This window comes from Coregonus lavaretus, assembly GCF_964263955.1.
Source record: "Coregonus lavaretus genome assembly, chromosome: 14".
In the NCBI taxonomy this organism is placed as follows: Eukaryota; Metazoa; Chordata; class Actinopteri; order Salmoniformes; family Salmonidae; genus Coregonus; species Coregonus lavaretus.
The window spans coordinates 24,457,288-24,529,376 of NC_140001.1; the positions used below are offsets into that span (position 1 = coordinate 24,457,288).

At 42.2% G+C, this 72,089-nt stretch overlaps 3 protein-coding genes and 2 pseudogenes across 5 annotated transcripts in view; 3 read left to right on the top strand and 2 right to left on the bottom strand.

Moving 5' to 3' along the window:
• Window positions 1-5,584: 5,584 nt before the first annotated feature.
• On the bottom strand, window positions 5,585-22,939 carry LOC311141084 (annotated as a pseudogene). The gene is made up of 38 exons (XR_014615517.1): window positions 22,884-22,939; window positions 22,672-22,781; window positions 22,492-22,581; window positions 21,029-21,147; window positions 20,825-20,944; window positions 20,644-20,725; window positions 20,469-20,536; window positions 20,309-20,383; window positions 20,170-20,221; window positions 19,963-20,050; window positions 19,424-19,554; window positions 19,187-19,318; window positions 18,928-19,077; window positions 18,675-18,816; window positions 18,469-18,542; window positions 18,086-18,377; window positions 17,931-17,987; window positions 17,750-17,869; window positions 16,211-16,258; window positions 15,880-15,987; window positions 15,582-15,759; window positions 15,307-15,461; window positions 14,919-15,212; window positions 14,694-14,840; window positions 14,578-14,607; window positions 13,144-13,227; window positions 12,932-13,012; window positions 12,696-12,833; window positions 12,421-12,606; window positions 11,892-12,329; window positions 11,581-11,784; window positions 11,306-11,482; window positions 7,747-7,859; window positions 7,472-7,567; window positions 7,234-7,369; window positions 6,852-7,141; window positions 6,696-6,752; window positions 5,585-5,658 (listed from the first exon to the last, which is right to left on the bottom strand). The product of XR_014615517.1 is annotated as an uncharacterized misc_RNA (transcript).
• LOC311141066 (uncharacterized protein) lies at window positions 13,144-14,470 on the bottom strand. The gene is made up of 7 exons (XM_084176344.1): window positions 14,386-14,470; window positions 14,169-14,275; window positions 13,859-14,080; window positions 13,667-13,762; window positions 13,501-13,582; window positions 13,320-13,415; window positions 13,144-13,227 (listed from the first exon to the last, which is right to left on the bottom strand). Exons 3-6 carry the CDS (start codon window positions 14,078-14,080, stop codon window positions 13,354-13,356), a joined length of 462 nt encoding a protein of 153 aa, XP_084032470.1. The 5' UTR covers window positions 14,169-14,275; window positions 14,386-14,470; the 3' UTR covers window positions 13,144-13,227; window positions 13,320-13,353.
• Window positions 22,940-23,115: 176 nt separating the features above from the next.
• Window positions 23,116-33,521, top strand: LOC311141206 (ATP-dependent RNA helicase DDX51-like). The gene is made up of 16 exons (XM_084176464.1): window positions 23,116-23,625; window positions 23,770-24,098; window positions 24,213-24,385; window positions 28,247-28,397; window positions 28,489-28,634; window positions 28,733-28,804; window positions 28,908-29,014; window positions 29,178-29,286; window positions 29,399-29,544; window positions 31,378-31,555; window positions 31,638-31,753; window positions 31,849-31,965; window positions 32,046-32,147; window positions 32,274-32,337; window positions 33,050-33,184; window positions 33,345-33,521. The coding sequence occupies exons 1-16, from the start codon at window positions 23,603-23,605 to the stop codon at window positions 33,369-33,371; spliced, it is 1,995 nt and encodes a 664-aa protein (XP_084032590.1). The 5' UTR covers window positions 23,116-23,602; the 3' UTR covers window positions 33,372-33,521.
• Window positions 33,522-35,900: 2,379 nt separating this feature from the next.
• LOC311141085 (leucine-rich repeat transmembrane neuronal protein 4-like) lies at window positions 35,901-48,365 on the top strand (annotated as a pseudogene). Its single transcript has 3 exons — window positions 35,901-35,904; window positions 36,452-38,064; window positions 48,305-48,365. The product of its transcript is annotated as a leucine-rich repeat transmembrane neuronal protein 4-like (transcript).
• Window positions 48,366-70,349: 21,984 nt separating this feature from the next.
• LOC311140974 (coxsackievirus and adenovirus receptor-like) overlaps window positions 70,350-72,089 on the top strand; it is a 6,947-nt gene continuing 5,207 nt past the window's right edge. Inside the window, exons 1-2 of the mRNA XM_084176236.1 lie at window positions 70,350-70,461; window positions 70,910-71,001. Coding sequence (XP_084032362.1) covers window positions 70,920-71,001 — 82 coding nt within the window. The 5' untranslated portion in view covers window positions 70,350-70,461; window positions 70,910-70,919. The remainder of the gene's footprint in view (window positions 70,462-70,909; window positions 71,002-72,089) is intronic.

Sequence of the window (72,089 nt, forward strand, 5' to 3'; positions counted from 1 at the left end):
GGTATGGTGTTCTTTGGATGCAACTCAGCATTCTTTGTCCTCCAAACACGACGAGTTGAGTTTTTACCAAAAAGTTCTATTTTGGTTTCATCTGACCATATGACATTCTCCCAATCCTCTTCTGGATCATCCAAATGCACTCTAGCAAACTTCAGACGGGCCTGGACATGTACTGGCTTAAGCAGGGGGACACGTCTAGCACTGCAGGATTTGAGTCCCTGGCGGCGTAGCGTGTTACTGATGGTAGGCTTTGTTACTTTGGTCCCAGCTCTCTGCAGGTCATTCACTGGGTCCCCCCGTGTGGTTCTGGGATTTTTGTTCACCGTTCTTGTGATCATTTTGACCCCACGGGGTGAGATCTTGCGTGGAGCTCCAGATCGAGGGAGATTATCAGTGGTCTTGTATGTCTTCCATTACCTAATAATTGCTCCCACAGTTGATTTCTTCAAACCAAGCTGCTTACCTATTGCAGATTCAGTCTTCCCAGCCTGGTGCAGGTCTACCATTTTGTTTCTGGTGTCCTTTGACAGCTCTTTGGTCTTGGCCATAGTGGAGTTTGGAGTGTGACTGTTTGAGGTTGTGGACAGGTGTCTTTTATACTGATAACAAGTTCAAACAGGTGCCATTAATACAGGTAACGAGTGGAGGACAGAGGAGCCTCTTAAAGAAGAAGTTACAGGTCTGTGAGAGCCAGAAATCTTGCTTGTTTGTATGTGACCAAATACTTATTTTCCACCATAATTTACTAATAAATTCATTAAAAATCCTACAATGTGATTTTCTGGAAAAAAAATTCTCAATTTGTCTGTCATAGTTGACGTGTACCTATGATGAAAATTACAGGCCTCTCTCATCTTTTTAAGTGGGAGAACTTGCACAATTGGTGGCTGACTAAATACTTTTTTTCCCCACTGTAAGTGGCCTAGCCCGAACGATGAAAAACAGCTCCAGACCATTACTCCTCCTCCACCAAACGTTACAGTTGGCACTATGCATTGGGGCAAGTAGCGTTCTCCTGGCATTCGCCAAACCCAGATTCGTCCGTCGGACTGCCAGATGGTGAAGCGTGATTCATCACTCCAGAGACCGCGTTTCCACTGCTCCAGAGTTCAATGTCGGAGAGCGTTACACCACACCAGCCGACGCTTGGCATTGCGCATGGTGATCTTAGGCTTGTGTGCGGCTGCTCGCCATGGAAACCCATTTCATGAAGCTCCCAACGAACAGTTCTTGTGCTGACGTTGCTTTCAGAGGCAGTTTGGAACTCTGTAGTGAGTGTTGCAACCGAGGACAGACGGTTTTTACGCGCTTCAGTACTCAGTGGTCCCGTTCTGTGAGCTTGTATGGCCTACCACTTTGTGACTGAGCCGTTGTTGCTTCTAGACATTTCCACTTCACCATAACAGCACTTAGAGTTGACTGGGGCAGCTCTAGCAGGGCAGAAATTTGACGAACTGACTTGTTGGAAAGGTGGCATCCTATGACGGTGCCACGTTGAAAGTCACTGAGCTCTTCAGTAAGGCCATTCTACTGCCATTGTTTGTCTATAGAGATTGCATGGCTGTGTGATCAATTTTATACACCTGTCAGCAACGGGTGTGGCTGAAATAGCCAAATCTACTAATTTGATGGGGTTGTTGCACTTATTTACTTACTCAGCCATTGTTGCACTGCACTTACTGACTTAAATGTGTCATGAATAAACAAAAGCTGCCTCTCATGACCTCTTAATGGGACTTTGACTCGAGCTCACAGTCATCATTTCTGGTGTGGCCCTTTTAATGACCACACTAAATACAAATGTACTCTTTAGCTCACATCACTAATACACTGCAGTTGGCATGTGACAACAAAACAGGTGACACCAATCAAGCCAATTCAGCCATTAGGCAGGCAGCATAGCCCGAAGGATAACATTGTGATGCCATCATGCTTTTTATGAATGCAGAAAGTATAGACTGATGACCAAAGATAGCTGTTACATTGGAGGAATAACCAGGAATTGGCGAGGGATGGATGGAGTGGAATGGAGTTCCATCTCAATACAATGTCCAAAATCCACATTTTACACCTGCATGTAACCACATTTTGAACATTAAATACTTACGTAATAATTTTTTGGGGGACAAATAACCAACACATTTTTGTTCATTTTGTTTTTGGAAACCAGGGTTTTAAAAAGTATAATTCAGCTCATGTAATCACATCTCATTCTGGGAATGGAGCCCAGAGCAAATGGAATATTTATACCCTTACAATTGGAAATGAAAACACTGCAAGTAGTCATGCTACCAGTGTATGAGTTGGCGCTAAGAATAGAGAAAACGTAAAATCTTTCCAATAGCCACTCTGACATGAAAACATGCCTTAAATGAACAATATCAAGACCTATTGTAGGAGTAAATGTGAAAAACAGTATTCAGACTTCAACAGAATAGACAGAAGAAGAATAGAGAAGAAAATGTAGTGTGATGTTCCTCCCACAAAACATTTTCAAACATCTTTAACAATGAATCAATGAGAGATAACTGGCCTGCCCAAGACTGCCTGTCATGCAGTGTCCCTGGCATGTAGCATGTCTGAAAATTATTGTTGCAATTCAACTGAACATTTAACTGTGCTTGAGGAGATAGAATGTCATTTTTACTTCCTTTCCCATCCCTGTAAGAATTCTGTCAGCAATTTAGAGCACTGAATTTTATTTGTAAAATATTTTATATCTCTAAAAACAAATTGCCTGGGATTCTTATTTAGGAGATTCAGAAATGTTCCGCTCTAATCTTTATCAGCAAAGTATTACAGTAAGCTGCTGTTGTGTATGTATTATCCCATGTAAAGCCACATACACTCAGTTTAATTACCTCCCTAAATAAATCTTACATGACCCATTTTCTACTCAAGGCTATTTCTGTGGGCATGTGATTTTGCTGTTAAGAGGATTCAAGGCATGCAGAATGATCAAAGTGATATGTTTGTAATAGTATTTCCCAAAACAAGTGTTATTTCTAAGTGTGCATGGGGGGAGAGGTAACATGTTACCTGTTCGTTTTTAAGCACGGGCAATAATACATTTCTAAATCTGACAATAATTATAAGGAGACAAACTTTTGGGGCATCTATTTGTGTGCATCAGTATTACATGTTGTCTCGAGCGTTACTGACTATTTTGTGGATGTGTTCCTCAAAGTCTCACACAGCAAATGAGTTAGCAAGTTCATTAAGTTATCTATATAGCTATCTTTGAGAGAGAAGGTAACTTTCAGAGTGACATACCTAATCAAATATATTTGATCACAATACAATTCCACTTGTTAGTTTCTGGGTCAATAATAGTCCACAAATGTAATGATGAATTTCATTTTACCTCCTCAGTCACAAGTTCACAACATGTACTTCCAAAGGCAGCGAGGGCGTTTTGTTTTCTAAAGCGACCAGCACTGCCTCCAAATTTCCTCCCATGAAACTTTAATGACTGTCTGTGACTGAGCCCTAAATAATTGAACAAGGGAAAGACCATTCCTGGATGATTCCCACTAACACATTATGGAAATATACAAATAAGAATACTATTAGGTGAAACAAGCCCACCTCAGCAGTTTGGTGGGCTGCAGGGGAGGGTAAAACTTGACACTTTGGCTTACTTTAATTACAATGAGGACTACTCGGACGACTTGTGCTTGAGGAATGTCTGGTTCAGGCTTGATACTGTAATTACCTTTTAAGAAGGTCTCCCTTCATTCTCTTCCATCTTCTTCAACCCAAGGACTTTGACCTTTATCTGACCAATTGTGTTCCAACTTCTTATATTGCCTACATAATTTTTTCTCTTAACTGTAAAAAACTGGCAAACCTGTTTGCCTACAATATTGTGATATCTTACATTTACATTTTAGTCATTTAGCAGACGCTTTTATCCAGAGCGACTTACAGTTAGTGAGTGCATACATTCTTTTTTTATACTGGCCCCCCGTGGGAATCGAACCCACAACCCTGGCATTGCAAACGCCATGCTTTACCAACTGAGCTACATCCCTGCCAGCCATTCCCTCCCCTACCCTGGACGACGCTGGGCCAATTGTGCGCCGCCCCATGGGTCTCCCGGTCGCGGCCGGCTACGACAGAGCCTGGATTCGAACCAGGATCTCTAGTGGCACAGCTAGCACTGCGATGCAGTGCCTTAGACCACTGCGATACTATTGATGAGTTAGGTGTACAAGAGGAACCTGGGAAAAGTGTATTTTGTTGATGATCTGAGTGCAGACTTTAGCTCTTCCATTTCCATAAATGACAGTTACTGTATGTTGATATTTGTGAAATAATGCAAACCACTACTCCTCTCCGGCTAGAGGTTTGAGAGATACTTTATTTACCAAGATTACATACATACCTGTATTTCAGCCTCCATTTAATGAAAATAACTTTTGGAACATAACGTGTATTGAATAATCTTGCCTGAACCGGAAGACTTGTGTTAGACTTTAGCTCAGCAGTCTACCACAGTCTTGTAGCACTTTCAACCCCAGTCGGTCATGTCTTTTTAGCTGGTGCAGTCATTAGGTTTCAGACAACTACTGCATGATAAGTATGCAGGGCTCAGTCACTGGAACCTCTGTCTCGGAGTACAAATTAAGTCATGCATTCCAGTATCTTTAGATCTGTCCTCTTTACTTTGTCAGGCAGTCAGAAAACATCACTTAATTCCCTTCCATTTGGGACCCTGTGATCAAATTACCTTCGATGTGCTACAGCACTCTAAAAGGTTATTTACCATGGTGCCAGTCCTCCTTCTGAAGGCTCAGTACCCTTCTTACAGTAATCCCAACAGAGAGAACAGGAAGAATGCGGTTACTGACTCTGTGTACCATTGTGTGCAGCACATGGAGTTAAGCACCCTCTTAATTGAAATGTGAAGCCATGCAGAGGAAGTGACCAAGATAATGTAGCCGTGAGGCAGCTATTGTCTAAGTGGACCGAGTCAGGCCTCCTGTTTACTTGCACAGCGTACAGGCAAATACAGTTATTTAGAATAATTCAGAGTTTAATTCTGGAATGTAGCTTAAATACCCTAGTGATGCTCCATCTCCGAAAATGTAACCGATATCCTTTTAGACAATTCCAAACTCAGTGGAATTAGAAAGCACTTCCAATAAGGAGTCATGAAAGTCCCATGAATGGACAATATCCTCAATCAAAAACTGCAATCTATGGTTAAAATTTTTAAAGCATTATAGTCAGAAAATGATTAAATGGGAGAAACTGAACACTAAGACCACCTTGCATAGAGATCAAGTTTAAAATCCTCCATCATTGTCAAAATATAGACATTCTCATACAAAATGGTGTAAGCACGCCCTCTGCTGTCAGATCATCTGAAAGTGCTATTACAAAGAGAGCAGGTTAATAATAATAACCTAAGGTTAAGATGAGTCTTATAAAAAACTGCTCTTTATTTTAAACAACTATAAGACAATCAAATTGATCACAATGTTAAAATTAACTGACGACAACTACAATTTAAAAACATTAAACATTTTAAATATTGAAAAATTGACAGACAACAATTAGTGCAATTTAGGTAAATAATTTATTGTTGTTTGCATAAATCAGCTTGCTTTGGTGACAGAGGCCACCATTCCTCCCTTTTATCTACAGTTGCATCTGAAAAGAGAAAATAAAGACCAAATCAGCCAAAACAATACAAAAGCTAACAAACCACCATGCAAAACCAAAGCTAGCCTGGTATAGCAGTGTTTCCCCTATATTCATTTCTGTTGCTGCCACTGCCCCCCACCTCAAAACAAATACAAAAAATAAATATATGCCGACACGCACTTGGATAGTGCGAGATAGTCAATTAAGCACCTTTTCTACTTACCCAAAGTCATATGAACTCGGATACTATTTCTATGTCTTTGCAGTCTGCATGCAGTTTGAAGGAAGTTGCTAACTAGCCTTTGCTCAATGACTGGATGCTAAATGACTGGATGTTGTTCCCATAGAATTCCAGTCATTGTGCTAACGCTAGTTAGCAATGTCCTTCAAACTGCATGCATAGACATAAAAGTGGTATCCATGAGTTCATGGATACCATGAACTGGGTAAGTATAAAAAGTGCTTAATTGCCGAAATCTCGCACTATCCCTTTAAGATCAGTGTGACAACTTATAACATATATTTGAAGCAAACAGAGCGAGCAGTTGCGCGAATGAGAGCCACGAGCGCATAGCCACCACTTGCTCCTCATCTCCCTACAGTGCAGTGGCACGCACCAATTAATTTTTATGCATTTTGGAGTAAATATACATTTATTTAAAGTCACCAGAAGTGACCTTCTCAGTCGTTCCAATTTTTGAAAATAATATCCCGGGGGGCTTGCGCCCAGACCCCTGCAGCGAAGAGACCCCCCCCCCCCCCCCCCCCCCCCCCCGATACCTTTGCCACCGCTGCTGAACAAAGCTCCTAGAGGAAACACTGGGTATAGGTAAAAATTCCAAAGATGGAGGAAGTGTTAGAGACAATCAGTGATGAAGTGCTATCAAACTTTTGTTACCAACCCCTATTACACAGTACCTCACTCCATTTAACCAGTATGTGACAAGTGACATTAACTGCCAGAAGAGAAGGTGTTTGTGCTCCAATTAATAATAACGCCACCATTTTATTCCAAACACAGGGGATAACATTACACCAATTACCCGCTTCTGCACTTCCAGCAGCCTCCATATCTGATGTTATGGGAATACACACAACCTCTGGTAAAACATGTAATATCATTAAGGCCAACTGCCGTTAAAAGACCGGATACAAACTTAAAATGTAAGGTAAACTCAGGTAAATTTGACTGTAGTTACCTTGAATGGTTCCAAGGTTGGAGTTATCAAAAAACTGCTTGGGACAATTAATCGACATTGATTCAGAGCCTGGATGGACATAAAAAAACTTGCTCTTGGGCGAGTCGAGGAACTTCATGGGAGAGTGAAGGAACTTCATGGGAGAGTTGACGTCCTCAGAACTCATGGGAATGCTTCGTTTTGTAGAAGTACATGGAGATAGAGGCGTTTCTACCACGTCCCTCTTCTCCTTCAGCTTAACTGCTCTAGCCTTCCACTTGGTGATCTCTCCTTGCTGAGTGGACACAAAGCTGTCAAAACAGAGAGAAATGGCAGAATGTCAGCGATATGATATCACAAGAAACGTCAAAGCATTACAGTAATCTTACAGATCCATCTTTACCTCTCCAATTCAGAAATTATCCTCTGTAGCCGTTTCACTTCCTCCTCAAGTTTGTTATTTTCAACGAGAATGTTGCTTTGGACCGTACGTCCTCTGGTGGTTGTCAGTCTGGCATGCAGATCCTCTCCCCCCATGACTGCAATATAATTACATATCTCAATTTGGGCTCATAACTATTCACTTGTCGTTTGGTGGTCATCTCAAATTATATTCTTAATATTGTCTGGGGCAGACTTACATGACTGTTCTCCCTCCTGCTGTGATCTTCTCAGAGTCTCCTTCAGTGTCCTCAGTGTCCTCCTTGTGGTTCAGGACCGTGGTCATACTCAGTAACCTTGGGGCAACAAATGCAGAACGTCATAAACATGTATCTTCTCCAATGATGACACAGGGAGAGATACTTTAATCAAGCCCTGCTCAAATTCAGCAGTGGTACAAACCAGATGGAACCAAAGGAAGAATACACATTTAAAATGACATAGGAGCTCATGATTAAAACAAATTAGGCCTTACTCTTCTTGGTGTTTAGAGGACGATGCAGTCATCTCCATCTCCATTTTCACAACTTTAGCCTTCAGCTTTTCAAGCTCAAGAGCACTAGGTGATGCTCTGTTCTTGGCCAGAACCTACAACCAAGATATATATATATACAGTGGGGAGAACAAGTATTTGATACACTGCCGATTTCGCAGGTTTTCCTACTTACAAAGCATGTAGAGGTCTGTAATTTTTATCATAGGTACACTTCAACGGTGAGAGGCGGAATCTAAAACAAAAATCCAGAAAATCACATTGTATGATTTTTAAGTAATTCATTTGCATTTTATTGCATGACATAAGTATTTGATACATCAGAAAAGCAGAACTTAATATTTGGTACAGAAAACTTTGTTTGCAATTACAGAGATCATACGTTTCCTGTAGGTCTTGACCAGGTTTGCACACACTGCAGCAGGGATTTTGGCCCACTCCTCCATACAGACCTTCTCCAGATCCTTCAGGTTTTGGGGCTGTCGCTGGGCAATACAGACTTTCAGCTCCCTCCAAAGATTTTCTATTGGGTTCAGGTCTGGAGACTGGCTAGGCCACTCCAGGACCTTCAGATGCTTCTTACGGAGCCACTCCTTAGTTGCCCTGGCTGTGTGTTTCGGGTCGTTGTCATGCTGGAAGACCCAGCCACGACCCATCTTCAATGCTCTTACTGAGGGAAGGAGGTTGTTGGCCAAGATCTCGTGATACATGGCCCCATCTATCCTCCCCTCAATACGGTGCAGTCGTCCTGTCCCCTTTGCAGAAAAGCATCCCCAAAGAATGATGTTTCCACCTCCATGCTTCACGGTTGGGATGGTGTTCTTGGGGTTGTACTCATCCTTCTTCTTCCTCCAAACACGGCGAGTGGAGTTTAGACCAAAAAGCTCTATTTTTGTCTCATCAGACCACATGACCTTCTCCAATTCCTCCTCTGGATCATCCAGATGGTCATTGGCAAACTTCAGACGGGCCTGGACATGCGCTGGCTTGAGCAGGGGGACCTTTACGTGCGCTGCAGGATTTTAATCCATGATGGCGTAGTGTGTTACTAATGGTTTTCTTCGAGACTGTGGTCCCAGCTCTCTTCAGGTCATTGACCAGGTCCTGCCGTGTAGTTCTGGGCTGATCCCTCACCTTCCTCATGATCAGTGATGCCCCACGAGGTGAGATCTTGCATGGAGCCCCAGACCGAGGTTGATTGACCGTCATCTTGAACTTCTTCCATTTTCTAATAATTGCGCCAACAGTTGTTGCCTTCTCACCAAGCTGCTTGCCTATTGTCCTGTAGCCCATCCCAGCCTTGTGCAGGTCTACAATTTTATCCCTGATGTCCTTACACAGCTCTCTGGTCTTGGCCATTGTGGAGAGGTTGGAGTCTGTTTGATTGAGTGTGTGGACAGGTGTCTTTTATACAGGTAACGAGTTCAAACAGGTGCAGTTAATACAGGTAATGAGTGGAGAACTGGAGGGCTTCTTAAAGAAAAACTAATAGGTCTGTGAGAGCCGGAATTCTTACTGGTTGGTAGGTGATCAAATACTTATGTCATGCAATAAAATGCAAATTAATTACTTAAAAATCATACAATGTGATTTTCTGGATTTTTGTTTTAGATCCCGCCTCTCACAGTTGAAGTGTACCTATGATAACAATTACAGACCTCTACATGCTTTGTAAGTAGGAAAACCTGCAATATCGGCAGTGTATCAAATACTTGTTCTCCCCACTGTATGTATATATATATATATATATATATATATATATATATATATATATATATATATATATATATATATATATATATATATATATATATATATATACACAGTGGGGAAAAAAAGTATTTAGTCAGCCACCAGTTGTGCAAGTTCTCCCACTTAAAAAGATGAGAGAGGCCTGTAATTTTCATCATAGGTACACGTCAACTATGACAGACAAATTGAGAAAAAAAAATCCAGAAAATCACATTGTAGGATTTTTAATGAATTTATTTGCAAATTATGGTGGAAAATAAGTATTTGGTCACCTACAAACATGCAAGATTTCTGGCTCTCACAGACCTGTAACTTCTTCTTTAAGAGGCTCCTCTGTCCTCCACTCGTTACCTGTATTAATGGCACCTGTTTGAACTTGTTATCAGTATAAAAGACACCTGTCCACAACCTCAAACAGTCACACTCCAAACTCCACTATGGCCAAGACCAAAGAGCTGTCAAAGGACACCAGAAACAAAATGGTATACCTGCACCAGGCTGGGAAGACTGAATCTGCAATAGGTAAGCAGCTTGGTTTGAAGAAATCAACTGTGGGAGCAATTATTAGGAAATGGAAGACATACAAGACCACTGATAATCTCCCTCGATCTGGGGCTCCACGCAAGATCTCACCCCGTGGGGTCAAAATGATCACAAGAACGGTGAGCAAAAATCCCAGAACCACACGGGGGGACCTAGTGAATGACCTGCAGAGAGCTGGGACCAAAGTAACAAAGCCTACCATCAGTAACACACTACGCCGCTAGGGACTCAAATCCTGCAGTGGCAGACGTGTCCCCCTGCTTAAGCCAGTACATGTCCAGGCCCATCTGAAGTTTGCTAGAGTGCATTTGGATGATCCAGAAGAGGATTGGGAGAATGTCATATGGTCAGATGAAACCAAAATAGAACTTTTTGGTAAAAACTAAACTTGTTGTGTTTGGAGGACAAAGAATGGTGAGTTGCATCCAAAGAACACCATACCTACTGTGAAGCATGGGGGTGGAAACATCATGCTTTGGGGCTGTTTTTCTGCAAAGGGACTAGGACGACTGATCCGTGTAAAGGAAAGAATGAATGGGGCCATGTATCGTGAGATTTTGAGTGAAAACCTCCTTCCATCAGCAAGGGCATTGAAGATGAAACGTGGCTGGGTCTTTCAGCATGACAATGATCCCAAACACACCGCCCGGGCAACGAAGGAGTGGCTTCGTAAGAAGCATTTCAAGGTCCTGGAGTGGCCTAGCCAGTCTCCAGATCTCAACCCCATAGAAAATCTTTGGAGGGAGTTGAAAGTCTGTGTTGCCCAGCGACAGCCCCAAAACATCACTGCTCTAGAGGAGATCTGCATGGAGGAATGGGCCAAAATACCAGCAACAGTGTGTGAAAACCTTGTGAAGACTTACAGAAAACGTTTGACCTGTGTCAATGCCAACAAAGGGTATATAAAAGTATTGAAACTTTTGTTATTGACCAAATACTTATTTTCCACCATAATTTGCAAATAAATTCATAAAAAATCCTACAATGTGATTTTCTGGAATTATTTTTCTCATTTTCTCTGTCATAGTTGACGTGTACCTATGATGAAAATTACAGGCGTCTCTCATCTTTTTAAGTGGGAGAACTTGCACAATTGGTGGCTGACTAAATACTTTTTTCCCCCACTGTATGTGTGTATATATATATATATATATAGTATTGTACAGTTTATACAGTAATGAACACATCCCTCACAAAATACAAATAAAAGACTAGGGGTGAAATTCCACCTTGCTCCAACCTTTACGTCAGTCTCTCTGAGTTTCTCATTGAGGATTTGGATGGAGCCCTCCCTATCCTTGACTTGTGCACAAGCATCCTGAAGCTCAGTTTGTAGGAGCTGGGTGGCTTGTTTGTGGTTCGAGACCCTATTAGTAGCTTTGATCTGGTGCTCTTCCAGCTGCTCAACTCTCATCTGCATTTCCTGCAAACACACCATGTACACATTGTAAACTAGTCATGGGTTCAGATAGAAGAACAATGGAAATCATCCATGAGATTAAAAACAGGTTAAAATGGTACCTTGATTTCGCTCTCCAACTGCTGACAATGCAGGGCAAGTTGCTGGTTGTCCCTCAGCAGATCAGCTTCAGTCTTGACTGGGGCATTCTTCAGTATCTGCAGCAAAGTAAAGGTCTTACGCCTCTCTTCTTTCAGCTGACTGTTAGCCTGTGCTCGGACCACGCCTAGCTCTTTTAGCAGACCGCGGCGCTCATCTCGCAATCCCTGCAAGAGGAAAAACATTCACACACAAATCATGATCGAACCCTACCATACAATTGACATTCTGTATGTGGTAACTAAGACTGGAGATGATTGGTGGGGTTAACTACCTGGAGAGCCTGTGTGTTGGCCTGTGCCACGGCAGAGCGCCGGGCCAGCTCGCTCCAGGAAGCTCTCCACAGCTGACGAGTCAGGTGAGTGGACCATGCTTAGAGCACTCAGCTCCTCGTTGCTCTTCTCTCGCGCCCTCAGCTCCTCTGACAACGCTGCTGGGTGAGTGGCCAGGCGCTCCTCAAGCTTCACCAAAACACTATTCATTTTCTGATAACCCATGATATAAAACGATTAGTTTCACAACATACAGTATGCAGCTCTGACAGTCTCTGGTCCCAGACTCCAGGAAGTCGTTCTCAGCCACCTTGACTGAGTGCCTGGGCTCTACAGAGGAGCAGGTCCTGCAGTCTCCTCTCCTCAAATACAGCCAAGTCATTCTGGACCAGGGCTTCAAAGTGGGTTTTGTAATCCTTGGCAAACAGCTTCAGCAGCACCGAAAATGTTTTGACTCAATTTAGCAAACTGCGTTTACTATAGCAGTTCAAAATTAAATAGAAACTATTATGACCGTGTGATTATTCATACCTTTGTATCCCAACCCGCATTAGTTATCTGGACTGTAGATCTATTGACATTGCTACAGATCTTTTTTGTGGGTTTTGGAAGAAGGGGCAACAGTTTTAGTATCATTACTACTTCAACTTCGACCAGGGGCCCATGTCCAGGCTTTGAAGCACCATTGATAACAAGCTGGAGCCTTACGAAGGACGCCTGCAAAGGGATAGAATTGCTTTTATTATGCTGTCATCGAATGATGCATTTGTATAGATTTTGAAACAGAAACTCCAGTGCTAGCCCACCTGGAGCTGCTGAGTAGAAGCCTCCAGTCTGGAGCACATTCCCTCTGCTGCACTGGTGGTACCACAGTTAGTGCTCTGCTCCAGGTTATTGATCTGATCTGTCAATATGGAGATGGTCACATTCGCATCACTAAGCATCTGGAATGGGGGAAAAAAAGTTTATTAGAAAAATGCCACAGCAACTTCAGACAGAGCAGAAGGAACTATGTGTTATCCGCATGTACAATGAAACATAAACCTTGTGAGGTTTCTGCTTCGACTTCGAAATGAGACTGTCCTTCTTTGAAACCTTGCAATTCTTCTTTCAGCTGCTTCATCTGAGGGCAATGCAAAGGGAACATTTAAAGTCATTTTAGCCAAAACCACTTGTACCAAAACATTCTGATCTTGGTTCTCTCACATTATGACTCTGCTTCTCTGAGTTCAGAACAGTCACACACACTCTCACCATGTCCATATTGTCCTGAAGGCTGCTCTTGACCGGGCTCCTATCATCTTTCACTGTCTCCAACTGCTCTTCAAGATGCTGGACCTGCAAAACAATGTTCAAGGAATTAAAATATATTTCACCAATAGCCTAACGCCACCAGCTATGTACTGGTATATGGTTTAACTATGACTTACTTGTTGTTTAAGTAGGGCCTTGTGTTGTTCTCTCTCAGCCTGCTGTTCTGTGTTCAGATGTTGCTGCTGTTCTAATATCCTCTGGACCTGTATGACCTGGGGGGGAGATTTCACTTTAGACCACATCAAAATAATAATTAATATATAAAACTGCACATTTTAAAACTAATACAGGCCTCACCATCTCCATATTTTCCTGCAGGTCTCTTTGAAGCTGGGCTCTCATCTTTCATGTGTGCGTGTTCCTCCTCTAGCTGCTGTATCTGAACAAGGTGAAACAACATACAATGATCAAAACAAGCAACTATGAAACACCATCACCTGGATGAGTTGAAGCTATTACTGACTTGTTGCTGAAGTTGGGCTGTTTCTTGTTCTGTCTCAGCCTGCTGTTTAGAGTTGAGATGTTGCTGCTGTTTCAGCTCCTCCTGGACTTTGATGGACTGGTTAAAGATATCACATTATATTCATGGACCAAATAAATAATAATAATGGTTTCTGAACAACGTGATTTTAGAGAATTTTTAACTCCAACTCACCATCTCCACATTCTCCTCCAGGTCTCTTTTGAGCTGGTTCCTCTCTTCTCTGACTCCCCACAGTATCTCCTGGAGCTGGTCTCTCTCTTCAGTCAGTGAGGTCACAGTAGAGAGCAGATTCTCCAACTCCTCTGCATGATTCTGAGGGCTGTCTGTCTTCTCAGACAGGAGACTCTCTCGCTCAGCTCGCACCGACTCAAGCTCCTCATTCAGCTGCTTCATCTGAACAGTATGGTTAGCATTTATATTATAATCTATTCCTCAATTGATGTGACAATCAATTCAGTCGTAAAGTAAAAGCACATTTTACCTGACTTTGCAGTTCAACTAGATGGGCATATCCATATGTTTTATATTTTCCTCTTGATGGTGAATCTTTTCAAGGGCCACCCTTAGCTCCTCCTGGTTTTCAATAATCTGCAAAATGATGAAAGGTACATTTGTAGAAAAAAAAAGAAGCTTATTCTAATTGCAATTATCAGTGCGTGCATTTTCTAAATATTGTGTTTAATCGATTAATCACTCACCATCTCCACATTCTCCCCCAGGTCTCTCTTGAGCTGGTTCCTCTCATCTCTGACTCCCCACAGTATCTCCTGGAGCTGGTCTCTCTCTTCAGTCAGTGAGGTCACAGTAGAGAGCAGATTCTCCAACTCCCCTGCATGATTCTGAGAACTGTCTGTCTTCTCAGACAGGAGACTCTCTCGCTCAGCTCACACAGACTCAAGCTCCTCACTCAGCTGCCTTATCTTAAGAACAAATTAACCAAATTAATTACTGTAAATACCTACTGTAGAGAGACGGCTGAAGTTAGTTGTTTTGAGAGGCACTGCACCTGATCTTGGTGTTCTTGGGACAGATTGTCATTTTGTTCCTTGGATGATTCACTGTCAGCAAGCTTCTCCTTCAAGTCTTTCATGACTTGTTGCATTCCACACAATTTATCTTCAATTAATGCCCGACGATCATCAATCTCCTTCAGCTAAATCAAAAAAATACATTGTTGGTGGACAGCCTTACAGAAGATTCAACAAATAAACAAATTCAAGGACCAACTTACTCTCAGGCTGGACTATTCCACAGTAGTAAGAAGCCGACTGTTCTCCACAGAGGAGCGCACCAAGTCCTTACGGAGAGTCTCCTTTTGTTCAGTGATGTTGGTGCACTGATGGGTTAGGTCTTTTTCCCTCAACTCTGCTTTGCTCAGGTCATCTTGCAGTTTGACTAGCTGCTCCTGGGCACTCTGGACATTTTCTCTGAGTTGTTGAGCTTCCTCCTTACTGCAGGCCTTAGCAGACACCAGGCTCTCTCTCTCTATTTGGACTGCACACAGCTCCTCATTGAGATCACATACCTGAACAGCCAAAGAAGAGGAGATTAATTAAAAGTTACTTCTCTTAAAAGACAAGTCTCTGTTGCTTTACATTGTAACAAAACAACGGGTTTACCTGCTTCATCAAACTGTCCACTTTATCTGGAAGATCCTGCAGTGCACGCAAATCCTCGATCTTAGCTTGTAGGGTTCTCTCATCTTCATGAGACTTCTCCAGCTCTTTCTTCAGGCCAGCAACTTTTTTCTCAAGTTCAATGCGGTCTATGAGATCTAAGCAAAAAGAGGAGACCCCATGTTAGATAACTAATTCAATAACTACATAGAAAATAAACAAGAGGCTGGAGAAGAGAGGAAATACTATACAAAAGACAACCAACACTAGCTACATACTTTTGGAAACTTTTTCATCCAGGAGAGTAGTAAGCTTGGTGTTCTCTTCAAAGGCTCCCTGTAACTCCCTCTGAAGGTCAACCTGCATCTTTTTGAAGCAAGATTTCTCTGTCTCAAACTGATAGTGAAGGCCATTCACCTCAGCTTCCATCCTCTCATAGCCAGCAGTTAGTGTGACCTGAAAGCAAGGCCAGAGCACAGAATTAAGGCCAATACAACATGATAATTGTCAATCCATTGAGTGCAGTTTGCATTTAAATACAGGCTGCAAACTGACACTGAGGAAGAAGACACATGCATCCCTCTCTTTGAGTGAGATCTTTTCACTGTGCAGGTGGGCCCACTCCTTCTTAGTGCTCAGCCCCTCAGCATCATCCAGAGAGCGTCGCAGCTGCTTCACTTGTTGGACCAAGAGTTATACAAAAGGTTACAAGCACAAACCAACAAGGGAGCATTTCCAAAGTGCAAGTCATTTTAATGACTTATAGTAAGTCCCTATGACATTCATGGACTTGCAATTGTCTTATGCCATACATAGTACATTCCAATTTGCTTAACTTCTACATTGAAATAAGTTGGTTATATATCTTTTGACATATCTAGGCAATCTACGCAGCAGTCTGTATTACCTCATATTCTATTTTGCTCTCCTCTTCCAGAGAATTGAACTCATCCATCTCTTTTTATTTTATTTTATTTTTATTTCACCTTTATTTAACCAGGTTAACTGCGACCTGGCCAAGATAAAGCAAAGCAGTGCGATAAAAACAACAACACAGAGTTACATATGGAATAAACAAAAACGTACAGTCAATAACACAATAGAAAATCTATATACAGTGTGTGCAAATGTAGTAAGTTATGGAGGTAAGGCAATAAATATGCCATAGTGCAAAATAATTACATTTACATCATTTAGCAGACACTCTTATCCAGAGCGACTTACACAATTTAGTATTAACACTGGAGTGATAGATGTGCAGAAGATGATGTGCAAATAGAGATACTGGGGTGCAAATGAGCAAAATAAATAACAATGTAAATAACAATATGGGGATGAGGTAGTTGGGTGGGCTAATTACAGATGGGCTGTGTACAGGTACAGTGATCGGTAAGCTGCTCTGACAACTGATGCTTAAAGTTAGTGAGGGAGATAAGTGTCTCCAGCTTCAGAGATTTTTGTAGTTCGTTCCAGTCATTTGCAGCAGAGAACTGGAAGGAATGGCGGACAAAGGTGTTGGCTTTGGGGATGACCAGTGAGATATACCTGCTGGAGCGCATACTACGGATGGGTGTTGCTATGGTGACCAATGAGCTAAGATAAGGCGGGGATTTGCCAAGAAGTGATTTATAGATGACCTGGAGCCAGTGGGTTTGGCGACAAATATGTAGTGAGGGCCAGCCAATGAAAGCATACAGGTCACAATGGTGGGTAGTATATGGGGCTTTGGTGACAAAACAGATGGTACTGTGATAGACTACATCCAATTTGCTGAGTTGAGCGTTGGAAGCTATTTTGTAAATGACATCGCCGAAGTCAAGGATCAGTAGGATAGTCCGTTTTACGAGGGCATGTTTAGTAGCATGAGTGAAGGAGGCTTTGTTGCGAAACAGGAAGCCGATTCTAGATTTAACTTTGGATTGGAGATGCTTAATGTGAGTCTGGAAGGAGAGTTTACGGTCTAACCAGACACCTAGGTATTTGTAGTTTCCACATATTCTAAGTCAGACCCGCCGAGAGTAGTGATTCTACCTGCATGGGCAAGTTGCAGCGGAGGGTGTAGAGCTGGTGGCCGGGGTAGGGGTAGCCAGGTGGAAAGCATGGCCAGCCGTAGCAAAATGCTTATTGAAATTCTCGATTATCGTACATTTATCGGTGGTGACAGTGTTTCCTAGCCTCAGTGCAGTGGGCAGTTGGGAGGAGGTGCTCTTATTCTCCATGGACTTTACAGTGTCCCAAAACCTTTTTATTGGAGTTAGTGCTACAGGACGCAAATTTCTGTTTGAAAAAGCTATCCTTTGCTTTACTAACTGATTGTGTATATTGGTTCCTGACTTCCCTGAAAAGTTGCATATCGCGGGGGCTGTTCGATGCTAATGCAGTACGCCACAGGATGTTTTTGTGCTGGTCAAGGGCAGTCAAGTCTGGGGTGAACCAGGGGCTATATCTGTTCTTTCTTCTCCAATTCTTGAAGAAGTGCAGCCTTTTCTTTCTTTAAGTTTTCAGTCCATTCCATTAGAATGTTGAACTCCTGCTTGAGATAGTCACACTCAGCAGCAACCATTTCCTGTTGACCGACCGCATGGTGAGGTGACAGAATTCAATAAAAATATAATAATAGCTACATACCTTCTCAGAACCAACGTCTCACAGAGTTGAATAGTCTCCTCAAATCCCCTTTTCATCTGTAAAGTAGGACATTTGCACCATTTTTGCATTCAGATTAAATGATTTCCGACATTCTGCATGATAAACCAGTGAGAAGGCATTGGTGATCGCCAACCTGCTCCCGTGATTCAGTGGAAATGTGAGACTTTTCCTCTAGCATCTTCTCCAGTTCAGCAACCACCTTTACCATGGCCTCCTGGTTCTGCTGAACTTCGTTTTCCAGCTGTGCATCAGTGGGCATTTGCAACTTCTCCTCTAGCTGCATCTCCAGTTCGGCGACCCTCCTCTCGAAAGTCTCCACTTCCTCCATGGCCTCCTGCATCTGCTGAGCCTCATTTTCCAGCTGGATCTCCAGACGGGACACCTTCTCAGACAATTTGTTCAGCTGGTTTGGAGTTAAAAATTCACTAGAAAAGAAGAGAATGCAGGAACATGAGTATGAAGGACAACAAGAAGGTACTGTGGCATAACGATAAGATGGCAATAGTCCATGTTCACCTTTCTGCAAAACTATGCAGTCACACTGCTCTGATTCATCTCCATGTCAAAGGTAGAATCTAACTCATCGCCATCTGTGAATACACAAACAGAAAAAAAAAGCTATTGAACATGATTTATGCGCCAGTATGGCAAAATATAGCATACTGTAAAGAAGAATAAAAGCTACCACTGACATTTAGTATATTTTTACTATGCTTACTTACCCTCATTCTGCTCTGTCAAGACATACATATCAGCTTTTCTCTTTTTGAGAAAAGGCTCAGCAAAGCTTAGCTCAGACAATCCAGCATGGTGGAAGGCTGGTGATGTCAGTTTTCCACCCCACGTAACCCTCCGTTTAGGCATCTTTACAATATAAAGACATGGTAAAACAAAGTAAAAATAAACAAAAAGTACAACAAAAAATGTTAAGGAATAAAGCATCAGATACATATCTATAAGGCACTAAAAGCCAACCTTTTTGATGGAAACAAAGTTTGAGGAGGTGACTAGAAGTTTGGTTACATTCTTAATCCTGTCCTGTTCTCATTGGAGCTGATCCTTCTCTTGCAAAATCTGGGACAGAGTCTCCTTCTCTGTCGCGGTTGTTTGAGTGACTGAGGAGACCTAAGGCAATGTACAAAAATAAAAGGTTGAAATTGCAAAAAGTTGTAAAAAGTGTCAATTCTTCGAAGGAGAGCCGGCAACATTTTTAAAGAACCCCAATAGCCAGTACAGCTAGACTTGCCTCATGAAGTCGGCGCTCGAGGTCCACAATTTCATTTCTGTATCTTCTAAGAAGGGCTCCGTCATCAGAAACCTCTGTGACATGCGGGTCATTCTTCATGTTCTTTGCTGCACTAGCAAACTAGATTGTAGAGATGGGCAGGTACTTTATTAGAAATGAATGTTACATTTGGCTGATATTAATAATTTAAAATAAAGATTTAAGATAGACAAATATTTCACCCACTTGGAAGGGTGCTAAGTGTTTCTTCCACAGTAACTGGGGTGATGGTGCAGATGATGACAGTTTTTGCATTTCCACCCAAGGAATTTTGGAGGATGCGGGTGAGTTTACTGTCCCTGTAGTTAGTGAAACCCCTGAATGTATGGATAAAGTCACATTAGTAAACAAATCGCATAAGTAACTCCTGAGTGGCGCAGTGGTCTAAGGCACTGCATCGCAGTGCTAACTGTGCCACTAGAGATCCTGGTTCGAATCCAGGCTCTGTCGCCGCCGGCCGCGACCGGGAGACTCATGGGCGGCGCACAATTGGCCCAGCGTCGTCCAGGGTAGGGGAGGGAATGGCCGGCAGGGATGTAGCTCAGTTGATAGAGCATGGCGTTTGCAACGCCAGGGTTGTGGGTTCGATTCCCACGGGGGGCCAGTATAAAAAAAATATGTATTCACTAACTGTAAGTCGCTCTGGATAAGAGCGTCTGCTAAATGACTAAAATGTAAATAAGTTAAACAAATGCTGTGGAAAATGGTAAGTAACCAACACCTACTTCTGGGTTTCATCAGACAGTTTCTTGATCACTTGACCCAGGGTGAACAGGCTGCGATTTATATTACATCCTTCTTTGAAACGTGTACCTACAATATCATATGTCAAAAGTCACAAAATACAACTGAAACCAACCACCAAAGGAAGGTTGTTCAGATTAAGATATTTCACACTGTTGTCACATTTGCACAAGTATCAAACCACTTACCTTCAGCGCCTGTTTGACTTGCTCTATCAGCCCCAGCCAGGTCAACCAAAGTCTACATAAAAATGAGGAGACTGGTAAGAAAATAAAAAACGGAGGACACATCAGAGTTCACCAAACACACTTGACTGTGGCAGCTTACCAAATGGGACACAATAATGGCGCCGTCTGAATTTTCACCAGATGCAGGGTCACCCCTGTCACGACTCTCCAAGATCTGAGAAAAAAACACCAGCATTATCTCCAGCACACAGATAACGAGATATGCATTGTCTATTGTGATGTATAATAAAGTGTCTTACCATGCGGAAAATTGTATGTGAACGACTGCTTCGCTGGTTCATTTTTGTCTTTCCATAATGCCGATTCTCTAGGGCGTACATTTAACATTGAATAGTGTCAGTATGTTATTCAAGCAACACATAGATTATATTTAATCTAACATTATGGTTTAAATAAGGAATAAGAGCATTTTACTTTCTCCTTTTCTAATCCAAGCAAGGGCTTGCTCAGGAGATGTCACCAGTTTCTCAGTTAGGTCAGCTACATAGACATTTTTCTGCAAAGACAGACATTTCACCATTTAAAACACCAGTCATATCTTGATTATTGTAGTCTAACAGTTCAATTGTCTTACAAATGTTTCCATCAAACTTACATTGTTTCCCTCTCAGATTTCTAGAGGCTTCCTTTTCCAACTGTCACAGAGCAAATATGTCAGTGTCTCATTATAGATGTCCAAGTATGACACCCTCAGAAGGAACTCCTTTTTTGGACACTAAAGTAAAAAATGAAAAGCAAACCACTTACACACATCTTACACATGCATTTGACTGTTTATTTTCTATTTACTACTACTCACATGTTTTATAGTCTGGAAGACATCCTCCATGGGAAGGGGTATAACTCCAGGAGTAAGAGAACTCCCCATCATAGTGATTGTCTTCCCAGATGCAGTTTGTCCATAAGCAAATATTGTTCCTGAGAAAATGATGCTTGCCACTTAATATAATATGTCAATAAACAAGTCAAACCCATAGAGATTTCAAATACAATTGTTTAAATAGTGTTACAAAGTTTTCCAAATATATTGATATGTTCAACATACTATAATCTATACTGAACAAAAATATAAACGCAACAATTTCAACGATTTTACTGAGTTACAGTTCATATAAGGAAATCAGTCAATTGAAATGAATTCATTAGGCCCTAATCTATGGATTTCACATGATTAGGAATACAGATATGCATCTGTTGGTCACAGATACCTTTTTAAAAAGGTAGGGGCGTGGATCAGAAAACCAGTCAGTAACTGGTGTGACCACCATTTGCCTCATGAAGCGTGACAAATCTCCTTCGCATAGAGTTGATCAGGCTGTTGATTGTGGCCTGTGGAATGTTGTCCCACTCCTCTTCAATGGCTGTGCGAAGTTGTTGGATATTGGCGGGAACTGGAACACGCTGTCGTACAGGTCAATCCAGAGCATCCCAAACATGCTCAATGGGTGACATGTCTGGTGAGTATGCAGGCCATGGAAGAACTGGCACATTTTCAGCTTCCAGGAATTGTGTACAGATCCTTGCGACATGGGGCCGTGCATTATCATACTGAAACATGAGGTGATGGTGGTGGATGAATGGCACGACAATGGGCCTCAAGATCTCTTCACGGTATCTCTGTGCATTCAAATTGCCATTGATAAAATGCAATTGTGTTAGTTGTCCGTAGCTTATGCCTGCCCATACAATAATCCCACAGCCACCATGGGGCACTCTGTTCAAAACGTTGACGTCAGCAAACCGCTCGCCCACACGACACCATACACGTGGTCTGCGGTTGTGAGGCCGGTTGGAAATACTGCCAAATTCTCTAAAACTACATTGGAGGCGGCTTATGGTTGATAAATTAACATTCAATTATCTGGCAACAGCTCTGGTGGACATTCCTGCAGTCAGCATGCCAATTGTACGCTCCCACAAAACTTGAGACATCTGTGGCATGGTGTTGTGTGACAAAACTGCACATTTTAGAGTGGCCTTTTATTTTCCCCAGTACAAGGTGCATCTGTGTAATGATTATGCTGTTTAATCTGCTTCTTGATATGCCACAACAGTCAGGTGGATGGATTATCTTGGTAAAGGAGAAATGCTCACTAACAGGGATATAAACAAATGTGTGCACAAAATTGGAGAGAAATAAGCTTTTTGTGCATATTGAACATTTCTGGGATCTTTTATTTCAGGTCATGAAACACTTTACATATGGCATTTATATTTTTGCTCAGTGTAGATACAGCATTGCACTTGTTCACAATCCCTTACCATTATAACCTTCAACAGTGGAGACAACAAGAGGCTTTGCAAGTTCCTGGTATAGCTGCAGAGTTGCTTCTTCAGCACTAAATATACGGTCTGTTAGGGAAACAAATCGTACAAATAAGTGATTAACGTTATTGCCTGCATGTTCGGCCAACATTAATCCTAGCCTTTTTGAAAACTCACCGAAGCTGAAGTTCTTGGTAAGATTTCCATCGTCAACCTGATGAATTGTCTGCTTATCAGTTTTCCAATACAACTTCACCGACTAGGCGTTTTCTGCAGCAGTTTCCTCCCTACGACGATTAACAACATTACAGATATCCACCAGATAAAGCTACTGTAGGTAGTTAGCAAGCCAATTTCTCAAACTAGCTAAGTTTAGAAAATAGCCTCACCGTTCTATGAGAGGTCGAACGCGTACACAGACTTTGACAGCAGATTCCTCTGCCATTGTGAAACAATCGTCCCTTTCCCTGCCAGCCATTTAGCTTGCTAGCTAGATACCTTTCACTTGATGAATAACGTTAGCTTTCCGGCTAGCCTCAAAAGCTGATTTTGAAAATGTGTGCACTGTCTCATCCTTTGTTTTCATTGGACGGCGTCATCATTTGGAAGGATGTACGTTACAGGGTGGAAGGGGAGTTTAGAGAAAAGGGTGCTTGTTTTATAACGCGTTCACTGCAGTTTTAACATATATAAATATTGTTTTCACTAAGCAAAATATTAACAATATAGCTATTAAGGAATAAGATAATTAGAATAGCGTTACTTACTCACAAGATAGGAAGAAAACATTCCTTTTACATTTTTTTAAGTGGTCAAGCCTTATTTTTTTCGCATGAAAAAGCGACCAACGTTGTTTCAAAGCGACTGTCAACAGGAAAATACACGTGTGGAAATGCAGAGAGAAATGTAGCTAATATCTTTGGTAAAAGCAAAGCAAAAGCTGATGTTTAAATTATATCGACTCTTAATAGTTGACATAGAGAACTGTTTGCATTGTGATATTGTAGACTCCTGTCTTAATTTCCAGCTAGCCATCCGTGGTGGATAGGCTGCTACAGCTACATTAAGTTTGCCAAGCTTTTTTTTCTTCCGTTTCAACATTTGAACAATGGCTCTGTTCCTTATTAATAGGTATGTTCACTCTTTGTGTTTGTTGTGTGATGGCTAGCAACCTTCTGGATTAATGTAGTAATAAGTGTGTTTATAAAGTGTACAGTAACGTTAAATAAAGTAAGGACCTGAAACGAAGTACAATAACGATTATGCTTTTCATAGATACCTTGGAGATGAGGAAGGTGGTGGCTCTAGCAACGAGTCTCGATCCAAAGCATTGTTGGCTAAGCTTCAGAGGAAGGCCAAAGTCAAGGAGCAACAGAGCTTGGCATGTCAAGGGGAACACCAGTCAAAAACAACAGTTGAGAGTGACAGGGACACCTCTGTGAAGAAGAAAAGAAAAAACAAGGGAGACAACCTCGAGGAGACAAAACACCCAAAGAAGAGGAAAGAGCATGTGTCTCCACCTGACCCTGAAGAACTTTCCAAAGGTGATAATGCACAAAAGAAGAAAAATGATACAAAAAAGATACAACTAACAGAAGACAAAGGTGTGTATCTATCATTTTGACACACATTTACATTTGAAATGGTATAACATTCATAAGAAAACGTTTTTATATTTGTATTCCTTATTTTGCCTTTGCTTCTCTCCTTGGTCTTAGATGGGTTCGAGCAGACATCTGTCCACAAAAAGAAAATAAACCTGCAAGATTCCGCTGCTACTGACAAAACAGAGCTGCCAGAAAATGATGATGAAATGGTGGACACAGAAAAAAGTTCCTCTCAGACTGGTTTCACCATACTGGGAGGATTTGAGAAAAATATTATTCAAAAGGTACCGTCTTTTGGTTAAGTGCACTAGCACATTGATATAACTTGTAGTGGGACATTTTACTAGAGATGTGCATCTCTCCTTACAAGCACGATTCGATACACATCGAGATACATGGGCTGCGATACTATACTTTTAGTTTGAAACGATTTGGTGCGATTCGATTTGTGGAACGAATCGATGCGATTCCATGCACTAATAATTGTTGCATCAACACATTACTTTTCCATTCTAAATTCATATATGATACTGATGGAGCTCAGGAGCTGAGCTGGATCTGTGTGAGCTGACTTATTTGAGCTGTGTGTGTGTTCGTGTGAGTTGAGCCATAGGGCAGACTGAGCATCTACCACTATCAGATAGGGCTGGGAGCAGGGGCGGTGTGTTCATTAGGGCGATATGGGCGACGCACTGCCAAACGGGAAAAGGAAGGGATTTTTTTCCTAATCAATTATATCACGGCAACAGTAGTTATCAGTGTTCTAATCTAGACGTCTGATCTGCCACTAAATGTCCAATCAGGCTAAAGTCGTGCTTCAAATGGCCCCGCCCCTTTTGGGGCGATTTCAGTCAGGTTGAAAATCGCCCCAGAAGTCTCTCATAGACTCTCATGTAAAATCTTTTTTTTTCAAATATCAGAGCTTTCACAATACAATCTCTATGGGTTCCGGGAGGGCTTGCACTTACGCGCTTTCGTCATACGTAACATAACCATGAACGTAACTAAGAAAAGAGCGGGTAGCAGCGTCAATCAATTCACGTACTACTGTCAAGATGGCTAGCGTTCAGTGCAACTCGATTGTCTCTTTGAAAGAAGTTCCTTTTTGTCGGCGAACAAATCAAGATAAATTGGCAACGAAACAATTAGGACCTCCCAGACCAAATTTAATAATTCAACAGGTTTCTACTAAAGGGGGAAAGTCCTACACACGAGGATTTTCCAAAAATTGGTACGAACGAAAAACCTGGCTAGCAGGCAGCGATGTAGCTAATGCAGTCTTCTGCTACCCCTGCTTACTCTTTCACCCTGAAGGCGGCACGGCAGACAGCACCGCTTGGACAGCGACTGGTGTAACGGACATGCACCATCTTTCAGAAAAGATTAAGAAACATGAGCTGTCAAAGACCCACACGGATAGCTGTTTGAGATTGTCTGCTTTGGGGAGAGTGAACATTGCCACTCAACTGGATGAGGGATACAGGCTAGCTGTCCGCCGCCACAACGATGAGGTTAGCAAGAACCGCCACATCCTCAGCCGGCTAATCCAGTGTGTGAAGTTTTGCGGAGTGTTTGAGTTAGCTTTGCGAGGCAAAGATGAAACTGAGGGCTCCACCAACCCTGGTATTTTTCTTGGACTTGTCAACTTTGTGGCACAATTAGATGAGGTGTTTTATGGAAATGCATATTGTTTATGCAGTGTTGAGGAATGTGAAAGAACACCCTTGATTCTTTTTACTGTGATAACTTATTTTGCTTTTGTAAGCCAACACTTTTGAGATCAGTCAATAAATGCTTCTGGTATTGACTTATATGCTGCCCCTGTCTTCATGTTGTTGCTGGACATATCTTTTTTTAAATGTGTGTAGGTCACCTAAATCATCAGAAAAATTGCCCCCCCTGAGAATTTTTTCAGGAGCCGCCACTGGCTGGGAGGTATACCGTAATTTACTATATACGTATATTGATGCATGGACCGGTTTGAGTTTTTACTTTACCTTCTATAATGGTATTTCAATGTTTGGTTTGTTAAATGTGATGCGTAACTTCGGCGCGTGTAATGTCCGTTTTGATAGTTTACTCCGTCTTCTACTTGAGTCATATCTCTCCCTCCTCCTGCTGCTGCATGCCGCTAACCACACCAAGCCCTGCCACCTGTCACTCAAGGAGGCAGCAGTTGCTGGACCACGCCTTCACAAGCACTTTCTTGCCGTTCACTCTGCATGGTCAGATGGATGCAACAATGTTGGTGACATGCTGTTTTCCACAAGCGTTTTATAATTACACTATTAGTTTGTGTATCTTACTGTCTGCAAACTACTGTTTGCTAGTTTCTCTTTTCTTAGCAAGGTGTTGCTACAATAACTAGTTTTAGCCGCTAATGCTAATCACTAGTTAGCTGGCTGGCTAGCTTGCTAAACGTACTAAGAGTCAGAGCAAACGTAGCTAATTAGCTAATGCTGCCTGGTACCAGTGCTGGTGTAGGCCTACATAAGCATGTTTGTGCAACAGCATCTTATCAGAGAGCAATAGGCGAAGCATTAATATGTTGGCTAGCTACATGAAGTAAGAAAACATGTAATGTAACATCTAATTAGGGTCACCTGGAAACACTGAACACTTTGGTTCCTACCCTGTCAATAATTCCTCCCTGGTTTATTCATTCGTTGTCATGTCCAACAACAATGCATTCAAGGTGCTTCCCACTATATTCCAACTATAGAATTAGAATAATCATTATATTTCCATGATTCCAACAGTTCACCAAATAACTAGGCCTATATATTCTTTCCCATATCATGCTGTGTGGCACAGTGTGGAAATGATGATCTCCCGAGTGGCGCTGTGCCACTAGAGATCCTGGTTAGAATCCAGGCTCTGTCATAGCCGGCCGCGACCGGGAGACCCATGGGGCGGCGCGCAATTGGCCCATGGTAGGGGAGGGAATGGCCGGCAGGGATGTAGCTCAGTTGATAGAGCATGGCGTTTGCAAGTGCAGAAAATTGATGAAAATTAGTTTTGTTTGCCGTTGGATTGAACCATATAAATGGAAAAAGCCCCATTTGAAATCACTTATAATTTATGTGTTGCCATCTTAGGGTCATGAACTACTCAAAAAGTATATTTATAACAGTTATTATTCAAAAACATAAAATACCGCCATACCGTCAAAAATGTGAAAAATATCATATTATATTTTGTCCATATCGCCCAGCCCTACTATTCGATTTTATCTGAAATCCTCATCACCCACTGATTAACTTGTCATATAGCAGATTAAAATGTTTTGAGCTAGTAATATGTCAATATTTATCTTTAGAAATTAGCTATGGCATAAATAGCCAATTAACGAAACACAGCTTTAGATTTCACCACGTCTCAAAAGCAAATGGTTTTGACCGTTTGGGTCTTTATGGAGGAGAGCTGCTCTCTTCTCCAGATCAGACCAGTGCGGCTCGCAAAAATGATTGCTGTCCTTGTTATGAAATTACACATTTACCCTGTTTATGTAAAAATGACCAAATGCACTGAATGTTTAAACCAGAACTATCAAAAATATTTTGTACGGTGAACCTGTAAATCGAAAAGCACCAATCAATAGTTAGATGTGCAATCAGCAAGATGTGAGTTGTGTCCACTCCGGTAGCCTACACAGCTCCGCCGGTAAAACACCATTCTCTACAGCACATTTGGTAACAATGACCCAGCAAATTATTTGGTTGTAATGAATAAAGCCTATGATTTAATATTGCAAAAGCCATTTTACAAACATCTGAATGCTGAAGTTGCCGCACAGATGTAGGCTATGAATATTAGAACAGGGATAAGGTAGGCCGGTCTCCCACACTGCGCACACAGTTGTTATCTGACTTGTAGATCAATGTCATATGCGGTTACATGCATAAAAGTTTGATAGGTTGAAGGAGAGGACGCATCAATAAAGTCACAACAGATTGTAGGTATTTTTGGAATACAGCAGAAAACGGCAATGCGTAACGTTTGAATTGGTTTTCTTACCGATTCATGCCTAATTTGGATAGGTTTGGACTCCTGCAGACTGATGCACTTGCGTATTGGTGAATCTTTACATCCCTAGTCTTTACAGTATGTTCATGACATACCATTTTATGTATTTCATATGTTAGGTACAAAGAGTCCTGCCCCAGTGGCTTGCTGAGCCAGATGTGATCCAGAGAGATATTACAAGCAACCTAGTCCCCATCAGTGATGTCCCAGGAATATGTACTAAACTTAAACGGAAACTGGAGGGCAATGGAATTCATCACCTCTTTCCAGGTTAGTGGCATGAAGGAGTAGAAGTTTTAAAACATTTGCTGTCATAATATGGGGGGGAAAGTACTCAACTTCTATTGTGTCCCCTGTGCAGTACAAGCGGAGGTCATCCCAGCCATTTTAGAGAGTGTGTCTCATGGTCTATTGATTGGAAGAGGGGGCTACAAACCAAGAGACATTTGTGTGTCTGCACCAACGGGGAGTGGCAAGACTCTGGCATTCATCATACCTGTTATTCAGGTATGAATTAAACCATTAACCATAAACATTTTCATGGAAGGTGTGTTTTTTTTCATTAGATAGAAGGTAATCAGTTTGATTTTCTCATGTCATTTTAGGCACTGATGGAGCGAGTTGTATGTGACATCCGGGTTTTGACAGTGTTGCCCACCAAAGAGCTTGCACAGCAGGTAACTAGGGTCAAACCTTCAATCTCCATGATGGAGATAACTTGTGATTATTTGTGTTAGCTCACATCCACTGAAAAACTTTTTAATGTTTTCTCCCAAACAGGTTTGCAAAGTATTCAGTTCATATGCGGAGGGCACCAGCTTGAAAGTGGTCATGCTCGCTGGTCAAAAGTCCTTTGCCACAGAGCAGGCATCTCTCTCAGAAAACCGGTAAAGACACATAAAGGTCTTTCATCCTTGGTGGATAATAAATTATTCTATTTGTTTAAGCTTAGAGTTTCCTTTCACTCAAAATAGTACTTTGTGCATAAATAACACCATGATTTTAAAGAGAAGATCAATCTGAAAGAGATACATTTTGCTCTTTTTACAGAGGTGGAATAAGCCACAGTTTGGCAGACATTGTTGTCGCAACCCCTGGGAGACTGGTTGATCACATCAATAAGAATGATGGTTTCAGTTTGGAACACCTCCGCTTCCTTGTGAGTCACTAATACAAGTACAGTGTCCATTTTATTTGCATGGGTGTTATGACTAACAGTATTTAAATCAAGTATTCATATTTCATGGTCTCAAAATAAATCCTTCTCTCAGATCATTGATGAGGCAGACCGGATGATTGACAGCATGCACCAGTCTTGGCTCAGTCAGGTGACCAAGGCAGTTTACAGATCCAGGAGTGGTTCTGAAGCAGTCTCGATCTTCAAGAGGACAGAGCCTGCACCTATCACTGCGGCGAGGTAAGACCTCACTTCTCAGGATTGTTTCAGACAATACTGGAAATTCAGGACAGGCAACTATGTGGTTTGTTTGTTAGAGAGAATACAAACTGTACTACACCAATGGATTGTGTGCTTTCACACATTACTCTAGGATATACAGTGCCTTGCAAAAGTATTCATCCCCCTTGGCGTTTTTCCTATTTTGTTGCATTACAACCTATAATTTAAATGTTTTTTATTTGGATTTCATGTAATGGACATACACAAAATAGTCCAAATTGGTGAAGTGAAATGAAAAAAATAACTTGTTTCAAAAAATTCAAAAAAATAAATAACGGAAATGTGGTGCGTGCATATGTATTCACCCTCTTTGCTATGAAGCCCCTAAATAAGATCTGGTCCAACCAATTACCTTCAGAAGTCACATAATTAGTTAAATAAAGTCCACCTGTGTGCAATCTAAGTGTCACATGATCTGTCACATGATCTCAGTATATATACACCTGTTCTGAAAGGCAGGTTGGAGTCTGCAACACGACTAAGCAAGGGGCAACACGACTAAGCAAGGGGCAACACGACTAAGCAAGGGGCAACACGACTAAGCAAGGGGCAACACGACTAAGCAAGGGGCAACACGACTAAGCAAGGGGCAACACGACTAAGCAAGGGGCAGCACCACTAAGCAAGGGGCAGCACCACTTTAGGCAAGGGGCAGCACCACTAAGCAAGGGGCAGCACCACTAAGCAAGGGGCAGCACCACTAAGCAAGGGGCAGCACCACTAAGCAAGGGGCAGCACCACTAAGCAAGGGGCAACACCACTAAGCAAGGGGCAGCATGAAGACCAAGGATCTCTCCAAACAGGTCAGGGACAAAGTTGTGGAGAAGTACAGATCAGGGTTGGGTTATGAAAAAATATCCGAAACTTTGAACATCCCACGGAGCACCATTAAATCCATTATTTAAAAATGGAAAGAATATGGCACCACAACAAACCTCCCAAGAGAGGGCCGCCCACCAAAACTCACGGACCAGGCAAGGAGGGCATTAATCAGAGAGGCAACAAAGAGACCAAAGATAACCCTGAAGGAGCTGCAAAGCTCCACAGCGGAGATTGGAGTCCATAGGACCACTTTAAGCCGTACACTCCACAGAGCTGGGCTTTAAGTAAGAGTGGCCAGAAAAAAAAGCCATTGCTTAAAGAAAAAAATAAGTAAACACGTTTGGTGTTCGCCAAAAGGCATGTGGGAGACTCCCCAAACATATGGAAGAAGGTACTCTGGTCAGATGAGACTAAAATTGAGCTTTTTGGCCATCAAGGAAAACGCTAAGTCTGGCGCAAACCCAACACCTTTCATCACCCCGAGAACACCATCTCCACAGTGAAGCATGGTGGTGGCAGCATCATGCTGTGGGATGTTTTTCATCGGCATGGACTGGGAAACTGGTCAGAATTGAAGAATGATGGATGGCGCTAAATACAGGGAAATTGTTGACGGAAATCTGTTTCAGTCTTCCAGAGATTTGAGACTGGGACGGAGGTTCACCTTCCAGCAGGACAATGACCCTAAGCATACTGCTAAAGCAACACTTGAGTGGTTTAAGGAGAAACATTTAAATGTCTTGGAATGGCCTAGTCAAAGCCAAAGGGGGGGGGGGGGGGGGTGAATAGTTATGCACGCTCAAGTTTGCATCTTCAAAGTGGTAAATCAAATTATGCCAACACCCCAAAAAATCAATTTTAATTCCAGGTTGTAAGGCAACAAAATAGGAAAAATGCCAAGGGGGGTGAATACTTTCGCAAGCCACTGTATGCTGTGATTTAAACATTTCTGTTTTTACTTTGTGGCAGCTTGTCACCGCCTCCGATGCCTCTGCAGAAGCTCCTGTTCTCAGCCACACTGACTCAGAATCCAGAGAAGTTGCAGCAACTAGGCTTGCATCAGCCCAGACTCTTCAGCTCGGTCCATAGTCAGTCAACGACCCACCCTGAGTCTCAAGAGAGGTTCAACTTCCCCCAGGGCCTGACAGTACGTTACAAAAACATAATTGCAAGTGATTTTTATTTATCCTATATCCCAGAGCAATGTGTCACTGTGGTCTCTTTTCTAGGAGTACTATGTGCCCTGCACTCTGAGTAAGAAACCCCTCCTCATCCTCCATTTCATACTGCGCCTGAAGTTTAGTCCCATTCTGTGCTTCACCAATTCTAGAGAAGCCGCTCACAGGTTGGTGAATTTTCCCTGGCTTTCTCCTTAATGCATTATTGGATGAAGATTACATGTCCACAGCCATTTGATTTGGTCTCTGTTCTCTCTGACAGACTGTATCTGCTAGTGCAGCTTTTTGGTGGAGTGCAGGCAGCTGAGTTCTCCTCACGACTCTCTCCCAATGAGAGGAAGAGAACCCTCAAGGAGTTTGAACAGGGAAAGATCCAACTGTGAGTATGAGTGTCTGTTGGAGGATAATTTAACGTTCTCTTTTCTTTGCCAAATATATTATATATTTTTTCTGTTGAAGTTTGATCAGCACTGATGCTGCTGCCAGAGGCATTGACATCAACGGGGTGAAATGTGTTGTGAATTACGATGCACCACAGTTCATCAGGACGTACATTCATAGGTAAGCTAGCTTGATCGTTACACCTGTAACTGCATTGGTTAAATTGTATTTGTTGTAGCTTTTGTATGCAATTAATGTTATTAGGATATATTCTGCCTTCCTGTGACAGTATTTGTGTTGGCACAGGGTTGGAAGGACTGCAAGAGCTGGAAAAGTTGGACTGGCCTTCACATTTCTTTTGGGAGTACAGGTGAGACGGATGTATTTTCAAACATAGGACACAAAGAGCAATGGAGATTATGTGGATGTGTGGCCAAGGATTAAATGATATCACTGCAGAAAGCAATATTCTGTAAAAACAGCATTGCGCCTGCATTAAAAAACCTTAACATTTCAATTGAAATAAATGTGAATTTTGTTTTGTTGTGGTTAAACTGCCATACAAGTTTTGCCAACAAGGTGAAAAATCTGACTGTGCCCTTGGGCAAGGCACTTAACACCCCTGGAGCAAACTAAATTTGCTCCAGGGGTGTCGTACTACTATGGCTGACCCTGTAAAACAACACATTTCACTGCACCTATCTGGTGTATGTGACAATAAAACATATTTGTTTATATAATACACTGAAAAATATATATAAACACAACATGTAAAGGGTTGGTCCCATGTTTCATGAGCTGAAATAAAAGATCCCAGAAATGTTCCATACTCACAAAAAGCTTATTTCTCTAAAATGTTGTGCACAAATTTGTTTACATCCCTGTCATGTGAAATCCATAGATTAGGGCCTAATTTATTTATTTCAATTGACTGATTTCCTTATATGAACTGTAACTCAGTAAAATCTTTGAAATTGTTGCATGTTGTGTTTAATATATTTTTTCAGTGTAGATGCTTTAGTTAAAGATCTACAGTCCCTGTATGCTAATTCCGGGTGATGTTGGTGGTTGCTATTCTACAGGAGAATAACTTTCTTCAGATGGTGAAGGATGCAGGCAGCCCTGGGATCCAGAAACAGATAGTCAAGCCTGGGAGCCTGAAAAGCATGGAACCCCGCTATCAACAGATGCTGCTGGAGCTGGGGAATACCATAAAGGTACTGTAGTAGACTCGGATCACTGAAATAGACTGTAAAACAGAAACGGCGTGAGGACAACTGTTGATCTTGTCCGTTACTTGTTCTAGTATTATCATCATCATTATGTCACAAGTTGTCATGACTTTTAACACAAAACCTGTTTTATTTTTCTCCCCAGGGTGAAAAGGCCAACAAGCACGTGTAACACAGTGACTTGAGTCAATATACTGTAAGATTGTTCCTTCTCTCATGACAGACAAAACCAGCGGTCAGCGCTCACACAAGATTTGGTTTCGGGTGCAGAGATCTTTTGTATGAATGTTTTTTTTTTCCTCAAATAAATATGGGACAATTCATCTTTGTCTGTTGTGCATTCATCAAACACTGATGTGCATTGGTGGCAGAATTCACATGACCCCACTGAGTGAACAACGACCCGTTGCAAAATTATAGTGCCATCATGTCCATCCTGACGTGTGGTGGCTAGGGATTTAAAAACTAAAATCCAATCTTTTGTCTGATAAGAAATCACAAAAGGCCAAAATGTCCTTTTATCCTGTCATCAGTTTAAACAGCACTGATTTCCCAAATGCATTGAGGTATTAGGAGAGATTGTTCTCTCTGTTATTGCTGACCTGAACTGCACATGTTCTAGACACGTTTCATGGTAACGTTACAAGAACATTGATGTTTTCAGTTTTCAGAGGGTTAGGACAATATTCCATCAACTTCACACTAAACATGCACAGAACATAAGATATTCATGTTCTAGACACGGTTCAAAGGAATGTTGCAGGAACATATGTGTATCAGTTGTCAGGACGTCGCGTGATGGTCCCAAAGAAACACTCTCCCAAAAAATGTTTTCATTACACATCACACATTGTTACTGTTGCCGAGCCAATCAAAGCCTTAATTGGTGAGCCACTGATCCAGTCAGATCTTTGTCTGTTGGCAAGGTTAGGGATGCACACAGTGCTTTTAACATAGTGTTTTCAACTTACATACTTACTCTGTTCTTCCCGCTGCACCACCATGTCCGTCTCAGGTATTGGTTAATCTGACTATTCTCATCATTGATTTGATTCACTTATTTCAGCAATTTAAGGGCTGTCAGTATAGTTGCCTAATGTTGGTAGGGCATGTTAAGCTGTTTTAATGATACTCCTGAATCACTATTATCAATGAAAGTGTTACTTGAGTGTACTTTTAACAGTGCTGAGATTTACTTCAAAGTGCATTCACCCTATTGCTTACACCTATCAAGTTGTTTCAGATCTACACAAGTGCCTAGGGAGCAGGGGGTAGGGTTTATTCTGGACAGGGCCTAACTACACTGGCCCAATAAGCACGTCCTAGAGATATCCCTTATTGGGACAGTGTTAGGGTGTTCGTCATTGGAGTATCATTAAAACAGGTTAACATGCACCACCAACATTAGACAACTATACAGAAAGCTCTTAAATTGTTGAAATAAGTAAATAAAATCAATGATGAGAATAGTCAGATTAACCAATACCTGAGATGGACATGGTGGTATAGCAGGTAGATCGGCGTACTGTGAGCCAAGAGGTTGTGAGTTCAAATCCCAGGTGAGGACTGTTGAATAATAATGACTGTATAAATGAACATGCACAATGTAATCTTGTGTGTCAAATAAGTTGAAAGCACTGTGTGTGTGTCTCTAACCTTGCCAACAGACAAAGTGCTGTCAGTGGTTCACCAATCAGGGCCTTGATTGGCACAGTAAAAGGGGGACGTTTCTTTGGGATCATCAGGCTCAGTCCTGACAATTGATAAACAGAAATGTTCTTGTAATGTTCCCATGAAACATGTCTAGACATTAAACATCTTATGTTCGGAGAACATGGCAACCATGTTATGTGAGACATTGATGGAATATTCTCCTAACCCTCAGAACGGGACACATGAATGTTCTTGCAGCGTCCCATGAAACATGTCTAGAACATTAATATTGTGTAATCTTTTGTTGTGATGCTATTAATAGATACTGTGGGCAGTAGGCCTACTATACAACAGCGATATTACTAATTCGATTTTCGATTTTTGACCCAGATTAGCTGGTAGATTGTGGAGACTACTTTTCTGTCTCATGAATTCGTCATGAATAAGGTAGCTTTTGTAAATAAATATAGATATTTCATAGTCAGAGTATGTTGAAGTATGTTGATCTTTCAACTTTCAATAAATAATGCACAGTATGGATTTATTTCAGTAACTCGAATGTGACCGATTCTTATACAGTGGAATTGTCTCTGTGTGTGCGTGTTAGCGAGTTTGCGTGCATGTGTATGTAGAGAGCAAGAGAGAGCAAGTTGTTGCAGTTGCACTTGGTTGCGCTGTCAGACGCGCTCAAACGGAATTGTTTATTGCGCATAGCCAGTAATTCGTTTTTTTCTGCGTCCGGGTGAAGACACTATACCAGTCCAGTAGGCTATTTGGGGATGAGTGCATTATGCCTCGTCTCATTGATCCTCCGCGGATATATTGAACTGTTGGGAAGACTACTTATGCTATTTGTTGTCTTTTATTCTGATTTAAAATATGCTGTACTTATCATCAGGGAGCATCTCTCTTGAAACTTGTGAGGCAATTCAGGCAATAATATGATGTTTCTAGTGGAAGAGCAGGCGTGTGTCAAATGAAAGGAGTTACATTAATTATTTGGACGGTTCCGTGGTGCTGAAAGGATTGCTGCTATTTCACTAACGCCATGAGTAAGTGACCACCAATGAAACGAAATGAAATGAGAAATCTATCTATTTCATTAAAGTTACATGGTGCTTTGAAACTTTGTTACATGACACTCCTTGATGCTTGCTTTTCCTATTCAATGTACAACCAGCATATGTATTATATACGGTTTTCTAATTCTGCCCCCAAAAAATAATTAACAAATAGATTGGTCTCTGAGAAATATACTTTCCCTTTTGTTATATTTGATACATTACATATACATTAGCCATGTTCCATTTGTGTTAGATTTCAAGTGAAAACAATGTAATTATTTTGAGCTCATAACTGATACGAAATGTGAAAGTTCTTCAGAGTCTGTTCTCTGCTGCTGTGCATTTCTGGCTTAGAAATAAACACCCATCACCCATACTTTACAGGATTTTCACTTCACAGAATGCCAATTTAAAAAAAAATCTGTCTAAAAATCAATCCACTTTGTCATGGACATTGCACAGTGACAGGGCACCATATTGAAATGGGGGTATGTGCTTTGATAGCCCCATGCACTCAATCTCTTCTCTTCTACAGGTTCCCTAGTTTGGGACAGGAGGCTGTCATGTCTTCTTCTCCTGGCATCTTTTCTTCTGCTGCTCAGCAAGGGGGAGAGGATGTGCCCAGCAAGTTGTAGCTGTGAAGGGAAGATTGTTTATTGCGAGTCTGGCATTTTTCAAGATATTCCAGAAAACTTCTCTACTGGATGCCAGGGTCTGTCCCTGCGCTACAACCACCTAGTGACTCTGCTGCCTTACCAATTCGCTCATCTCAACCAGCTCATCTGGCTCTACCTGGACCACAATTCCATCACTGCCATAGATAGCTTAGCCTTTCAGGGTGTGCGTAGGCTCAAAGAACTAATTCTTAGCTCCAACAAGATCACACTTCTACACAATAAGACTTTCAATGCTGTACCAAACCTGCGCAATCTTGATTTGTCCTACAACCAGCTACAGTCTCTGCAGCCAGGTCATTTCTATGGTCTGCGTAAGCTCCAAAACCTTCACCTACGGTCCAATGGTCTCAACAGTATACCTGTACGCACTTTTCTGGAGTGTCGCAGCCTGGAGTTCCTGGACCTGGGTTACAATCACCTACGCACCCTCACCCGCACCACCTTCTTGGGGCTGTTCAAGTTGAAAGAGCTTCATCTGGAGCATAATCAATTTTCAAGGATTAATTTTTTTATTTTCCCAAGACTTACCAATCTACAGGTCCTCTACTTGCAATGGAACCGCATACGGGCCGTGAATCAGGGCCTGCCATGGATCTGGCATACGCTGCAGAAATTAGATCTCTCAGGAAATGACATCCAGATCCTGGACCCAGCTGTTTTCCAATGTATGCCAAATTTACAAATACTCCATCTTGAATCCAACAAGCTGAGTAACATGTCTCAGGACGTGGTTTCAGCCTGGGTCTCCCTCACCACCATCAGCCTGGTGGGTAACGCCTGGGACTGCAGCCCTACCATCTGCCCCCTGGTGACCTGGCTGAAGAACTTCAGAGGCTCAAAGGACATCAACATTATATGCAGCAGCCCCAAGTCAGTTCAGGGAGACAGAGTAATGGACATAGTGAGGAACTACTCAATCTGTGTGAACATATCAGTTGTAGAGCAAACCACAGCTATGATCATGAGGCAAACCACAGCCTCAGTTGTGGACACCAAAAAGCCCACCACACCTCCCTCTTCCATGACCACAATAACCCAAGATCTACCTGCATCAACAGTACAAAGACTCACTCCACAACCTGTCTCTCCCATTGTGACAGAAAAATACACAAGGGAGTCCATACTCATGACCTCAATCTCTCCAGAATCCTCATCATTTTCCCCAGAACTAGAGTTTGAGCATATGGCCTTCCATAAAATAATTGCAGGCAGTGTAGCCCTATTTCTGTCTGTGTCATTGATCCTGCTGGTAATTTATGTCTCGTGGAGGCGCTACCCCAATAGCATGAGGCAGCTGCAGCAGCACTCAGTCAACCGTAAGCACAGAAAAAAAGCCCAGAAGCAGGAGCTTAACCTTAAGTCTCAGTTACAAGAATATTATTTGACTTATACAAACTCTCAGACCATGGATGCATTGGTAAATGAGACCGGGACCTGCACCTGCACAATCTCAGGATCCAGAGAATGTGAGGTATGATCCGTCAACTACATCCTAAAAACACACTGTACAGCTGCCTGGGAGTCAGAGGTAAATGTTTTCCACAGGGATGCACTGTAAACCTCTCTGAGTGAACGGAGACTGAGTTAAACTTCCATCCGCTGTTTGACTCTGTTCTTACTGTTGTTTTAAATTAACGTTATCACATTAGAACAAATTGATTGGATATATTAATCCTGTTTGTGAGTATAAACCTAATTGATGTCTGCACATTTGTGACTGCTATCTGCTGTTGATTACAAATTACCCTGCTTTTCACTTTTGTTATCCTTGGGTGATATTGAGATCTTAGTGTACTTGTATCCAAGCAACTGATACATGTTATGTGTAGTCTTTTTTTATATTTAGCTCTTGTTCATTTTATGGAATTATATGATCACCGTGCAATTTAATTGTCATTAAACTTGTGAATGGTAGTTACTAAATAATGGGTGTCAGAAACATAATTAGAAGATTATGTTCCTGTTTTTGATCTTCATACTTGATGCATGCAATATACCAAAAAGGCCAACAGCATTAGTAGGCTTTCTATTGGGGCCATTTTATGACACAATTACATTTCTATGAAAACTGCAATAAATGTAAAAAATCTACATGATTATCCTGTCTTATCCAACACCCGGGACAAATGTTTTATGGCTGTGTGGGGTATACCATCCCACTAAGGCTATGGAAAATGCAGCCATGGTGATTTTGGTCACATAGCATATAGGCTTCACGGGGGACATTTCTATCTAGGCTCTACTAGGGAAACTTACATTTCCATTTAGATTTTATTTACACTTCACATTACAGATTTTTGTCCTCCTTTTAGTTGCTTATTGTTTCCAGAGCACTATAGCATAGTCTACTCTATGTGTCTCTGAATCTTACTCTGCTGAATTTTAAGAGGCTTTCGAATGTATGGGTTCCCTCCTGGCTTTGAAAAGTATGGGTTCCTTTGTTTGCTTCAATGTGCAGAATCACTTAATTGCATTCACTTGATCACCATTATGTTTTAACAGGTCTTATGTTTAAGGGAATATTTAAGAACGTCAACATTATTTCCCCAGAGGCACACTTGTTCTCAAGGATAGATGTTATTTATTGAAAATAATAACTTATATCATACAAGGAGGTGATGTTTGGCTAAAATAATCCTTATGAGGAGAACGCATACTTCCATTGAGGCAGCTTGATATTGTCTAAAAATGGGACAGCACTCTTTCAAAGGAGTACAGGCCAAATCAATCATAGCTGTGGAAGCAGTTTCATCAATTGACTGGCTCATTTATGATTTTTAAACCAATGCACTCAATTGATGTTGTACAGGAAATGGCTGTTTATTAATAGTATGTTTTTGAATCAGCTCAATAAAAACTCATAGGGAAGCAGGCGTGATTTTTGTGGAAGATTGGATATGAATTACAGATTGGAGTTCTATAATTTTCACATGACTATCCACCATCCGTTGTATACAGTGGCTTGCGAAAGTATTCACCCCCCTTGGCATTTTGTTGCCTTACAACCTGGAATTAAAATGGATTTTGGGGGGGGGGTTGTATCATTTGATTTACACAACATGCCTACCACTTTGAAGATGCAAAATATTTTTTATCGTGAAACAAACAAGAAATAAGACAAAAATACAGAAAACTTGAGCGTGCATAACTATTCACCTACCCAAAGTAAATACTTTGTAGAGCCACCTTTTGCAGCAATTACAGGTGCAAGTCTCTTGGGGTATGTCTCTATAAGCTTGGCACATCTAGCCACTGGGATTTTTGCCCATTCTTCAAGGCAAAACTGCTCCAGCTCCTTCAAGTTGGATGAGTTCCGCTGGTGTACAGCAATCTTTAAGTCATACCTCAGATTCTCAATTGGATTGAGGTCTGGGCTTTGGCTAGGCCATTCCAAGACATTTAAATGTTTCCCCTTAAACCACTCGAGTGTTGCTTTAGCAGTATGCTTAGGGTCATTGTCCTGCTAGAAGGTGAACCTCCATCCCAGTCTCAAATCTCTGGAAGACTGAAACAGGTTTCCGTCAAGAATTTCCCTGTATTTAGCGCCATCCATCATTCCTTCAATTCTGACCAGTTTCCCAGTCCCTGCCGATGAAAAACATCCCCACAGCATGATGCTGCCACCACCATGCTTCACTGTGGGGATGGTGTTCTCGGGGTGATGAGAGGTGTTGGGTTTGCACCAGACATTTTCCTTGATGGACAAAAAGCTCAATTTTAGTCTCATCTGACCAGAGTACCTTCTTCCATATGTTTGGGGAGTCTCCATTTTTTTCTTTAAGCAATGGGTTTTTTCTGGCCACTCTTCCGTAAAGCCCAGCTCTGTGGAGTGTACGGCTTAAAGTGGTCCTATGGACAGATACTCCAATCTCCGCTGTGGAGCTTTGCAGCTCCTTCAGGGTTATCTTTGTTGCCTCTCTGATTAATGCCCTCCTTGCCTGGTCCGTGAGTTTTGGTGGGCGGCCCTCTCTTGGCAGGTTTGTTGTGGTGCCATATTCTTAAAAAATTTTAATAATGGATTTAATGGTGCTCCGTGGGATGTTTAAAGTTTCTGATATTCTTTTATAACCCAATCCTGATCTGTACTTCTCCACAACTTTGTCCCTGACCTGTTTGGAGAGCTCCTTGGTCTCCATGGTGCCGCTTACTTGGTGGTGCCCCTTGCTTAGTGGTGTTGCAGACTCTGGGACCTTTCAGAACAGGTGTATATATACTGAGATCATGTGACAGATCATGTGACACTTAGATTGCACACAGGTGGACTTTATTTAACTAATTGTGTGACTTCTGAAGGTAATTGGTTGCACCAGATCTTATTTAGGTGCTTCATAGCAAAGGGGGTGAATACATATGCACGCATCACTTTTCCGTTATTTATTTTGTATACAAGTTATTTTTTTCATTTCACTTCACCAATTTGGACTATTTTGTGTTTGTCCATTGCATGAAGTCCAAATAAAAATCCATTTAAATTAGAGGTTGTAATGCAACAAAATAGGAAAAACGCCAAGGGTGATGAATACTTTTGCAAGACACTGTATGTACAATAGTATGTTACATAGCTATACGAGTAGGGACATTGACATTATTAGATGCTGTCAATATTTATTTTTATTTTATTTATTTCACCATTATTTAACCAGGTAAGCCAGTTGAGAACAAGTTCTCATTTACAACTGCGACCTGGCCAAGATAAAGCAAAGAAGTGCGATTAAAAACAACAACAACACAGAGTTACATATGGAATAAACAAAAACGTACAGTCAATAACACAATAGAAAATCTATATACAGTGTGTGCAAATGTAGTAAGTTATGGAGGTAAGGCAATAAATAGGCCATAGTGCAAAATAATTACAATTTAGTATTAACACTGGAGTGATAGATGTATAGAAGATGATGTGCAAATAGAGATACTGGGGTGCAAATGAGCAAAATAAATAACAATATGGGGATGAGGTAGTTGGGTGGGCTAATTACAGATGGGCTGTGTACAGCTGCAGTGATCGGTAAGCTGCTCTGACAACTGATGCTTAAAGTTAGTGAGGGAGATAAGTGTCTCCAGCTTCAGAGATTTTTTGCAGTTCGTTCCAGTCATTGGCAGCAGAGAACTGGAAGGAATGGCGGCCAAAGGATGTGCTGGCTTTGGGGATGACCAGTGAGATATACCTGCTGGAGCGCATACTACGGGTGGGTGTTGCTATGGTGACCAGTGAGCTAAGATAAGGCAGGGATTTGCCTAGCAGTGATTTATAGATTACCTGGAGGCAGTGGGTTTGGCGACGAATATGTAGTGAGGGCCAGTCAACGAGAGCGTACAGGTCACAATGGTGGGTAGTATATGGGGCTTTGGTGACAAAACAGATGGCACTGTGATAGACTACATCCAATTTGCTGAGTAGAGTGTTGGAGGCTATTTTGTAAATGACATCGCCGAAGTCAAGGATCGGTAGGATAGTCAGTTTTACGAGGGCATGTTTGGCAGCATGAGTGAAGGAGAATTTGTTGCGAAATAGGAAGCCGATTCTAGATTTAACTTTGGATTGGAGATGCTTAACGTGAGTCTGGAAGGAGAGTTTACGGTCTAACCAGACACCTAGGTATTTGTAGTTGTCCACATATTCTAAGTCAGACCCGCAGAGAGTAGTGATTGTAGTCGTGCAGGCGGGTGCAAGCAGCGTTCGATTGAAGAGCATGCATTTAGTATTACTAGCGTTTAAGAGCAGTTGGAGGCTATGGAAGGAGTGTTGTATGGCATTGAAGCTCGTTTGGAGGTTTGTTAACACAGTGTCCAATGAAGGGCAAGATGTATACAAAATGGTGTCGTCTGCGTAGAGGTGGATCTGAGAGTCACCAGCAGCAAGAGCGACATCATTGATATACACAGAGAATAGAGTTGGCCCGAGAATTGAACCCTGTGGCACCCCCATAGAGACTGCCAGAGGTCCAGACAACAGGCCCTCCGATTTGACACATTGAACTCTATCTGAGAAGTAGTTGGTGAACCAGGCGAGGCAGTCATTTGAGAAACCAAGGCTATTTAGTCTGCCAATAAGAATGCGGTGATTGACAGAGTCAAAACCCTTGGCCAGGTCGATGAAGACGGCTGCACAGTACTGTCTTTTATCGATCATGGTTATAATATCGTTTAGGACCTTGAGCGTGGCTGAGGTGCACCCATGACCAGCTCGGAAATCAGATTGCATAGTGGAGAAAGTACGGTGGGATTTGAAATGGTCGGTGATCTGTTTGTTAACTTGGCTTTCAAATACTTTCGAAAGGCAGGGCAGGATGGATATAGGTCTATAACAGTTTGAATCTAGAGTGTCACCCCCTTTGAAGAGGGGGATGACTGCGGCAGCTTTCCAATCTCTGGGGATCTCAGACGATACGAAAGAGAGGTTGAACAGGCTAGTAATAGGGGTTGCGACAATTTCGGCGGCTAATTTTAGAAAGAAAGGGTCCAGATTGTCTAGCCCAGCTGATTTTTAGGGGTCCAGATTTTGCAGCTCTTTCAGAACATCAGTTGTCTGAATTTGGGTGAAGGGGAAGCAGGGAGGGCATGGGCAAGTTGCAGCGGAGGGTGCAGAGCTGGTGGACGGGATAGGGGTAGCCAGGTGGAAAGCATGGCCAGCCGTAGCAAAATGCTTGTTAAAATTCTCGATTATCGTAGATTTATCTGTGGTGACAGTGCAGTGGGCAGCTGGGAGGAGGTGCTCTTATTCTCCAAAACTTTTTGGAGTTAGTGCTACAGGATGCAAATTTCTGTTTGAAAAAGCTAGCCTTTGCTTTCCTAACTGATTGTGTATATTGGTTCCTGACTTCCCTGAAAAGTTGCATATCGCGGGGGCTGTTCGATGCTAATGCAGTACGCCACAGGATGTTTTTGTGCTGGTCAAGGGCAGTCAAGTCTGGGGTGAACCAGGGGCTATATCTGTTCTTAGATCTGAATTTTTTGAATGGGCATGCACTTTTAAAGAACAACCAGGCATCCTCTACTGACGGAATGAGGTCAATATCCATCCAGGATACCTGGGCCAGGTCAATTAGAAAGGCCTGCTCGCCAAAGTGTTTTAGGGAGCGTTTGACAGTGATGAGGGGTGGTCGTTTGACCGCGGACCCATTACGGACGCAGGCAATGAGGCAGTGATCGCTGAGATCCTGGTTGAAGACAGCGGAGGTGTATTTAGAGGGTAAATTAGTCAGGATGATATCTATGAGGGTGCCCATGTTTACGGATTTAGGGTTGTACCTGGTAGGTTCCTTGATAATTTGTGTGAGATTGAGGGCATCTAGTTTAGATTGTAGGATGGCCGGGGTGTTAAGCATATCCCAGTTAAGGTCACCAAACAGTACGAACTCTGAGGATAGATGGGGGGCAATCAATTCACAAATGGTGTCCAGGGCACAGCTGGGGGCTGAGGGGGGTCTGTAGCAAGCGGCAACAGTGAGAGACGTATTTCTGGAAAGGTGGATTTTTAGAAGTAGAAGCTCAAACTGTTTGGGCACAGACCTGGATAGTATGATAGAGCTCTGCAGGCTATCTCTACAGTAGATTGCAACTCCGCCCCCTTTGGCAGTTCTATCTAGACGGAAAATGTTGTAGTTGGGGATGGAAATGTCTGAATTTTTGGTGGCCTTCCTAAGCCAGGATTCAGACAATGCTAGAACATCAGGGTTGGCGGAGTGTGCTAACGCAGTGAATAACTCAAACTTAGGGAGGAGGCTTCTGATGTTAACATGCAATAAACAAAGGCTTTCACGGTTACAGAAGTCAACAAATGATAGTGCCTGGGGAGTAGGAGTGATACTGGGGGCTACAGGGCCTGGGTTAACCTCTACATCACCAGAGGAACAGAGGAGGAATAGAATAAGGATACGGATAAAGGCTTTAAGAACTGGTCTTCTAGTGCATTGGGTACAGAGAATAAAATAATATCCAAAAACCAAGCGTAAATGGACGTAGTGGTTGTCAACTGATGTTTATGCATGGTAGGCATTGTATGACAGTACACTAATATGACTGACCATTCATATTGCAGATACTGTCCTCTGCACTGTATAACGCAGCCGTAAGAGTGAGTAACTTGGCAACATGCCCCCCCCCCATTACCATTGCACTGTATTCTGTGATTGTCCTCTTTTCTCTCCTTCTACTGGCATATACCTAATTCAGCTCCCACCATGCTGTGTCTGCTTGTGTTGGTGTGGGAGGGCCGTGTGTTCATGCTGTGTAACAGGCAAGGGAAAGAACAGGGGCGACAGCCGCTCAGCAAACAGGTACTGCAAGGGTCAGTGCACTTTTCCTATTAGAAAAATGCCACCCGCCTCTGTCTGTCTTCTCCTCTCTTCTCCTCTCCTTCTCCCTCCCTCTGTCAGCTCCCGCAATGGAAAGGAAAATAAATGAAAGTGGGCAAGGAGGTGTGAATGTGTAAAGCCAGGCAGGATTAGGGGAATTTGGTGCCAGCATTCAAAAACGATTTATATCAGTGAGCTGGAATTCAGTCACAGTCTTTAATTTGAGGACGACAATATCCCTTTACTGGTCCTGAACTAGAGACATGTCATTCCTCAGACTTGGAGACTCTCCTCCTGTGTGTTGTATATAGGCTGATATTAGCAGCTACTGAACAACTTGCTGGTTATTAACTACCAATAGTGTGTATAGAGTGTAATATTCATAATGATCACTGCTCTTGAGGCCAATAGAGTCAGTTATAAAGATATAACCACAAGTCACTCATACAAAACAGCATGTCTATACAGAAAAGTCATATATTGAAATATGGCAGGAGGATGATGTGTCCATGGCCATCATCTGATGTAATGAGAATGTGTAAAAACAGTGAGAATGGCTTATGTTAATTTGATAGCAAAAGGATTTATGTGTCCCATCACTCATTTCACTTTCTAAGTATGGCTCATGTTTTAATTTGTCTCCAGTCGAGGAGGTACTGCTGGCAGAAAGATTTATATACCCATGTATTATGCCTTCAACTGCATGCTGCAGTTATGATACATTCCTGTTTGGAATGCAAATGGTACCTTCCTATGTGTACAAAAGAGCAATGTTATGGAAATTATAAAAGTGGTAAATTGATCTCAATCCTCCCATATCGTAATTATGTACATTTTAAATCGTCCTTTGTTTAATTCTGATAGATTAAACACATGGTTTACATTGTCTTGAAAACTCTGGATAGCTAGCACTGTACTGTATGGCTGCTATAGCTGGGAAACGTGGCAGAGAACAATCCGGGGTTTATGAGTTGTTTTACTGTAGATGGAAATCTAGTGTTAATCTATGCTAGCTATGATTTCCAATTTTAGTGAACCTTAATTATCCAGGCTATAGCAGGCCTGTATAGATTTTCCCTTCTTCTTTATATAACTGATTGTGTAGAGCTGGTGTTCAACATGTATAATTACCCTAGACAATACCCTGTTATAGGCAGGATTTATCATTTTATGTGTCAAAAACATTAATTCACAGCCTCCAACTTGTGAATCGAAAATGTTATAGTTAGAACTTTCAATTTACACTTTGGGCAAATGCTGATTGGTAGGCTATCAGTAATTATAAACTGGGTGGTTCAAGCCCTGAATGCTGATTGGCTGACAGCTGTGGTATATCAGACCGTATTCCATGGGTATGACAAAACATTTATTTTTACTGCTCTGGTAACCAGTTTATAATAGCAATAAGGCACCTCAGGGGTTTGTGGTATATGGCCAATATACATTTTACATTTTAGTAATTTAGCAGACGCTCTTAACCAGAGCGATTTACAGACCACGGCTAAGGGTTGTGTCCAGGCACTGCGCGTTGCGCTGGCATAAGAACAGCCCTTAGGCGTGGTACAGTGCCTTCAGAAAGTATTCAGACCCCTTAACATTTTGTTATGTTACAGCCTTATTCTAAAATTGATAAAATTGGTATTTTTCCTCATCAATCTACACACACTCTACCATAAAGGCCTGATTGGCTGAGGGCTGCAGAGATGGTTGTCCTTCTGGAAGGTTCTCTCATCTCCACAGAGGAACTCTAGAGCTCTGTCAGAGTGTCCATCGGGTTCTTGGTCACCTCTCTGACCAAGGCCCTTCTCCCCCGATTGCTCAGTTTGGCTGGGCGGCCAGCTCTAGGAAGAGTCTTTGGTTACAAACGTCTTCCATTTAAGAATGATGGAGGCCACTGTGTTCTTGGGGACCTTCAATGCTGCAGAAATGTTTTGGTACCCTTCCCCAGATCTGTGCATCTACAAAAACCTGTCTCTGAGCTCTACCGACAATTCCTTCAACCTCATGGCTTGGTTTTTGCTCTGACATGCACTGTCAACAGTGGGACCTTATATAGACAGGTGTGTGCCTTTCCAAATCATGTCCAATCAATTGAATTTACCACAGGTGGACTCCAATCAAGTTGTAGAAACATCTCAAGGATGATCAATTGAAATAGGATGCACCTGAGCTCAATTTCGAGTCTCATAGTGAAGGGTCTGAATACTTATGTAAATAAGGTATCTGTTTTTTATTTTAAATAAATGTGCAAAAAATTCTAAAAACCTATTTTCGCTTTGTCATTATGGGGTATTGTGTGTAGATTGCTGAGATTTTTATTTATTTAATGCATTTTAGAATAAGGCTGTAACGTAACAAAATGCGGAAAAAGTCAAGGTGTCTGAATACTTTCCGAAGGCCATATACAACACCTCCTCTGGCGTTATTGCTTAAATATAACGTGGATAATTGTATTTTTAAAAAGGGGAAATTAGTAAGAAAACAATTTGATTTCACAACAACTGAGTAAGATGAACATTCCATTGCATGTTGTGGTATACTCTGGCTGATATCTTTCCTTCCAGACCCACCCATACTTTAATATTCTTACCACTCGCTGCAGATGACAATAATTAGTATTCATAATGCTTCTTGTAATTAATGTAATGTTGCGATAAAACACTATTTTAATTGAATCCTCCCTCCCTCTCAATGTTATATGTATATATCTGCGTCCATTTATGGAATGTATTCATGGTAATTTAGTGAACGTGTATCACTAACAGCCTCAAACTCGCTTTTTAATGCAATGCTCTGTATGAGTAGTGGGTGCTACACTGTAGTATGATGTTCTATATTAATAGTTTTCCTGGAAAGTGGTCATATGTCATTTATATTAGATATACTTTACACTTTATTAGTCCACGCGAGATGGAAATTTGTTTTCTGCTTTTATCCAACCCCCCGATATACACACACATACCCACAAACAAACATTTAATTGGAGAGGCTGGAGCAGAGGACAGCCGCAGTGCAGCGCCCAATGAACAGGTTAGGGGGTTAAGTTCCGTGATCAAGGGAACATCGGTGGTAGGTGGCACCTGAGATATTGATGCGAGCAACCCTCCGTTTGCCGGCTCACTCCCGACAGATTTTATACCCCCGTCAGCACTGGGATTCGAACCGGCATCTGGCCCGCTTCTCTAACCTCGAGGCTAGCCGCTGCCCCCTAAGTGAGGCTAAACCTATGTATTTGCATTCAAACCAATGGCACTAACACTATGTATATGGTAATTATATAGGAAGGAAGTAAGGAACAACATTGTAGGTGCTTACAATTCTTATACGAGTTGCATTCAGGTTTTGTAATGAATTTATAGATAGAAACTTCTCATGCTAACATTTAATTGTTTTCTTATTCATTGCCTCTCTTAGAAAGAATCCAAGACCTTTACCAGGAGCATGGCTTGGAGATAGTTCACCCAGAGTTCACTGATGAACTCTCAGGTGCCCAGTGACTAAACATTCCAGAGGACTCCAATGCCACCAGGAACCATTACAGGCCCAAACCAAACCTACTGTAACCTTCATTTTAGACTGTACTACATACTGTAGATTCAAATGTCCTTGTAAAATCATAGGGCACAAAATCAGTCAACGTATCCAATGTTTCATATTATCAACTCATGTTGGATCCCCATGGGATCTCTGGAGTTTGGAATTTTCCATTTATTTACTAACCTCTGTTTACTTGGGGTTTTCATACTGTATGGAGCAGCATCATACCTCCTGGTCACCTCTGTGGCATTTACCACTCCAGTGGTTAGAAAAGAACACTCTCCCCGCTGACATTCTGTAATTGCAGCACAGAGGCCCTGGCTTTGGTCCAGTGAATCTTCATCTCCAGCACAGCCATTGTGTTTATGTTTTGCATTAGGCCAAACATGGTATATAGATGAGTTGTTGTTTTTTTTACATCTTTGTGGGATCTCAAGTGAACAGGACACACTGATTCCCCACTTTCTTATGAACCACTGGGATTTTTCCAAAATGGAAAATTGGAAGAATAATATATATTTTTACTTGGGATATTTATCAGAACCCTGATCCTCCCTGAAGCCAGTTGTTCCCACTGATCAAAATAGTGACTCACATTTAATTGAGATTGCCTCCCTGATTTGAAGACAGACAACAATATTCAGTCCTACAGCCTCACCTCCTCTCCCCTCCCTTTATTAAGTATTTATTTTTGTGGCTTGTTTATGTTCAGGGGGTGGAGATAGGGTTCCTATCACCAAGTCTGACAGTGTAACATAGAAGTAATTCCTCATTGGATTATGCAGGTGTTGTTAGTTCAACCATTATGAGAGCAGCAAGCATTGAGAAAATAACCACATGAAAGGCTTGAACAATTAGTGTTAGCTAACCATTGCTCTTGCAACATTACCACACATATTTTTCATTTATTAAAGCACAATGTTTTATTTGATCAATTTGATTTCATTATGAAATCAATATACACCTACCATTCAGTGAATATAATGCATGGTCTGTATTGCTCTTAGTTGTTGTCAGACATACAGAGATCCTCACACTATATCCTGAGTGCAACAAAATTATTACTTTATTTATTTGTACCTACAGTATATAATAATTTGTATTTTACCATCATACAATTTGCACATTTCCATCAAGTCTACGCTCATTGTAGCGGCAATGACAATGCCATCATCTGTGACACAGTATGACAAAATAGCTGAAGATTAAAGCGTTGTAAAAGAAAATACATCAACTTGTCTACAAGATTATTTATTACAAGATTATTTATTACATAGACAGTCCATCTTGATTGGACCATGACAACTCTGTGCAATTACCTTGGTATTTTCCGCGTTTTTAATGTGCTCACTGACTGTAATGATTTGATCATGTGTGCATTCATGTAAAAGTAAAGTTGTCATAGCAAATTGTACGCCTAGGTTAAAGAATAATTCTGGTGGGCCGTTCATTATGCTTTATTCTAAGAAATGTCAGAGAGAAGAAGTGGCTGATGTTATTGTGTTGTAGTTTTCAAAGAGATACACTTCGATTTCAATTCTTCATGAACCATGTCTGCAGTGAAATATTTGATTACCCCCTCCCCACAGAAAACTGGAAATAGGATAGAGTACATTTTTATGTAATTTGATGTGTTTTTAAATCTATGTTATTGTGAGGAGTATCTGCCAGCCGTGTTACAAAAGACCATGGGCTCAATTTGATGGGATTCGTATTGTTGTATTTGGATCAGTAATGGGCAACTCCAGTCCTTGGGGGCCTGATTGGTGTCACACTTTTGCTCTTAGCCCCAGCTAACACATCTGACTCCAATAATCAACTAATCATGATCTTCAGTTTAGGATGCAATTTGTTTAATCAGCTGTGTTTGCTAGGGATGGGGGAAAAGTGTGACACTACTCCAGCCCCCAAGGACTGGAGTTGCCCATCCCCAATTTAGACTGTAGCAAAAAAGCTTGCTCTCTTTTGTTATACTTTGGAATGAAAATGCCTTATGAAATGGACTGTAATACATGATGCAACATATTTCTATTTGGCTGTCATATAACTGAAAGCAAATCACTGAGATATATGGCCTTAGTAGAGTTAAACTCAGCTTAAAGTAAGCTCTATATAATATAGAATTTACAATGTAATATCCTTTATTTACATGGATGTAGAATTTTATAAAAAACTACACAAAGGACATCACACTCAACATTGTTCTATTCCAAATGTTCTTGATTTGTAATTGTTTCGTTACTTTTAGTTTGCTTTGTTGTGATTGCCATAATGGTACAAATCTAAAATTCATCCAGTAAATATTCACACAATTGAAAGCCCTGTCAACCAAGCAAGGACAGCTAGAATCAACATAATGATCAATTTATTCTGAAAACTGTAATTACTCTTGATGAAAATTGCCTTAATTCATGTTGTCATACATTTTCACTGTATGTTGTTTGCACACTGAAAGTAATTATTTGTAATTTTTTTATATTTAGTCATTTTAGCAGACGCTCTTATCCAGAGCGACTTACAGTTAGTGAGTGCATTCATTTTTTCATATTGGCCCCCGGTTGAAAACAAACCCACAACCCTGGCATTGCAAGCGCCATGCTCTACCAACTGAGCTACACGGGGCCTAATTAAACAGCACATTAGAATACACTGAGAATACACAAAAGAGTTATAAAATAAAATATATATAATTTTACAATCCTTTTTTGCCTTCCTTTAGAGACACCCCTGACAAGCAAGTGACAGTTTCATACTGTTCAAAATATTAAATATTGAGTTTGGAATGAAATAGAATTCTGCATTCTCAATTACAATAACAAGAAGACTATGGCTACATAATGAATAATTTAGTTTGTGTAGGAACATAAACAATTGCAGATTATGCAACATGAGCTGCATTCAATAACATGCAGCCACTTTCATATTCAGTTGTTGCCAGATGTCCCACATTAGTTGGCAGTGGTCAATGACAACAATAACATTTTAGATAGAAATAGGGAAGAAAATTCCTTTTGTAAATGGGAAGTAAAGAGGAATGTACTTATTACTGAGCCAGCCATTTTACATGATTGATTTAACTGTCCACTTTTCAATATACTTCCTCAAATCTGCGACAGGCATGGCATTTTGTATCTTGGAAATGTGAACTTGAAACAGATGGAGAAAGTCATGTGAAATTGTTTATCAGAAAGTGTCAGTTCCTACTTCCTTCCCCTTCTCTCCTCCAGGCAGGGCTTAGGAGACCACACTCTCCATGGACCCTCCCTCTCTGCCAAACTACACTGTCTTTGGCATACTAAACATACCCTCTTGGATTATGGTGTCCACCATCACAACTCAAATACTGTAGCTGGAGGCAATGGGTGCATGTGTGTGTGTGCATGGTATTTGTGTTGTTTTTGTGTTAATTTTTAGGTGAGTAGAATAGGAAGGAGAGATTGACTATGGCAACTAATTTCAAAGCAGAGCTTTTTGTCAGAGGTCATCATGTCCTGAGAACATACTGTATACTGTACGTTTACGATAAGTAAGTGTTGATTTTTACTACCATATGGCTCAATGTTGAAATACTGTTCTTACGCAAAAATGGATGGAACGTAAAATGGATGATTTTTTTTTTTTAGGGAAAATAGAATAGAGGTCATTTTCAAGTTTTGCCGTAGGTTCAAGACGATTTAAGTCAAAACTGAAACTAGGCCGCTAAGGAACATTCTTGGTAAGCAACTCGAGTGTATATTTGGCCTTGTGTTTTAGGTTATTGTCCAGCTGAAAGGTGAATTTGTCTAGCAGTGTCTGTAGGAAAGCAGACTGAATCAGATTTTCCTCTATAATTTTGCCTGTGCTTAGCTCTATTCCGTTTGTAACAACAATGTTGTTGATCCATCCTCAGTTTTCTCCTATCACAGACATTAAACACTGTAACTGTTTTAAAGTCACCATTGGCCTCATGGTGAAATCCTTGAGCAGTTTCCTTCCTCTACGGCATCTGAGTTATGAAGGATGCCTGTATATTTGTAGTGACTGGGTGTATTGATACACCATCCAAAGTGTACTTAAAAACTTCACCATGCTCAAAGGGATATTCAATGCCTGCTTTTTTAATTATACCCATCTACCTATAGGGGCCCTTCTTTGCGAGGCATTGGAAAACCTCCCTGATCTTTATGGTTGAATCTGTGTTTGAAATTCCCTGCTCGACTGAGGGACCTTACAGATAATTGTATGTGTGGGGTACAGAGATGAGGTAGTCATTCAAAAATTATGTTAAACACTTATTGTACACAGAGTGAGTCCATGCAACTTATTATGTGACTTGTTAAGCACATTTTTACTCCTGAACTTATTTAGGCTTGCCATAACAAAGGGGCTGAATACTTATGGACTCAAGACATTTCAGCTTTTCATTTTAATTAATTTGTACAAAAAAAACAAAAAACAAAAACATAAAAACATAATTCCACTTTGACATTATGGGGTATTGGGTGTAGGCCAGTGACACACAATCTCAATGTAATCCATTTTAAATTCAGGCTGTAACAAAACAAAATGTATAAAAAGTCAAGGGGTGGGACTACTTTCTGAAGGCATCCTGATTAAATGCTAAACCAGGCCAGTGGAGCAAAAAACTATCCATGGGGGAGAGTGGAGTGGTGCATACAGTGCATTCGGAAAGTATTCAGACCCCTTGTCACGATCGTCGTTAGATGAAGCGGACCAATGTTGCAGCGTGATATGCGTACATTCTTTTATTGCAGTACACAACACGAACCAAAACAAACGATATGTGAAGTCCTGGGTTGAACACAAACCTTCCGGAACAAGATCCCACAATAAACAGTGCTAAACAGGCTGCCTAAGTATGTTCCCCAATCAGAGACAACGAGAATCAGCTGCCTCTGATTGGGAACCACCCTGGCCAACATAGATCTACACGATCTAGATCATGAACATAGAAAATACAACATAGACACTACACACCCTGTGCGGATCCGGCTCCGGGCGTGACCACCACTCTCTCTCTACCCCCCTGTAGCGCCCCTGGTCTGGTCCTGCTGGCCGGAGCTGGACTGGACATCGGTGGAGCGGATTGCTCTGGCTCCGGTGTGGAGCAGCTGACCGGTGCCGGACCAGGCACCGGTGGAACAGGCACGGACCGTGCCGGACTGACGACGCGCACCACTGGCTTGGTGCGGGGATCAACAACGGGACGGACCAGGCTGACGACGCGCACCACTGGCTTGGTACGGGGAGCAGGAACAGGCCGGACCGGGCTGACGACGCGCACCACTGGCTTGGTGCGGGGAGCAGGAACGGGCCGGACCGGGCTGGCGACGCGCACCACTGGCTTGGTGCGGGGAGCAGGAACGGGCCGGACCGGGCTGGCGACGCGCACCACTGGCTTGGTGCGGGGCGCAGGAACGGGCCGGACCAGGCTGACGACGCGCACCATTGGCTTGGTGCGGGGAGCAGGAACGGGCCGGACCGGGCTGACGACGCGCACCATTGGCTTGGTGCGGGGAGCAGGAACGGGCCGGACCGGGCTGACGACGCGCACCATTTGCTTGGTGCGGGGAGCAGGAACGGGCCGGACCGGGCTGACGACGCGCACCATAGGCTTGGTGCGGGGAGCAGGAACGGGCCAGACCGGGCTGACGACGCGCACCACTGGCTTGGTGCGGGGAGCAGGAACGGGCCGGGCCGGACTGGGAACACGCACCACTGGCTTAGTGCGAGGAGCAGGAACGGGTCGGGCCGTACTGGGAACACGCACCACTAACTTAGTGCGGGGAGCAGGAACGGGTCGGGCCGTACTGGGAACACGCACCACTAACTTAGTGCGGGGAGCAGGAACGGGCCGGACCGTACTGGGAACACACACCACTGGCCTTGTGCGGGAAGCAGGAATGGGTCGGGCCATACTGGGAACACGCACCACTGGCTTAGTGCGGGGATCAGGAACGGGCCGGACCGGACTGGTGACACACACCACTTGCTTGGTGCGAGGAGCGGGACTGGGTTTCCTTATAAACCTCCGCTCCCTCTGCTGCCTAACCAGTTCCTCTCGCCGTGCCTCTACACTCTCCTTCTCCCTTATCGCCTCCAGTAGCTCCTCCCTCTGACCAATTAACTCCTGCTCCCTCATGACCAATAGCCCCCGTAACCTGGTGGCCTCCTCTCCTATTCTGCAGATTCGCCCTGTAGCTGCCTCCTGCTGCCCCATCGTCCACGCCGTGTGCCCCCCCCCAAAATGTTCTTGGGGTTGCTTCTCGCGTGTCCGTCGTCGGCACGGTTGGCGCCGTTTCTCCTCTCCTACCTGGGCCTCCTCATTCATCGCCCTCCGGTAACTGACGGCCTCCTCCTCCGTGACTCTCCCCCAACCGAGGAGGACATCTACCAACGTTACCTCCTGTTTAGTTCCCGGCGTTAGCTCCTGAACACGCTGCTTGGTCCTATTTTGGTGGGATCTTCTGTCACGATCGTCGTTAGATGAAGCAGACCAAGGTGCAGCGTGATATGCGTACATTCTTTTATTGCAGTACACAACACGAACCAAAACAACAAAACAAACGATACGTGAAGTCCTGGGTTGAACACAAACCTTCCGGAACAAGATCCCACAATAAACAGTGCTAAACAGGCTGCCTAAGTATGTTCCCCAATCAGAGACAACGAGAATCAGCTGCCTCTGATTGGGAACCACCCTGGCCAACATAGATCTACACGATCTAGATCATGAACATAGAAAATACAACATAGACACTACACACCCTGGCTCAACATTTAAGAGTCCCCAGAGCCAGGGCGTGACACCCCTTGACTAGTTCCACATTTTGTTACACTACAGCCTTATTCTATATAATTTTTTTCCCTCATCAATCTACACACACAATACCCCGTAATTTTTAGCACATTTATAAAAAATTTAAAAACTGAAATATCACATTTACATACGTTTTCAGACCTTTTACTCAGTACTTTGTTGAAGCACCTTTAGCAGCGATTACAGCCTCGCGCCCTCTTGGGTATGACAAGCTTGGCACACATGTATTTGGGGAGTTTCTCCCATTGTTCTCTGCAGATCCTCTCAAGCTCTGTCAGGTTCGATGGGAAGCGTCGCTGCACAGCTATTTTCAGGTCTCTCCAGAGATGTTAGATCGGGTTCAAGTCCTGGCTCTGGCTGGGCCACTGAAGGACATTCAGAGACTTGTCCCGAAGCCACTCCTGCGTTGTCTTGGCTGTGTGCTTAGGGTTGTTGTCCTGTTGTAAGGTGAACCTTCGCCACAGTCTGAGGTCCTGAGCGCTCTGGAGCAGGTTTTCATCAAGGATCTCTCTGTACTTTGCTCAGTTCATCTTTCCTCCGATCCTGACTAGTCTCCCAGGGCCTGCCGCTGAAAAACATCCCCACAGCATGATGCTGCCACCACTATGCTTCACCGTAGGGATGGTGCCAGGTTTCCTCCAGACGTGACGCTTGGCATTCAGGCCAAAGAGTCTAATCTTGGTTTCATCAGACCAGAGAATCTGGTCATGTTCCTTTTACTGAGGAGTGGCTTCCGTCTGGCCACTGTACCGAAAAGGCGTGATTGGTGGAGTGCTGCAGATATGGTTATCCTTCTGTAAGGTTCTACCATGTCCACAGAGGAACTCTGGAGCTCTTTCAGAGTGACCATCGTGTTCTTGGTCACCTCCCTGACCAAGGCCCTTCTCCCCCGATTGCTCAGTTTGGCCGGGCGGCCAGCTCTAGGAAGAGTCTTGGTGGTTCCAAATTTCTTCCATTTAAGAATGATGGAGGCCACTGTGCTCTTGGGGACCTTCAATGCTGCAGACATTTTTTGGTACCCTTCCCCAGATCTGTGCTTCGACACAATCCTGTCTTGGAGCTCTACGGACAATTCCTTTGACTTCATGGCTTTGTTTTTGCTCTCACATGCACTGTCAACTGTGGGACCTTATATAGACAGGTGTGTGCCTTTCCAAATCATGTCCAATCCATTTAATTTACCACAGGTGGACTCTAATCATGTTCGAGTCTCATAGCAAAGGGTCTGAATACTTATGTAAATAAGGTATTTCTATTTTTTTTTTAACATTTGCAAAACAATCAAAAACGTGTTTTTGCTCTGTCATTATGGGGTATTCTTTGTATATTGATGAGGGAAAACATTTATTTAATACATTTTAGAATAAGGCTGTAACGTAACAAAATGTGGAAAAAGTCAAGGGGTCTGAATACTTCCCGAATGCACCGTATGTCCTGTCTATTTAATATTTGTGACTTTTACTTATTCCAAATTACCACAACTTTTCAATTTCCGTCCTTCGTGACTAAATAAACAATGTTTTCCCTGTCTGGGGAGGATTGGCACACATTCTGGGTTAAGCTCAGAGTAATCTCCTCTGATTAGATAAAACAACTCAATCAATGCCCCTTGCAGTCCTTAAAACACAAGGAAAGCAATTTATTGGCACAGATAACTATATGTACAGTATTTCCACCCCTTATGCAATTTACCTTCTGTCTTGTTAAGTTCTCCTGGCATAGCTGACTACATGAGTTTGTTTGTGCCCCAGGTGCCCTCATGATATAAATATTTTCTACTGTTGATAAGAAGTCTAAACTCTTTCTCCTTCTCCTCTCCCTCTACATACCCTTCCCTCTCTTTTCTCTCCCTGTCCCCTCCTCATCCTCAATCAGATGCATGGGGGAGAGGGAACAATATACTTTTATAATCTAAAGGGAACACCTTAGAATGAGGGAGAGGAAGTGGAAGGAAGAATTGAGACATCAATATCTGGTCTGATATTTTAGGGGCTGTGGAAGGGGAATTAATTAATTAGTGTGCTTGCTGAAAGAAATATGAATGGTAAATAAATACAAATTCTAGACGTTACTCCTCTTGAATGGTTTAAGCTACAGTATCAACACCAAACCAACCTTGAAATGTGCAGACTGACTCAACTTCGATTGCTTGCTTTTAGATTTCTGATACTATTTATACTTTTAACATAACCATTTTACATTTACATTAAAGCTCCATAGACTAGAATAGTACATTTTGATACTATGCTACTATTTACCACAGTCACTACTAATGTCACTTGTACAGCAATTATACTGTAAATACTACTACTACTACTACTACTACTACTACTACTACTACTACTGCCGCAGTCACCACTTCTACTACTATTATTACTGCAGTCACTACCATTACACTCTTAGAAAAAAGGGTTCCAAAAGGGTTGTTCGGCTGTCCCCATAGGATTACTCTTTTTGGTTCCAGGTAGAACCCTGTTGGGTTCCATATAGAACCCTCTGTGGAAAGGGTTCTACATTGAACCCAAAAGAGTTCTACCTGGAACCCAGCCGAAGAATCCTTTTAGGTTCTAGATAGCACCTTTTTTTTTCTAAGAGTGTACTACTGTAGTCTTTACCACGACTAGAACTTATTTCACAACCGTAAATACTTCAAGACAAGGTAGAAAGTGCACACATTTTCTATAGGAAATGTACTTTTCTAGTTTCCCACAACTCCCTGCATTGTGGCATGGACGCCTTAGATACTGGATATAATGACGAGATTATTTTGTCTGGAACAGCGGGCTGTCAAGCTCCCGCCTATTCCTCTCTTTGGATTGGTGGATACATCTCATTATTTGAATACTTCTTGGAATATTTTGACGTCAACCGCCTGTATTCAGTGAAGAGTGAGCTGCTATGCTAGCCTCATGAATATGCATGGGCCCTCTCGAATTTAAACAGGGACAACTTTGATACAACTTTTTTTTTCTCTAAAATGGCCGGGATGTCATGTGCTTCACACTTATATGAGTACATTCGTAACAACCTAGGCATTACGAAACTTATATTAGATCAAATAAGCCTCACGTATCAAAATATCAATTCATTTTTATCTTTGCTAAATTCGACACTCATTGCCCCCCATGGAGAAAAAAATTCCTCACTTGCTTAATAATTAATGATCTGCTTAACGTGGACAGACTTTGGGCAGAGTAAGACCTCTTGCTTTGCCTCTTCCTCTCTGATTCCACCCTAAAGCTGATGATCAGTCCTCAAATCAGATCCAGTAACCTTAACCTGTTAAGATGAGCTTTATGAAAAGGCTTGAATAGGCACACATGATGACTGACCTACTTTGTGATTGTGAAAGCCAACTGGATATCAACATGATAAGGACTAGTAATCTTCCATCTTTAGAGACTTTTTGTTTCATGCTGTATAATGCTGCATTCCTGTCCCTACACTTGAAAAAAGCGTTCCAAAAGGGTTCTTTGGCTGTCCCCATAGGAGAACCCGTTTTGAATAACCAAAAATAATCACTTTGAATAACCAAAAAGGGTTATTCAAAGGGGACAGCCAAATAATCCTTTTAGGTTATAGATAGCACTTTTTTGGGGGATAGTGTATCATACTATTCTGTATACAGCTAGTCCTGGGTTTAATATGTAATGCTACACCTTGCTGCTATCTGTGCCTATGAGATGAAGAACTCACAGAGAGGGAAGGGAACTCTGAGCTTGTACTTGGCCGCTAATAATTGGTTTTATGATGTGGCCACATGGATGTCACACAGTGTGTGGGCACAAAATGAGTCACCATAGCTGGAACGGAGACAACTGTAATCATAAAAGAGAATTAGCTCCACAGAGAGAAGGTTGAGGTGAGAGTGATGATGATAGACAGCTGACAAAGACAATGATGCTGCTTCTGTGCATAATGTCAGGTAAAAGGCTCCTGGGACTAGCTTATAATTAGGATCGTCAAATGGTCTCTTGATGATGTCAATTTGTAACTCACAGGAAAAGGAATATCTCAAAAACAAATCATTGCTGTCAGAGGTGCCATTTCACTGAGAGGGTTTGAATGATGAATACACGGATATGAGCAAGCCTAAGTGTGCAGTATTCCAGTCACGTAAGTCATTGAGGCAGTAAGTGACTGCAGCCCCCTGGCCCCCTCGTCTCAGTGACATCACACCTTAAAAAAACTAATATATGTGCTTAACTGCCTCTGACATTGACACACCATTGACACACCGTGACTCAAAAATGCTATTTTAGTATGGCTGTTGGCAAGCCCCATGTTTCTGCAGCCTCCCTGGCTTCTCCAGTTTGGTCATTTGTTTGCTTTCCCTTTTAGGTTGTTTACTTGTAATTTGGACATCTGTCAAGATGGCTTGTTTGCTACCCTGTGGTGTCATTAGGAGCCCCCCTTGCCAAATGTACTAAGATAGATAGGGTTATCTGAGGCTTGGCTGGTGGACAGATTCACTTTGGCTGCTTTTCATCTGTTAGGCCTGGTAGGACAATTAACAGAGCATACACTCTCAGACAAAATGATACAGTTAGGGTACAGTATTGTTTCCTGGGGTACAAATATATCAAAATAGACAATGTACCTACAAAGGTACACATACAGTACCAGTCAAAAGTTTGGACACCTACTCATTCAAGTGGTGACTTTTTATTTTTACTATTTTCTACATTGTATAATAATAGTGAAGACATCAAAACTATGAAATAACACATATGGAATCATGTAGTAACCAAAAAAGTGTTAAACAAATCAAAATATATTCTATATTTGAGATTCTTCAAAGTAGCCACCCTTTGCCTTGATGACAGCTTTGCACACTCTTGGCATTCTCTCAACCAGCTTCATGAGGTAGTCACCTGGAATGCATTTCAATTAACAGGTGTGCCTTGTTAAAAGTTAATTTGTGGAATTTCTTTCCTTCTTAATGCATTTGAACCAATCAGTTGTGTTGTGACAAGGTAGGGGTGGTATACAGAACATAGCCCTATTTATGGCAAGAACAGCTCAAATAAGCAAAGAGAAATGGCAGTCCATCATTACTTTAAGACATGAAGGTCAGTCAATCCGGAAAATGTCAAGAACTTTGAAAGTTTCTTCATGTGCAGTCGCAAAAACCACCAAGCACTATGATGAATCTGGAGGACCGCCACAGGAAAGGAAAACCCAGAGGAAATCTGTCCTTTGGTCTGATGAGTCCAAATTGGAGATTTTTGGTTCCACCTGCCGTGTCTTTGTGAGACGCAGAGTAGGTGAACGGATGATCTCCGCATATGTGGTTCCCACCGTAAAGCATGGAGGAGGTGTGATGGTGTGGGGGTGATTTGCTGGTGACACTGTTAGTATTTCTTTAGAATTCAAGGCACACTTAACCAGCATGGCTACCACAGCATTCTGCAGCGATACGCCATCCCATCTGGTTTGCGCTTAGTGAGACTACCTATTGTTTTTCAACAGGACAATGACCCAACACACCTCCAGTCTGTGTAAGGGCTATTTGACCAAGAAGGAGAGTGATGGAGTGCTGCATCAGATGACCTGGCCTCCACAATCACCCGACCTCAACCCAATTGAGATGGTTTGGGATGAGTTGGACCGCAGAGTGAAGGAAAAGCAGCCAACAAGTGCTTAGCATATGTGGGAACTCATTCAAGACTGTTGGAAAAGCATTCCAGGTGAAGCTGGTTGAGAGAATGCCAAGAGTTTGCAAAGCTGTCATCAAGGCAAAGGGTGGCTACTTTGAAGAATCTCAAATATAAAATATATTTTGATTTGTTTAACACTTTTTTGGTTACTACATGATTCCATATGTGTTATTTCACAGTTTTGATATCTTCACTATTATTCTACAATGTAGAAAATAGTAAAAATAAAGAAGAACCCTTGAATGAGTAGGTGTGTCCGAACTTTTGACTGGTACTGTATGATCTCAAATGGTACTGTTTGGTACCTTTTAGGGTTGTTGTTGTTTTTGTACCCAATATTATAAAAGGTACAATCATTGTAGGCGTGGCATAGTAAGGGCTTGGCTTTCAGTTAGTTATTTTTGGCTAACTGTGAGTAGAAGTGTTATACCAGTTGGTGGTCTATGGTTATGTTCATTAAAGTTTGTCCACTGCCAGTTCTGAAGTCTTTATAAAGGCTTACATAAGAATGACAATAAAGAGCTAATTAACATTGTAGCAACCTTAAAACAACACTAAGTGACAATGTCTACAGGTACAGACCTCTTGGCGTAATGGTATGGTGTTGGACCCAGGTTCCAGTCCTGGTCAGGGCTACCCCCCAATTTTGCTACATTGGTGTCTGAAGTGGGATGGTGGAAAGGCGTGTACACGTGAGGGACTTGGTATAGAGAAGAGGTACATTTTGAAAGAGAATATGGAGAGAATGCTGAGAAGAAAAACCAGAGAGAGAAAGTCTATGGGCATGTGTACAATCCCATCTAATTTTTAGTCATGTTTGATGCAGCATCTGATCAGTAACTTCATTAATTTTCTTATGAATATACACTGATATGACAGCATTGCCCTTTGAGAGTTTCTAATGGCCAATATCCTGTTCTGAAAGCATAGTGTGATCAAGTGAATGCTCTCCCCGTCGATCAATGCTGCATAATTTTATGTTATCCTCAGCCCTGACCAATTAAGTCCATTGGCTTATATCCCCCCTCTCTATCCTAATTCACCCATCATCAACCAGCATGGTACTCAAAAAACCCTGTACACAACATCAGAGCCACAAATCACATGAAGTCATCTTTAAACAGTGACGACAGCCATAAAGTTTGATTTTGCATTTTTATGAAACGGTCAAGTGCGATTTGTGAGGTGTGGAAACTGTTACAGGCCAGTCTCTGCATTGCAACATTCCATCACTAGATATGGTTCATGCAATAATAATACCAACACAAAATGTAGGCAAAGGCTTTACAACTCAAAGGCTTTTCCAGTTAACTTCCACTGCTCTGTGCAACATTTTATTACATAGTGACCATCAATTTTGGACCAAGACAAAAAACTCTATCACGCATGTGGAATAATCAAGATCAAAACACAGTCAACTAAGACACAGAAGCTAGGTCAGAGGCATTATTTGTTAACTTACCAACAGGTAGAGACATTCGTTCTACTGAGAGTATATGCAGGTATTCATGTCACGGTAGATGTCTTCTTCTTTCAATTTGTATTGGCAGATCGCAACCGAGAGGAGCATACACCACCATCTACTCTACTGCAGTGTGAGGCCCTACCAACTAACCCAATACCCATTAAAACCTTACCACTATTCTACAACTTGGCCCTATCTTATCCTACACCAGACCGGCAGCCTGGGAGGACGGGAGACTATCGTTCAACACACCTTGTAACTCTTCTGCAATAAAATCTCGTACACCCAAGTACTTCTCTGCAGCTGCCACCACAACATCTATTTTCTGTGATTTACTTTCTATGTCTGCGGTACAGTTGATAACCATGGCTATGAACGCTAAGAAACCAACTTTACTGAAGCATGTTATCACTCTCTATTGGCCTTGGCCTACTCACAGGGAGTCTCTTAGGATTCCTCGCCCTTGACCCATCTTCCTCTACTACTCTCTCCACTGCCTCAGCATACAACACCTTCTGTACTACTCTGGTCCTGGTAACCTCAACCTGCCTTTCTCTCACCGGACACTTCTGATCTCCAGCACCATGGGTACCTCTATAGTTAACACACACAACTTCTTCCAGCAATACTACACATTCCTTTGTCTCATGCCCTCCTGCACACTTCTCACATCTAGGAATCTCCCTCCTACACACTGCTGCAACATGACCATAAGCTTGGCACCCAAAACACCATAATGGGTTCGGGACAAAAGCTCTCACGGGATAACTGACACAACTTGACTTTGTCGAGTAAAGACTCTGCATCAAAACTCAGCATGTCACCTCAGTTAGACTGTTTTGCTAGCACAGACTGGAACATGTTCTGGGATTCTTCAGATAGCATTGAGGAGTACACCACATCAGTCACTGGCTTCATCAATAAGTGCATCGATGATGTCGTCCCCACAGTGACCGTACGTACATACCCCACCCAGAAGCCATGGATTACAGGAAACATCCACACTGAGCTAAAGGGTAGAGCTGCCGCTTTCAAGGAGCGGGACTCTAACCCGGACGCTTATAAGAAATCCCGCTATGCCCTCCGACGAACCATCAAACAGGCAAAGAGTCAATACAGGACTAAGATTGAATCGTACTACACCGGCTCTGACGCTCGTCGCATGTGGCAGGGCTTGAAAACTATTACAGACTACAAAGGGAAGCACAGCCGCGAGCTTCCCAGTGACACAAGCCTACCAGACGAGCTAAACCACTTCTATGCTCGCTTCGAGGCAAGCAACACTGAAGCATGCATGAGAGCACCAGCTGTTCCGCATGACTATGTGATCACGCTCTCCGTAGCCGATGTGAGTAAGACTTTTAAGCAGGTCAACATTCACAAGGCCGCAGGGCCAGACGGATTACCAGGACGTGTACTCCGAGCATGTGCTGACCAACTGGCAAGTGTCTTCACTGACATTTTCAATATGTCCCTGACTGAGTCTGTAATACCAACATGTTTCAAGCAGACCACCATAGTCCCCGTGCCCAAGGACACTAAGATAACCTGCCTAAATGACTACCGACCCGTAGCACTGACGTCTGTAGCCATGAAGTGCTTTGAAAGGCTGGTCATGGTTCACATCAACACCATTATCCCAGAAACCCTAGACCCACTCCAATTTGCATACTGCCCCAACAGATCCACAGATGATGCAATCTCTATTGCACTCCACACTGCCCTTTCCCACCTGGACAAGAGGAACACCTACGTGAGAATGCTATTCATTGACTACAGCTCAGCATTCAACACCATAGTGCCCTCAAAGCTCATCACTAAGCTAAGGATCCTGGGACTAAACACCTCCCTCTGCAACTGGATCCTGGACTTCCTGACGGGCCGCCTCCAGGTGGTAAGGGTAACAACACATCTGCCACACTGATCCTCAACACGGGGGCCCCTCAGGGGTGCGTGCTCAGTCCCCTCCTGTACTCCCTGTTCACCCATGACTGCATGGTCAGGCACGACTCCAACACCATCATTAAGTTTGCCGATGACACAACAGTGGTAGGCCTGATCACCGACAACGATGAGACAGACTATAGGTAGGAGGTCAGAGACCTGGCCGTGTGGTGCCAGGATAACAACCTCTCCCTCAACGTGACCAAGACAAAGGAGATGATTGTGGAATACAGAAAAAAAAAGAGGACTGAGCACGCCCCCATTCTCATCGACGGGGCTGTAGTGGAACAGGTTGAGAACTTCAAGTTCCTTGGTGTCCACATCACCAACGAACTATAATGGTCCAAACACACCAAGACAGTCATGAAGAGGGCACAACAAAGCCTATTCCCCCTCAGGAGACTGAAAAGATTTGGCATGGGTCCTCAGATCATCAAAAAATTCTACAGCTGCACCATCGAGAGCATCCTGACTGGTTGCATCACCGCCTGTTATGGCAAATGCTTGGCCTCCGACCGCAAGGCACTACAAAGGGTAGTGCGTACGTCCCAGTACATCACTGGGGCAAAGCTTCCTGCCATCCAGGACCTCTATACCAGGCGGTGTCAGAGGAAGGCCCTCAAAATTGTCAAAGACTCCAGCCACCCTAGTCATAGACTGTTCTCTCTGCTACCGCACGGCAAGCAGTACTGGAGTGCCAAGTCTAGGTCCAAAATACTTCTCAACAGCTTCTACCCCCAAGCCATAAGACTCCTGAACAGCTAATCATGGCTACCCTGACTATTTGCACTGCCCCCCCACCCCATCTTTTACGCTGCTGCTACTCTGTTAATTATTTATGCATAGTCACTTTAACTCTACCCACATGTACATATTACTTCAACTACCTCAACTAGCCGGTGCCCCCGCACATTGACTCTGCACCGGTACCCCTCTGTATATATAGCCTCCCTACTGTTATTTTATTTTACTTCTGCTCTTTTTTTCTCAACACTTTTTTGTTGTTGTTTTATTTTACTTTTTATTTAAAATAAATGCACTGTTGGTTAAGGGCTGTAAGTAAGCATTTCACTGTAATGTCTGCACCTGTTGTATTCGGCGCATGTGGCCAATAAAATTTGATTTGATTTGATTTATCACTCCTTTCAACTGCAAAAAAGCAAGTCATAGTTATTGTCCCTAGGTGCATGGTGCAAAGCGCCCGCTCCCTCTGGACAGAAGAAATGCAAAAAATCATCACAAGTCCACTTTGAGTTACTTTCACCGACTCAACAGTCCCCAAACTCTTCTCCACCCAACCTGACACCACATATGGATCAGCCAGAAGGCAATTATCCATTCTCTCCAAAGAAATCTCCCACTGGGCCAGAATCATCTTTGTCATCCTTCCCTTTCTTCCCTCTCTTCACAAACACATCAACCTCCACACCTTGCAGCTCCAAATCAGCGCCTCCATTTGTTTTAACGTCATCCTCTCTCTCTTCAACTCCTTCAAACTCAATGTCACTCATCAGTTTCACGTTCTGACCTACTAAAGTACGGTTTTCCATTTCTGTACTTGACACCCAACATCTTCTCTTTCCTCAGGGTTTTTCCTCTTCCTCTTTTCAGTTTCACCTTCCGAGCTTTCCATTTTTGTACTCTCGCAATCTCCTCTCTTGTCCCAGGGTTTTTTCCCCTTGTTTCTTCAACTTTTCCACTTTCTTCCTCATGTTTTCTTCCGTTCCGAGCTACTGAAATAGTTTTCAATTTTTGTACTTGAGGCCTATCAACCTCCCATCCTTGTCCTCCATATTCTAAACCCCCAGGACTCAACTTTCTCCGTCAGCCACGCACGTTATTGCCGATGCCATGAGAACTCAAGGTGACATGCTACTATCGCTTTAATGTTTACCTTGCTCTACTACAGGACAACTACCTTTAACCAGAGAACCCAGTAGATGTCTTAAAGCATGAATGGTGTTAAGAATTTTTTTTAAATCAGGAGAGAGGACCAAACTTGAACGCAACACTTTCTTCTTCTTCTATGGTATATTGGCAATCACACAATTAAATGTGCATCCCGCCACCTACTATGCGGGATGGAAACAGGATTCCCAAAAAAACTGAACTACCAAAAGACTATCAAAAAATACATAAATAAAATATAATAAAATAAATCAAAATAACTTTTCTGTTAAAAAATAAAACAGATCTGATCCCTACACAGGCTCGAGGGGAACCTGGGAGGGCAGGTCTTCCGGCGCCAGTACCCCTTCAGATATAAAATCCTTAAGTCCCAAAAACTTGTCTGCCGCAGCTACAATAATGTCCAGTTTCTTAGACTTCTTTGAGACTTGTGCTGTACAGTTTATAACTGTGGCAATGAACGCAACAAAATCCACCTTTTTAACACACAGGGTATCTTTTGTCTGGCAGCAAACATTTACTACAGACTGTGGTGTATCCATTACCATATCTTCACTAGCATCACTTGTTTTCTCAAGTCTTTTAATCGCCTCAGCATAGGAGATTCGATTGACCGCTCTAACTTTTGCCACCTCAATCTCTTTCACCCTTACAGGGCACTCCAGGAAATCAGGATCATGATCCCCACCACAATTGCAACACCGTCGTCCTTCTACACACCGTTCTTCAGTATATTCTGTTCATCTGCACACACTTGAAACATGGCCTAATCCTTTACAATTCTTACACTACAGTGGTTTGGGGATGAAAGCTTTTACGGCATATCTTACATAACCAAGCTTCACATGAGTAGGTATTTGCTCTTTATCAAAAAACAACAGGACTGACAGACTTTCTTCTTTAACTCCATTCTTCCAGTGGGTCAGATTCTGGGCACCAACCACACAAGTCATTTTCTTCAGATATTCAACCTGAACATCCGTCGTCACCCCTGAGATGACTCCTTTGATGGGTGTTCTACTCCAAATTTCAAAACACAAAACTTCTGTTGTCCGGATTCTTTTGAGGCCCACTGCAATCTTCCTCTGCTCTATAGAAATAAAATTAATCAAAATAAGACCACTCCTGGTCACTCAGACTCCACTTTTCCAAGTGCATACTTCACCATTTTCGACACCTCAAATGGGTTTCCCACATATGCATCCTTACTCAACAAATGCATCCCAACAAGAAGCGATTCATTATCATTCACACACGTATCCTCCACTCCAATTTTAGACAATTTCCTTTTTGTTTCAGATTTCGATACTACTGTCCATTCAGAACACTCATCTTCACCAAATTTGCTTGACGCGCTGCTTGATTCGAACTCAGCATCCACTTCCGCCATCTTCCCACCATCCCTTCCTCGGTCTCTCCCGGGTAGATTCAATTCATGTTGCGGGCAATGCAACACTTTAACTAGTTGCCTTGAACGCCGCTCCCTAGTAACTCAACAAGCACTAGCTGCTGCTACTAATTGCCAATCAGCCTCCACTCCTGTTTGCAACACTTTAACTAGTTTACTTGAATGCAGCTCCTCAACTCATTGCTAATCAGCCTCCACACCTGTCCTCACTCTCCTTAATCACCACTCAAATCTAATTCTATTGGTCACGTACACATATTTTGCGGACGTTATCGTAGGAGCAATGAAATGCTTATATTTCTGGCTCCAAAAGTGCAATATACCTAACAATTCAAAACAATACACACAAATCCCAAAAATATCAGATCGAGCAATGTCAGAGTCCGGAATATAAATACATATTCAGTATTAATTTATTAAATAACACTTTCTATAGTCTTGTATGCCACTATTATTACACTTTATGGCTAAAGTCCTCTATCTGCAGTCCCCCGCACTGTTATGTTTATCCACACACCATCTGAGTCACATACCTGTTTGTTGAGTTCAGATGGGCCTCCATGACCCTGATTCTAACGCTCAATGAAGTCACGGAGGAGATTCTCATTGTGGTATTGGACACAATAATATAATTATTTTTTACAACTCAAATGTGTCAAGTGATGGTGAATTGACACTTTGAATATGAGTTGACTGCAAAGACTACAGAGAATAGCAACACTGTGTACATGACATTATACATTATGCTAAATCCACAGGAGGCCGCGGAGGGAAGGACAGCTCATAATAATGTCTGGAATGGAGTTAATGGAAGGGTATCAAACACATGGAAACCATGTGTTCGATGAGTTCAATACCATTCCATTTATTCCATTCCAGCCATTACTATGAGCCCGTCCTACCCAATTAAGGTGCCACCAACCTCCTGTGGAAAATCATATCCTGGGGTATCTTTACACACCAGCCTTCCAGCTCAAACACAACTAATAAGGAGTTAACAGGCTGCACGTGACTGTGACTTTGGTACTGTTAGCAGTAACACAACCAACCCCCACAATCTTCCTTTACTTACCCATTAGAACAATTTAATATAGATAAAGTATATGTGGTACATCAATATTTCCATTAATCTTTATCACTCTAAATTGTAATTGTTGTAGATTTGTAATATTGTTTGAGGTTCAGTACAATTTGTAACATTGCGCAACAACGTGGGTGTGCCAAAGAGGTGTGGCAGCTACCGGTAGTGGTAATGATTAATCTCATCAATAACACTTGCCACACACAGCGGTTTTCACACAAAAGCAAAACATACACTGAGTGTACAAACATTAAGGACACCTGCTCTTTCCATGACATAGACTGACCAGGTGAATCCAGGTAAAAGCTATGATCCCTTACTGATGTCACTTGTTAAATCCACTTCCATCGGTGTAGATGAACGGTTAAAGAAGGGTTTTTAAGCCTTGAGACAATTGAGACATGGATTGTGTACGTGTGTGATTCAGAGGGTGCATGGGCAAGACAAAATATTTCAGTGCCTTTGAAAAGGGTATGGTAGTAGGTGCCAGGTGCACCGGTTTGTGTCAAGAACTGCAACGCTGCTGGGTTTTTCACGCTCAACAGTTTCCCGTGTGTATATAGAATGGTCCACCACCCAAAGGACATTCTTAATGTTTTGTACACTCAGTGTATATTTTCAAATGTTTATGCTCCATTTCCTAGCACAATGCATTACTGAGAAAATAAAATAATAAATATGTTGTTGTTATTGTTGACTATTATAGTAAATAGGTTGTTGTTATTGTTGACTATTATAACCTACATTTGCTATAGAATGTACAAAGTTTAAATTATCCTAAGCCAATAGGACTGTATGATGTGTCAGTTATCGTGAGAGCTTTTGTCCCAAACCCATTACAGTGTTTTCGGTGCCAAGCTTATGGTCATGTTGCAGAAGTGTGTAGGAGGGAGATTCCTAGATGTGAGAAGTGTGCAGGAGGGCATGAGACAAAGGAATGTGTAGTATCAGTGGAAAAGTTGTGTGTTTTAACTGTAGGGGTACCCATGGTGCTGGAGATCAGAAGTGTTTGGTGAAAGAAAGGCAGGTTGAGGTTGCCAGGATCAGAGTAGTACAGAAGGTGTTGTATGCTGAGGCAGTGGAGAGAGTAGTAGAGGAAGATGGGTTCAGGGTGAGGGATCCTAAGAGACTCCACTGTGAGTAGGCCAAGGCCAATAGAGAGTGATAGGAATAACGTGCTTCAGTAATGTTGATTTCTTAGCGTTCATAGCCATGATTATCTATTAAATCTCAGAAAATAGATGTTGTGGTGGCAGCTGCAGAGAAGTACTTGGGTGTACTAGATTTTACTGCAGAAGAGCACCAAGGTGTGTTGAACGGTAGTGTCCCGTCCTCCCAGGCTGCCAGCCTGGTGTAGGATAAGATAGGGCCAAGTAGTGGAATAGTGGTGAGGTTTTAATGGGTGTAGGGTTAGTTGGTAGGGCCATTTTTTCTTCCCTTTTCCCATCCTTTTTTTCTCCCCGTTCTGTGTCACAAAGTGTAATGAATTCACACTCCAAAACAGTAGGCTGATACACAGCCCACACAGTAGGTGGCGGCATGCACCTCTAACATATGTTTGTGGACCGCCATAATACCATAGAAGAAGAAGCAGGGGAAGCACTGTATGGAAATAGAGAGGGTGTGGCCTGAGGTCACAGTTTCAGGTGAGTGCAACTGAAGGGAAGGGAAGCAAAAGTTTTGTGCTGTTTCAGTCTGTCAGGCCTCTTGGAAACTACTTTACCTTTGGAATATTGCTGAACAGAAAGGTAAATTGTATTAATTAATTGTTTGATTGTTGTCTTAAATACTGCTAAAATATTATGAATATGTGCTGATATAATCGAGAGTTAAATACACAAATTCCTCACTCAGGGAGTAATTAACACTTACGTAAAATACAGTTGGTTATATTGTAGAGTATATGTCCTCTTTTTGTAGTATTCCCTCCCCTAGTCTTGGACAGAATGGATATATACCATTCTGTCCAACATTCTGTCCAGGGTTATCTATCCCCCTCAGAAGGAGTGAGCATATTTTGTTATGGGAAAACAAGTGTCCTTTTATCGTTGGAGTTTCAGTGCATGATAAAGACTACCTACCTGTTAGCTGAGTAATGTATCCTCATAAAACTAGATTGAAATCACAATGAGGAAGTACACATTCAAACAATTCAGTTAGTAATTGTAATCATATTTCTCTTGATGTTCCATACAGGTTTACCAATATGGTCACTATGCGAAAGTGTCTTACATGCTCAAGACTACAGTTGGCTGTGATGTTTGTGGTAACAGTTTATCTCAATACAGGTGAGTTGTCAAATAAATCAGTGTTTCCCAACCTAGTCGCCCCATGCTATCCATTATGTTGGGCCCTTCTAGCCTCCACTGCACTCCACTGTGTGACAGGCATTGACTGTGAATTCCTACACAACAGGTTTATGTCACTTAATGTAAACAGTAGTGGAGTGGAGCCCAGACAGTGTCCCAGGTCATAACAACGCCAGTGTCTGCTGCATCCAATAGCCAGTGTCTGTCCTACATGTACCTACATGTTGGATATATCACATTTGTCAGTAATGCATTTACACTTCTGTGAACTGCTAATGCAGTTTTTCCCTATTAAGAAGTTGTCACTTTAGTCTGACACTTACAGTGAGGGAAAAAAGTATTTGATCCCCTGCTGATTTTGTACGTTTGCCCACTGACAAAGAAATGATCCGTCTATAATTTTAATGGTAGGTTTATTTGAACAGTGAGAGACAGAATAACAACAACAAAAATCCAGAAAAACGCATGTCAAAAATGTTATAAATTGATTTGCATTTTAATGAGGGAAATAAGTATTTGACCCCCTCTCAATCAGAAAGATTTCTGGCTCCCAGGTGTCTTTTATACAGGTAACGATCTGAGATTATGAGCACACTCTTAAAGGGAGTGCTCCTAATCTCAGCTTGTTACCTGTATAAAAGACACCTATCCACAGAAGAAATCAGTCAATCAGATTCTAAACTCTCCACCATGGCCAAGACCAAAGAGCTCTCCAAGGATGTCAGGGACAAGATTGTAGACCTACACAAGGCTGGAATGGGCTACAAGACCATCACCAAGCAGCTTGGTGAGAAGGTGACAACAGTTGGTGCGATTATTCGCAAATGGAAGAAACACAAAATAACTGTCAATCTCCCTCGGCCTGGGGCTCCATGCAAGATCTCACCGTGTGGAGTTGCAATGATCATGAGAACGGTGAGGAATCAGCCCAGAACTACACGGGAGGATCTTGTCAATGATCTCAAGGCAGCTGGGACCATAGTCACCAAGAAAACAATTGGTAACACACTACGCCGTGAAGGACTGAAATCCTGCAGCACCCGCAAGGTCCCCCTGCTCAAGAAAGC

Coding starts and splice junctions, on each gene's coding strand:
- LOC311141066 (XM_084176344.1), bottom strand. CDS start 14,080: ATGAAGCAGCTGAATGAGGAGCTTGAGTCGGTGCGAGCTGAGCGAGAG. Junction 13,763..13,858: donor TGGAGGAGAATGTGGAGATG/GTGAGTTGGAGT, acceptor ATCTTTAACCAG/TCCATCAAAGTCCAGGAGGA. Junction 13,416..13,500: donor TGCAGGAAAATATGGAGATG/GTGAGGCCTGTA, acceptor TCTCCCCCCCAG/GTCATACAGGTCCAGAGGAT.
- LOC311141206 (XM_084176464.1), top strand. CDS start 23,603: ATGGCTCTGTTCCTTATTAATAG. Junction 31,754..31,848: donor TCTAGAGAAGCCGCTCACAG/GTTGGTGAATTT, acceptor TCTCTCTGACAG/ACTGTATCTGCTAGTGCAGC. Junction 32,148..32,273: donor ATCAGGACGTACATTCATAG/GTAAGCTAGCTT, acceptor GTGTTGGCACAG/GGTTGGAAGGACTGCAAGAG.